The 72,089-nt window shown below is 50.0% G+C and overlaps 1 pseudogene across 1 annotated transcript; it reads left to right on the top strand.

Annotated features, from left to right (window-relative positions):
* Positions 1 to 26,337: 26,337 nt before the first annotated feature.
* LOC311175159 (olfactory receptor 11L1-like) lies at positions 26,338 to 71,138 on the top strand (annotated as a pseudogene). Its single transcript has 6 exons — positions 26,338 to 27,250; positions 27,833 to 27,976; positions 41,703 to 41,826; positions 68,922 to 69,027; positions 69,132 to 69,279; positions 71,076 to 71,138. The product of its transcript is annotated as an olfactory receptor 11L1-like (transcript).
* Positions 71,139 to 72,089: the final 951 nt, after the last annotated feature.

Genomic DNA, 72,089 nt, shown 5'->3' with positions numbered 1-72,089 from the left:
GTTTTCCAATAAAACACCCAAATTTACTCATTCCTTTATGGGTAAATGCTGAATCAAACAGGGTTGCCACAAAATAGAGACCTTGCAATCTGAGAACTTGCCACAAATCTAAGGCACCTTCTAGTGAGGAACCATAAGGAAGGGGTAGAAGGGACCAGGCAAATCTGGAACAAAAGGAAAAAATCAAAGTACAAATCAAAGTAAGGGCTGCCCTTTCAACCTCCCCACATGCCTCTCACCCATTTCTCTTCCAAGTGGCTCTACATGTCTCAATGCCATGTATTTACTTCCATGTCGCCCAGGTCACTGTTGCAATTCCAAAGCTGAGAAGCAAGCAAATCCTCCCTCACATATCTCTGTGCTTCATGTATCTCCTTCAAAACTCTTCCCAAGTTTCCCCTCCAACTCTCTGTTTCAGTTTTTCTGTCGTCCCCTCAGTAGCTCAGCTCCACCCTTCATTAGCTGGGGCAGGGAATAGGGAACCTCCCTTTTCTATGCAGATTTCTGTCTGTAACTATTATGATTTCAAGATTCCCTTCAGCAATAGCCATCAGGAAACCATTAAACAATAGACCAATCTTGCTTGCAAGACCTAGAAATTACTCAACACCTCTAGGGCTACAAATTGAAGTTGTGGAGAGGGGGAGGGGGTCCTGCTTTTACTGGGGTTGAAAGTGTGGGAAGGCTAATTTTGAACATTTGCTCTTTATCAGTAATTTTAAAATATAAGAGTGGGAATTTAAATCTCAGGAAGAAAAATAATGAAACTAAAGGAAAAACAAACAGAGGCTCCCAAAATATCAGTTCATGTAAATCAACCATGAATGGTAAAACAATGGACACACAGTGGCAGGGATTTATTTGAGCTGGCTGTCTATGGAGTGGATGTCTCATCATCAAACCAAAGGCACTTGAAATACAAAATGAAAAGTCAATGTCAGAGTTTATACAAGTATATATTTAAAAAATGAAACAACATATTCAAAACATGCACTTTCAGCAGGCTGTCTTGCATTAATTACTGGCTGAATAGTTTGAAGACATATAAAATACCTCTAAAATTTTTATTTATAATTGCAAAATATTGATATATTGTTCATTGACTAATTTAAATATTTATAACTTTCACTCCCTGTTCAAATCCCATCTACATTCAATGTACTTTATGGAACCATATTATATATATTCACAACCGTAAAACTTAGCTATTCTTATGTTACATAAAATTGAATTCACTGGCCATCTTTCATATAATGTACAAAGAATAAGGATATCCTTACTTATGTATTTCTTACTGTGGAACCACAAGCATAAGTATTCTTAGCCATTGCTTTGTCATTTTGTGTGTAACTGCCATTTTAGAATTTTAGGTTTTGCTGTCCAGGAAAGATGACTGCATTCCAGAGATAGTTTCGACAGTTTCGACCCTCACTCCACCCTCTCCCTCTGGTCACCAATGAGGGTGAACTTGCTGTAATTGGAGTTGCAGGCTGGAGTTGCGTCTCGGCCAGACCAGTCGGCTTAGAATGATAGCTGGGCAAAGTTGGAGAACGCATCCTTGTAGCCAATGAGTAACAGCCAGCATAATTTAACCTTATTAAAAAAACCCTGCTTCATTTGTTCGGGGCTCTCAATACCTTCTGCTATGTTCGGAGGTGCCGTGAGCCTGTACTCGAGTTTGTAATAAACTCCCTTTTGTGTTTGCATCGGCTGTCTTTTGGTTCTTGGAGGCTATGCTCCTGAGTCTGCTGATCTTGGGCACAACACTTACCATTTATTTTCAAAGTAAATGATTTGATAGCTTGACTTGTTTTTTAGTTTTTTTTTTTTTTAACAAATAATGAGAGTTTAAAATAAGAAGTGAGACACATCTGTTTTCAAATAATATGTATTCTGTCATTTCCTTGTGAGCTGTGTGACCATTTCACTGTTAAACTGTCTTGATTTCCTACTTTTCATCATTCACCTAAGTCTAGTATAATATGTAAATATAAAAGGGGGGATGAGTTAGAAGTAAGGATAGAAACAGAAAGGCAGAGAGAGATCACAGCTGTATAACTATGATATATATGTGTAAATATATACAAACTTGAGTTAGAGAGGCTACATAAAACAATACTGCTGAAAAACAAAAACCAGGCATAGCTCTGGCAATGTGTCATGAGGTGGATCCAGCTTTCCCTACTGAGAGTTGCTCTCCCAGCCCTCAGATGCCAGTTCCATACTGGAGCCTCAGGTCAGGTTTAGAACCTCAGGTCACATTTTGTCAATGACATTTTTTTTCTTTTTGTTTCTTTTCCCTTAAACATTCTTGCCTCTCTGCCTGCCCCACCCACCCACCCCTTCCCTCAAGGCATCAGATCTGTAGCAGTTTTCAAGCATTGGTGTTAAAGCTTGTTTCTGCCTGACCCTTGATTTGGTTTCTCTTTATTTCACATAGAAGTGACGCCATCTGTTATCAACCTTTCTCCTTTGGGTTTATTCCACTTAGCACCATCCCTTCCAGCTCCATCCACATTGCAGCAAAGGGTAAGATTTTTCTTTGATCTCTGAGTGGTACTCCATTGTGTGTGTCCACCACATCTTCTTGAGCCTTTGTTTCAGGGCACGTAGTTTGTTTCCATAGCTTGTCTATTGTAAACAGTGCCGCAATAAATATAGGAATGCACGTTTCATTTTGAATCATTATTATTTTGGGGGGGTGGGTAGAACCCTAGGAGTAGAACTGCTGGGTTAGAACAGATCCACGTTTAGTCTTCTGAGAAAATGCCATACTACTTTCCATACATCCTACACTGTTGGTGGTAATGTAGACTGGTCATATTGATTTTTAAATCCCTAGCTGTATATGGTACGAAATATGTTTTCAAAATATTTTGTAGGCTTAGTATATCAGAGATGACTTTCATTGACTATTTTATCGAATAATTATCATTTAAGCCAAAATGTGCTGCCTTGCTTATAGAACTGGTGCCAGCAACCCAGAGATACTGCTTTTCTTGTTTCCGAGATGAGGAGAACTTTGTGCCTGGTTCTTGTTGAGTCCATTATTTACACTTAAGTTATTTAAAATGGCTTATGTCACAGAGTCAGAAATCATTTTCTCAGCAAAGGACTAGACAGTTGCCTACACAGAATTATATTTAGGGCACCAGTGACAGTAGAAAAAACTCACAGAGATTATTTTGTTATTTGTCTGATGTCTTAATCTGTACCTTAGGCTCATCCCTCTCTCCCTCCTCACACACTAAATAAAGCTATTCTCTATTAACATATTCCTTTGGGAACTAATTTAGATTATCCAGTTTTCTGCAATGCATTGTCATCTGTGCTGCAGATTTAATGGGGAGTGGGATTTAAATTACATGGTCTGAAGGGACAGCCATTTTGATTAGGAGATTGTTTGGATGCTGCTTAGCAGAGTGATGCTGGGTACTTGGTATCCCCAGAGAGAGGGCTTCTCTTGAGGGAAAATAAGCATGGAGAGGAATCAGAAGGGACCAAGGAGGAGTCTGTCCTACCAAACATGGACCGGGTGAAGACAATGATAATAAATCTCATAGGTAACCTACACATATATAATTTTCTGGGTGGAATTTTGTATTGGCAATTACTTAGATGGTTTGAGATTTGCTCTAACGTATCTCTCCTGGGATCACCAAAGAATAATAATATATTAAGAAAAGACACTAATACTTGTGACTAAAATTATAAAATACAATTTATTAAATAAATAAATAAATAAAATTACTTTTCTCAAATAAAATATATTAATTTATTAAATTTATATGACAAATAATCATGCTTTCTAGAATGTAAAAGAACAGTCCATAAAAATAAAGACAAACAAGTTAATGGAAAACATGGTAATCTGATATTTCTGTTTATTCCAATGGAAGTTACAGAAGAAGCAATTCCTGAAGCACTGGATATATAAACTGGCTCATGTCTTGTACATGTTATTATTAGTGTTGTTGCTTACAAAAATTTTGCATTTCTATATTTTGTCACAATTAATCTTACTGCATTGCAACTCAAGATATACAGCTATTATGCACAATTATTATACATTTTCTTGGGATATTTTAATGAGCAAGAGGCAGTTTAAGAGCTCATAGCAACCTCTGCTTGTGAGCATACAACTGATTCACACACATGACAAAATATTACTTCACAAATGGTTAGTTCAGACATTATAACCCAAAGCCTAGAGGTATCACATGGTTAGTGGACACATATATATCTATGTTGTGCTTGCTTCCTGAAATTCTGCACTGCAGTCACTCTATTCATCACTGTCTCTTCACATTATTAATAATGCTCAAGTGCATAGTTGAGATCATAAAACAGGTTGCCTCCCAAGGTGACTGTCCTTCCCATATGCTGCCCTCTACCACCAATCACAATGGTGTCCTACCTTGATGTAGAAATTTGGCTTCAAATGCTTTTTGTATGCCTCAGAAATCTAAGAGTCTATGGATCATGATTTTGTAAATTTTCACAAAATTTGGCGAATGTCACTTTAACATAAACCTATGACAACAGTCTAAGAGATTATTTAAGTTGTCTTTTAAGATAAATTTGTTTTCTGTCATTGTATCTAGGTATATTTTGTGAACAATTTCTATGAATTCAGTGACATATCTCTATGAAACACTAGAAGTTCATCCCTGTAGTTTTCAGTGTCATAAAATGAGGCTGTATGAAACAACTCAGGATATGAGCAATATATTAAATGTATAATAATATTATCTACTGGTAATGATGTAAAATATTTGACTATGTTACGTTAAAGTTGTCTCATTTTATTTATTTATTTGTTTTAATTAATAAATTTTATTTTTATATTCCCCATACAATTGCAATCCTCCCATTCTGACCCCAATCCCTCCCCTACCGCCCCCCACTCCCCAAAAAGTGTCTCTGGTTCATAGTTTTTGTTGATTTTGATTTTCACTTTCTTATAGTTATTCATTTTCCTGGTCCCTTATTTAAGTTTTCTAGATCCCTGCTATGAGTGAGAACATCCCGTATTTTTCTTTTTCTTTTTGGCTTATTTCACTGAGCATGATCCCTTCCAGTGTCATCCATGTTGCTGCAAATTGCATGTGTTTATCTTTTTTGAATGCTGAGTAATAATCCATGGTATATATGTACCACATCTTCTTGATCCAGTCATCTATTTTTGGGCATCTGGGCTGTTTCCAAAGCTTAGCTATTGTAAACAGTGCTTCTATAAACATAGGGGTGCAGGTGTTCTTTGGAATTGATGTTTCTGTGTTCTTTGGGTAAATACCTAGGAGTGGAATTGCTGGATCCTGTGGAAGCTCTATGTTTAGTAGGTCCAGAAATCTCCACACAGCTCTCCATAGTGGTTGGACCAGTTTGCACTCCCACCAACAGTGCAGAAGAGTTCCTTTTTCTCCACAACCTCGCCAACATTTGTTGTTGCTAGTTATTTTAATATGTGCCATTCTCACTGGTGTAAGATGGTATCTCATGGTAGTTTTGATTTGCATTTCCCTAATTGCAAATGATGTTGAACATTTTTTCATATGCCTGTTGGCCATTCGCATTTCCTCTTCAGAAAAGTTTCTTTTTAGTTCCTCTGTCCATTTTTTGACTGGATTATTTTCTTTGTTGTTGTTGAGTCTCATCAGCTCTTTGCAGATTTTTGTGATCAGTCCTTTATCATTAGTGTTGTGTGCAAAAATTTTCTCCCAGTTGGTGGGGTTTCTCTTTGTTTTTGTTATTGTCTCTTTTGCTGTGCAGAAGCTCTTTAATTTGATGTAGTCCCAGCTGTTTATATTTGCCTTCACTATCACTGCTTTGGGTGATGTGTCTGTAAAGATGTCTTTGATATGCAAATCACGTAGTGTTTCGCCTATATTTCCTTCTATGTATTTAATGGTTTCAGGTCTTATGTCTAGTTCTTTAATCCATTTTGAGTTCATTTTTGTATATGGTGTGAGGTAGTGGTCAAGCTTCATTCTTTTGCATGTAGCGACCCAGTTTTCCCAGCACCATTTATTGAACAAACTTTCTTTGCTCCAATGCATAGTCTTTGCTCCTTTGTCAAAGATTAGTTGACCATAAATCTGTGGGTTTATTTCTGGATTTTCTATTCGATTCCATTGGTCTGTATGTCTGTTCTTGTTCCAATACCATGCAGTTTTGATGATTATGGCTTTGTAGTAGAGTTTGAAAGTTGTCTTATTTTAAATTAATATCTATTTGCTCTTAAGTAACTTTAACTTTTTTTTTAAAAGAAATACCAAAATGTGATAAACTATGTATCTGTAATTTTACTCATAACAGGAATTTTATCATATAAAGAGCTGGGTAGAAAGAGTGTTTATGAGCAGAAGTAAGTTTGGGTAAATTAATAGAAAGGAATTAGTTGCCTTGATTAGAGAATATATATAGTATGCTTATTCTAACATCATTTTTAAAAAATTTGAACTCCAGTAAATACACAACAAAATCTAGGTATCCCTGCACAGTGAGTTCATGGTAATTTTTTTCATTCTTTTTGTAATTTTCTTTAATTTTGAGAAAGTGTTCAACAGAAAACTATTTGTGTGGGACTGTGGATATGTGGAAACATTTAGTGTGTGTGTGTTTATTTTGCAAATTATGGAATTAAAGCAACATATCCATACTGATATTGAGGAAATGGAAATAAGGAATGCTTGCTTATTGGAGAAAATTACTATTGTTAAATACATAAACTGTTGTAGTGTAAAGCAAAGGGAAAAATACAATATTTAAAAAGTTCTGTATTTTTTTCTCATCACCAACTATAGTGCATATCATGATAAACCCCATTATACCTGTCTGTACTCCTGAGAGGCCAAATGTTGAATACCCAGGGACCACACTCAGGATGTTTATATAGATCAATCAGGAGACAACACAGAACCACCGGGCAGACAGAACTGTGTGCATGAGGAAGTCATCAATTTTGGGTAAGGTATTATTAAATATTTGTTGTCTCCTGATTCATATTGTAATTTGTTTTAGAGGGATTTTTTAAAGTTTTTTTTTATCTATTTATGCATACAAGAACTGGGGTGTAGGCCAGAGGTAGGGGGTGAGAGGATTCAACAAAGACAGAGTGGGGAGCAGAACAGGCAGACCTACTGAAATACACTGTTGAGGGGAGCAGCAGGCAAGACAGGAGAGGTCTGCTGTGACATAGGAGTTAGCTCCCTGGCTGGGGATTGAACTGGTGCCACAGTGACTGGTGATAGCTTGCTAGAGCTGAGACAACTCCTGTGCCACCAGGGAAGCCCGTGTTTTAAAGTTTTAATCCATTTTTGCCTGAAATATTGTTATTAAAGCAAAGGAGAGTGTAAAGTATTGATATTATACCATTTTAATGACATTTAACAATCCATCTCAAAATATTTTATATATTATATGTATACAAAAATAGTATGGAATAAAGCATGCCTTGTGGAGGTGGTTAGACAATAATGTTTTATATTTTTAAAAAAGTCTCTCAGAGATAAAATTGTTCAAAGATTTGTACACAGAAAACAACCATTTAAATAAATTGAAGCAAAGAGTTTGGCTGCACACTGATTTTTAGGTCACTATTCTGATATTCTTTTCTTCATCTACCATGAAAACCACTTTTCAGATTTTCTTACAGATCAGAGGAAGCCATGTATGATATTTATATGCATATCATAGTTGGTTTGAATAAAGTTGAACACATTCAATTGGCCTCCCAAGGACCACCTAGGTTTTTAACCAAAATATGAAAGATTTCAATGTTATTCAAGTGAAGTAGGGATCAAAGAAAAGTATAAAACAAAATTAAAACCATAGGGAACTGAGATTAGGGAACAGTTCAGCCATGACCCTCTCTGAGACCTGACTCTGACACATGAGTACTTTGTCAAGTTTGGTACAAGTATGTTTTTTGAGTAAACCATTCTGTCTTTCTTGCCTCTATCTGTCACTTGTGTTACCAGAATCCTTATGATGATTAGGTCTCAAAAGTTCCTACTAATTCCCACTGTGTAACATCAGCATTCAGAGGAGTATTTGGTTAACAAGTTGCTGCCTATCCATTCCATACTCACAGAGTATGTGGGTGTTTCCCAGAGTGTGAGGGGAGAAAATGCACACACAGAGGGTCAGAGATACAGCCCACAATAAGAAAACAGAGATGTGACAATGAGTGTTTCCTTTAAGTGGCAATTGTTAATTAATGTGACCCCATGTTACCCCACTCCTGAATTCAGATCCTCTTCTCAACTGAATTTAGAGTTTTCTTCAAAGGAAAGACAGAAAGTATGTAAAGGATGTGAGCAGAGAGTGATGAAGTCCCGGGAGGAGAAACAGAAGTTCAAGGTCTTTCATTAGAAAGATTATTAACTTGAGAGATTTTCCAACACAGATTTTATTCTCTAATCTGTATGGAGTCAGCCTGGTCATTAACATACATTTTTTAAAAGAAGCATTTTCTGGACGGAGTATGCTATGATCCCTCAGGAGCATTTGGAGACACAGTGACCTGCTCCAGAGAAAGTGCTTGAGCGAGGAGCATCCCCCCAGCTTATGTTCTCAGAGTGGGTAAACAGTCATGAGGCCTCAGGGTTTATAGCACAGAAGCTTCTGGAGAATAAAAATTCATAAATATTGCAGTGTTTTACTTTATATAAAGTTTTACATCATATAAAATATAACATGGTTTGTGAAGTAGAAAAAGAGTGAACTTAAGTGTTATCTTAAAGAATGTCAAGTAGAAAATCAGCTAGAGGAATCAAGATACAATTTGGAAAACTCAGGGAACCTGAAAATTAACACCACCACAACAATGGTCTTAACATTAAATTTTGAAGTAGAAATCCACTGACTCAAAAATAATTCATCTACTTTAAAATAAGAACACTGCATCACAGGAGTACAGTGTGATAGGATTAAGTCAGACAGAAATTGACAGTCACATCCATGTTTTCCCCCTACCCCCTCAGGTGTAGTCCCCATAGAGTCTAACAGCCAGGAGTCAGGGCTCAGGACCATGCCAAGTTCTCACCACCAGAATTGGCTTGCAGTATCTGTATCATTGGGAAAATTCCTCTTGAGGATCCCATGACATTTGGAGTTTCTGGCTGTTAGGAGCTCTCAGTCTGAGGGTTCCTGTATGAAGGTCTGACAAAGCAAGATTAAAACTCTGCATAAAAATTTCTGTTCCTGATGAATTGATGCAAACTGACTGTGGCAGTGTAGTGTCTGGGTGAGGCTGGGGGCTGATAGCCAGTACTGGACACTGAACGTAATGGATACCAGGAGCACCAGCTGTGACGGGCTGTTCTGATGGTTGTTTGCTGTGACTGTCTGTGTGTGACTGATTATAAAGAGGCCAGCTGGAGATGAGATGGGGAAACAGGCCCTTCAGGGTGTGATGCCCCCCATTTTCTCAGATCAATGGCCTGTAATCTGAGAAGTGAAAGTGTTACAGGGCAGCCCCGAAATAAAACAGGTTACCTGACTGTGGGTCCTCACCTGCACACTTAAAAGGGACTTATTAATACTCCACTGCAGGCACACACAAAGGTTAATAAAAGGTTTATTTTCAAGGGAAGGGGTAATGAGGAAATGTACAACTTGGGAGAAAAGACTTAAATGTGTCCTACCCATGTTCACTGACCTGAATCCCAATGGCACACTGAGACCTGACCCTGAGCCAAGAGCCATGAAGACAAGGGACCTGACCCCCCCACACATGGCCCACGTGTCTGGTTTTATACCAAACCTGGCTCTTTAACTCCACCCTCAGGTCCCAGCAACCCTCCCTTGGGTGATGGTGGGATTTATAGTTCCCAGTGTCTTCATGGCTTTGACTGGATTGGGGGTGGAGTCCACAAAGCCTGTATGGAATTAGCTCAGGACATTTTTTCCCCCAGCAATTCCCCTTCTACTTTGTGCCACCATTTCCATGGTGATGAGGATCAAATATATGGATGCTGGGATACAGTCTCAGATGAAAATTTTTCAGGGTTCCAGTGTGAAAGAAAAACAGTCTTTCAAGGTATTGTCCATTGTGGAAAGCAAAAGTCCTCCATTCCTGGAAAAAGAGTTCATCAGTGCAAGCCAAAAGAAAAAACAAAACCAAAAAAAAAAATCTGGAGGCATTAGCCAAAACAAGACAGCAAATACTTCAAAATCACAAGAAAAAAATCTTAAAATTGGTTCAACTTATATATAAAAACCATGTTCTCTCAACCTTGAGCCCAAATTCTTTCAACAGCGTAGCAAAAGTTTGCAAACAAAATCTACTTGTAAGCCATGTTACCTATTTTTGCATAAAATCATATGGCAAAATGACTAAACAGCAATTTTAGCTGGCTTTTGGAATAGTCCATATAGGGTCAGAGTGAACTCTTGACATTTGGTCCATGTAGGCTTCAGGAACAAAGTTGGTCTCATCAGACTCCACCTGGGCTTTCCTCTTCTTGAGGGTACCAGGACTTTTTCATTTGCCATGTTGTCCAGTCCTGCCAATGCAGCCAAGCTTCCTCACCTTCTTTGGAGGTCTCTGGAACACTACGAACAAAGTGGTTCTCCTCTTCTTGGTTCAGCTCTGCTTCAACTTCCTGGAATAACTCCACTCAAAGCCACACAATGAAACTCTTGTCCAATTTTTTTAGTTTAAACAGACAAAGTCCCTACAGAAATTATGCAAAAACAGTCTCTGAGATAAGTAGTAAAACAAAAAATATTACCACTATTTTTATGCTGTGTTGGTATGAAGGGAAAAGAAAATGTGAACACAAGTTAGCTCTGCTGAAAAGAGAAAAAAATTCAACATCGCTGCATGCCCTGGTCAGTCAAAACAAGAAAATTTTTGTGGATTCAGAACAAAAGGTAAAAAAAAAATTACCAGTATTATGTCAAAACTTAGTAAACCTCAGGTGAATCTCCAGATCTATTCAGTCCTTTGTAGGAAATTTTTACTCTCAACAATTCCATCACTAGGAATCCATTGAGGCCTTTTATCACTATTTTCTCCAGGAAAAATTTCTGTCAATAAACAATTGAAGTATACAATATTACAAGGTGACAATCACCATTGACAATTTACATACATAATCAGGTCAAGGTGTTACCATTTTCCCAAGTGGCAATGCTTCCCTTCTAGTTTTCTCTACTATGTAAGCCAAATAGGACAAATTCATCTAATACCTTTCCCAGGAGGAAAGGGAGGAAATGTGGAGTGTCTCAGGAGCTCTACTGAGGTTCCACAAAATTTCCTTGCATCGGCCAAATGACAGGCTACCAAATTTGTACTTGAATTTAGATTTCTGGGAAGCTTTGCCATAAATATCAGAAAACAGCAGAAATAACAATATTCGATCTCTATGAAGGCACCAACTTAGTTAAGTATTACAATGTTGACGATCAAACCATAACCTTTAGCTTTTCCTCATAACTGGACATAACTGGAGACTTTTTTTTTTCAATGTCTATAGGCACCATTCATACCAATTTGTCAACCACAGAGGCCAAGACAAGGACACAAGGAAAGGACATACAGACATACAACATATAGACACAAAGAGCTCTTTAGTAACGATTTATCACGCATGGGGTATCTTATACAACTGCAGTTTCACTCATAGGCCAAAGTAACAAAAACAAGCAGAAAATCAACCTTGAAGTTAAAAAAAAAGCAAAAAGTTAAAAGGAAATACCAAAATCAAGATTGAAAGGGTTTCTGTGTTATATATACTGCCAGCATATGCGTGATTCTCGATGTTATTTCACATCTCCGAAACTTTGAAAGGAAGATAGGTTTGAGCATGTTAGTCATCTTAGGGTTTCTTCAGAAAAGTGAAGCCGGGCCTCCCCTGGTGGCACAGCAGTTGAGCGCTGGACTGTGTGGCTTCCTGCAGCCTCTGCAGCGCGAGTTCAATCCCCGGCCCCTGGCAAGGGTCCCACATGGCACAACAGACCTCTCCTGCCCACGCGCTGCTCCGCTCAGCAGTGTATTTTGTCAGTCTGCCTGTTCTGTTCCCTGCTCTGGCTCTGGTGAATTCTCTCACCCTCCCGTGCTTCTGACTGTACCTAGTGCTTATATAAATAAATAAAGAAATCTTTAAAAAATCCAGAAAAGTGAATCTTTGGACATCCTGCAACAATAACTGGAAAAGAAGTCAGTAACAATCATGTTTTTGTCTTTTTCTTAAATAAATATCTCAAGTCCTCAATGGGTTCACAAGACCAGTGGGACTTTGTCTCTGGGTCAGTTCCTTCTCTTGCTTGCTTAACTCTGGAATGATGTACCCAGGGTTTTATGCCTGCCAGTTTCAAAGAAGTATGTATTCTCAGCAAAACATCATGTGGACCAGTGCATTTTCCTGACAGCTGGTTTTTGGCATCCACACTCTGCCAAGTCTTGATTAAGACCTGCTCTCCAGGTCTGAGGGATAAAATGGTTGATCGGGAGGCATAGAGATCCTTGAGGCTGCAAAGTTGTGAAATACTGCCAGAACCTCCTGGATATGTTTCGCATATTGTATGATCTGGCAATCTTGTACTATTTCTGGACCGCCTTTCCAAACTGAGGCCTGCAAAAGTCTTCCAAACAGTTTTGAAGGGGTTTAATTGTAGCCCACTTCTAGGTGCCACTCTTATCTGGAGGAGGGCAAGGGATAGTACTTGGTCCCAACGAAGGTGTGTTTGTTTTTTTTTTTTTAAATAGGCATGTATTTATTTATTTATTTGGTTATTTGTTTGTTTGTTTGTACATGCACTGGGTATAGTCAGAAGCGCGGGAGGGTGAGAGAATTCACCAGAGCCAGAGCGGGGAGCAGAGCAGGCAGAAGGACCAAAGTATACTGCTGAGGGGAGCAGCTGGCGGCAGGAGGGGTCTGCGCGCTATGCAGGGCCCTCCTCAGGTGGCCGGGGAGCAGACGGGGATCAAACCGGTGCCGCAGAGGCTGCGGGCAGCTTCGCAAGCCAGCGCTCAACCACTGTGCCACCGGGGAGGCCAGAAGGTGTGTTTTTTGGCACAGTTTTGCCAAGGTTTTCTTTAAGGTGTGGTTCATTTTTTCCAGAAGACTGTGGTCTCCATGCAGCATGCAATTTCCATTTGATCTGTAACACACTGCTTACTGCATGAGTAAAGTCAGAGATGAAAGTTGGCCCATTATCACTCTGGATGGAGTTGGGCAGCCCAAAGCGAGGGATTATCTCCTTCAGCAGCTCTTTTGCCACCTTAGAAGCTTTCTCCATCTTTGTAGGAAAAGCTTCCACCCATCCGTAGAACGTGTCCACAAAATCCAGTATTTATTTGAAACTGCCTGCTTTTCTAAGTATTTGTGTAAAGTCCACCTACCAGTCCTCAAAAGGACACTTGCCCCAATATTGAACCCCAATGGCTTTAGGGTGGGAGTCAGTCTTGGGGTTATTCCTGGCACATTGTTGACAGCCCCAGGTATGCTATTTTATGTGAATATGGGTCCTTCAAATAAGGGCACACTGTTTCTAATAAGGCATCTCTCCCATAGTGAGATCCTCCGTGAAGATGTTTTAGCACCAGACATACCAGTGCCTCTGGGAGGAGTATCATCCCATGGGAGTTTACTCTCCAAGTGGAGCTGGGGTCAAACTCAGTAAATCACCATGCATGAGCTCTCTCCTCATCCCACTCAGTGTAGTCAGGAGCATACTGAGTCAGGTCCACAAGAGGAATGAGTGCACTCTGAGGAAAGGGGAAATAAGGAAATGTACAACTCAGGGAGAAAATAGAGAGATAGTCTTAAATACATCCTACCCGTTCTGCCGACCTGGAAACCCAATGATACTCTGAGATCTGGCCGAGAGCCAAGAGCCGTGAAGCCAAGAACAGGCCCCCAAGACCCATGTGTCTGGTTTTATTCCAAATCTGGCTGATTAACTCCACCCCCAGGTCCCAGCAACCCTCTTTTGGTGGTGATGGGATTTGTCTTTCCGAGTGTCCTGATGACTTTGGTCTGGCGTGGGGGTGGAGTCCACAAAGCCTGTATGGAATTAGCTCAGGACTTCCTTTCCCCCTAACAATTTGATGGGCACATGTTCTAATATTTGGTAAGTAAGCATATGGCTTTGACAGGGAATTAGCAATAAAACATAAATCAACCCTATTCACCCCTTTTTCTGCTTTTGATTTCACCATATCTTACAATTTAATTGTCAGAAATTATCTCTTAAGAAAGTATAGAATTGCTGGGCCTCCCCGGCGGCGCAGCGGTTGAACGCTGGGTTGCGAATCTGCCCGCGGCCTCTGCGGCGCCGGTTCGATCCCCGGCTGCTCCCCGGCCACCGGAGGAGGATCCCACATGGCGCGCAGACCTCTCCTGCCGCCCGCTGCTCCCCTCAGCAGTGTACTTCGGTCCTTCTGCCTGCTCTGCTCCCTGCTCTGGCTCTGGTGAATTCTCTCACCCTCCTGCGCTTCTGACTGTACCCAGTGCATGTATAAACAAAAACAAACAAACAAATAAATAAAACATGCCTCTATTAAAAAAAAATAAAATAAAAAAAAAAGAAAGTATAGAATTGCTTCCGTGTTTAGACTTTGGGGATTTGGGCTTCTCTTTTTGGTAATTTATTTGACACTAATTGATATAAGAGTGTTAAGTCATATAGTGCATGCTTTGAATTGTTTCTGTCACAAGATACTTCCGAATTTAATGGATACATACAGGTGAAGACCAGGAAAAGGGCATGTAAATCATATATAGGAAAGTATCCACTGTGGTTGGAAAACAGAAACCAAATGGTATCTGGTGGGGTAGCGTTAAATAAGGTTAAAATTAAACCCCACACATTGCCCAGCAGGACGGTTTGGGAGGCTTGAACACAGAGAGAATTGATAAGGCTGCTCTGGGTACCAAACCATAAGATGGATCCCCTTGACCAGGAATATGGAGGAAAGGCCAGGACACATTCTGGGTCAAAGATCAACCCCCCCAGGATCAGACAACCCTGCACTAACCAGCCCAAAACTCACTCCCTGAAGCAAAACTGACAAAACCAGTTATAAAAGGGAGCCCCACATCTGTCTTCACTTGCAGATCTTTTCTGTCTCCTGAGCTGTGTATTTGCAGTGTATTTGAACAAATATGCCTTTTCTGTTCTCCAGTCTGACCCTGGTGAAATTTTTCACCCCTGCACCTCTGGCCTGTCAAAGTATCATTAAGAATTTGAAAACCAAGCCCCCACTCCTTACCCAGCAGGCAAGTATGGGAGGCTGGAATGATAAAGGGAGTGGATGGGACTGCCATGGAGACATGGACCTTAAGCTGGTGAAGCCCAGAACTGATGACCCTCTATGCTGATTCAGATCATCAGTCAGGACACACCCAGAACTAGTCACCCTAACCAGTCAATGGTTTCTAGAGTATAAATAGAGACTTGGTACCCAAACTCTGAACAGTACACCTCTCCTGTTTCGCCCTTTGCTTCATTTAGCAGTGTATTTCAATAAATTCACCTGGTCTGTTCTCATCTGTCTCTGATGAATTCTTTCACCCCTGCAACATGGCCTATCCCTTGATTCTTCCCCACAACATTATATATCAATAAATCTTTGTTAGATAGAGTGGTATGATTTCTTATAAAAGAAGATGGAATCTAACTTCTTCAGCTACACCAATCTTCTATTTACCCAAACCTCTACTCTTTGTTCTCTGAATTCAGCAAGTAAAAATAAAACTTAAAAAATAAAAGCAAATAGCAATTACATCTACCAAGTTGCTCAGGATAGAAAGTTTGGCAGCATCTTTAATTTCTATATTTCCCTCACTTTCTATACCCATCCAAATCAGCCCTATTAGCTAACATCCTAAGCAACTTACCACTCTGACCCACTCATCTCTCTTTGTCTACTGCAAGTTTCTCCGTTGTTTTCCCTCTTGCATTCTTGTTCTTCTACAATCTAGTCTCCCCAATGCAAAGAGATTTTTCTCAAACACAAACTATTCCATTCACTCCACTCTCCAATACCTCTCTCCATTTTCACAATTAGCATGAAGCTCTGAGTGACTAGTTTCTGTGAATATCTTTGACCTTATCTCACAATTCCTTCTCCTTAGTCCACACAAAACACTGACCTCCTTTTTCTTACTGCAGGGTGAGTCAGTCATTTCTCCCTATCCGTGCTCCCCTCTGCAATTGTGCTTTCTCCCAAACTTTGCTGTATGCATCCTGGTCTGTAAATAGAGTTCATATTGTCATTTATTGAAGTCTTATAATTTCCATCAAAGAATAATATTTTCATAGCTTTACAGATACATACATTTTATTAAAAATATCCTGAATGGTTTCATATTTTGATGTTATCCTAAATGGTATTGAAAATTCAATTGGTTTGTTTTGATCCTTTGTACAGATCCTATCACCATTTGTTCTTTTTCTGTTAGATTATTTTAAAACTTACTAATATTGCTTTTTTTCCCTGTCATTGAAAAGTCAGTTTTATCACAACATTCTCTCTATATCTTGATCACTAGAACACTATCAATTCTACAAAAGTACAGTGTAGTTTCTCAATTATTAGTCATTGTTTATTTTGAGTGAATATCATATATAGGCAACCTTGGAAAAAATGATTAACCTCTCTTCTCACAATCTCCTTCCTCAGATACTTATTAATGTATTTGCAAGTGCACATGCTGATATATGCAATACATATAGAATTAAAACAATGATACTTATACTTCCTGATATTTATCACTATTAAATCAATTTTGGCAAAAGCGTTAAAAGCAACCTAAAAAACGAAGTATTCTGAATTACCTAACATTTTTGTTTAGTTTTAAGCACATTGGTATTGTTATGACCTATTGTATTTGTAGTTTGTTCCTTCTCAAAGGAACTATTGTGTATATAGTATTATTATTTAATGTTATTTTTCTACTAAACTAGACTCCATGACAACATTATACCCCCCCAAAAATAAGAAATGCTGAGAAAGAAATCTGAAATTACCTCTTGAAAATTTTAGAATTTAAACCTTACTAATTCATTCCAACACTAGTAACTGTGCCTCATTTTTTATAGTTTTTTTAAAGATTTATTTTATTTATACAAGCACCTGGGTGCAGGCCAGATGCGCGGGAGGGTGAGAGGATTCCCCAGAGACAGAGCCGGGAACAGAACAGGCAGACTGACAGAAATCCACTGCTGAGGGGAGCAGCGGGCGCGGCAGGAGGGGTCTGCGCGCCACGTGGGCCCCTCGCGGGCGCGGCAGAGGCTGTGGACAGCTCCCCAGCGCGCGCCCCACCGCCTGTGCCTCCTGTTTGCTGTTCTCTCCACAGTGTGAGCGCGACAGTAAAGCATCTGCACAAGGCAGGGCCAGGATGGGGACGCCTTGAAAAGCCAAAACCCAGGACGGGATTGCTCAGGACAGATGAAAGGGCCTCTCGGGCATTCCAAGGGTTGCAGTTAAGCGGCAGCTTTTTCGTCAAGGCTGAGAAACCGCTGGGGGTTCCCTCTGCCAATGGCTGTGGCCTCTGGCTCTGACGCCACGAAGAGCCATTGTGAAGGCACCGGCACCGCCTCCATCAGGCCCGCCTGGACTGCGCCTGTGTCCTCAGGAGCCGGGAAGCTTTGGACAGTGACCTGTGCACTCCGGACACCGATAAGATAGTGAGAGCTTGTTTTGGGGTATTTGGTTTTCTTTGGGTTTATTTATTGCTTTACTTATTTAGTTGTTTGTTTAGGCTATTTTAGTTATTTTATTTTTCTTTCTTTGTTTGTTTTTTCCTTATTTTCCTTGATTTTTTTGTATTTGCTTATGGTTTTTTCTACTTTTTCTGTTTCCTTTTATTTCTTTGTTTTTTTTTTATTTTCCTTTATTTTTTATTATTGGCTTTTATTTTTATCTTTATTATTTTCTTTATTTTTTTACTTCAGTTTTCAGTTTTTTGATTTTTATTTTTCTAGAGATCTACCCCATCTTCCCTTCTTTTCTTGTTTCATTGTTTGTTCTTTCTTCCCCTTTGTCGTTTCTCTGGGTTTTTATTTTGATTTGTTTGTTTGTTTTTTCAGGTTTTAGTTCCTAATTGTTATTTGTTCTGTTGTTTGTTCTATTGGTTTTTGTTGTTGTTCTGTTTTATTCTTAAATTTAGTAGTTAGTTTGTAATTGGTTTGTTGTTATCATATTTTGCATTTACATCTCATTTGTCATTTTTTGTTTGTGTAGTTTCATTCATTTGTAGGGTAGTTAGTATTGCTAGTAAGGTGAGTGAAGTTAGTATTGTTGGTAGAGTTAAGTTAGCATTGTTAGTATTTAGTGAGGTTAGTAGATACTTTTTGAGTACTATTAATACTAGATTAATAGTACATTTGTTAATATCTTAGGAGAATCAGCTGTCAGCGGAGGTAACACAAGGGCTGGGAGCACAGTCAGGGCTGGAGAGTGTAGTCAGTGTAGTCCAAGTGCATAGGCGCTATGCGTAGGGCACCTCCCTGCTAACCTCCACAGCATTCAGAGGGAAGCAAGCCGCTCCTGGGGGTTGGGAGGGGACCCCAACCCCGGAGACCCTGAGCTGGTCCTCAGCACGCCCCTGCCTACTGCCCCCAGGGGCACCCAGGAGCCCCAGGTACGTGCACCTGTCAGGTGTGTTCACTCTGTAGCGAGTGCCTGGTGTGCACTCTGTGTCCAAGAGCACGGCTCCCACCTGGAGCCATGCACCGCCCGCCCGCCACTTTGTCCACCCCCATTCTGCTGTCAGGTGCCTGTCCCTCACCCCAGCAGTGAGGCAACACCTGTGTGATCTCAAGAGAAGCTCCCTTGCTCTTTTAAGTGATTCAATGATTAGAGAATGTCTCCTGTGCACATTTTATTCAGAGGCCTCTCTGGCTGGTGTGCTGCCAGGGCCAGCAGGGCTACAGGGGACAGCACTGCAAGCCGTGTCTTGAGGGACAGCCCTTGTCCCCGCGGACTGTGGGGCCAGCCCCACCTGGGTATTGGACACCAGCCAGCGCTGCCCAGACACCAAACCCTGCCTGCCCACAGGCTCTGCCCTGTGCCCCGCCTTCTCCCTGTGGGGACCACAGCCTGGCCGTCGGGGCACAGCCCCTGCTCACCTCAGTGAGCACCGAGAATGGGAACCCCAGGTCCTCCCGAAACCAGCAGGCGAGCATGGGGGTGCAGAGAGAAGCCATCCCCACTGCAGGACTTAAAGGGAGATCAACCGGCCAGCTTGTGCGGAGGTGGTGACCTAAAAAGCGGGTTTTCCAAGATGCAAATCAGCACGAGGCAAAGCAATGAAAAAGTGTACATGTTTAGGGCCTCCCTGGTGGCGCAGCGGTTGAGCGCTGGCTCGCGAAGCTGCCCGCGTCCACCTGCGGTGCCGGTTCGATCCCCGGCTGCTCCCCGGCCACCAGAGGAGGGTCCCACATGGCGCGCAGACCTTTCCTGCCGCCCGCTGCTCCCCTCAGCAGTGTCCTTCGGTCCTTCTGCCTGCTCTGCTCCCCGCTCTGGCTCTGGTGAATTCTCTCACCCTCCCATGCTTCTAACAGTACCTAGTGCTTGTATAAATAAATAAAGATAAATCTTTAAAAAAAAAAAAAGTACAAGTTTATCTTCAGTTATTTTGCTTAGAAATAAGCACATTTTCAAAGTTTGTAAGAAGTAATGTGATCAGAGCTAGACCCTTAAAAAGCAAAATCAAAATATTATTTTTTGGAAATTGAAGGTGAAATCCTAACCATTACAGGCGCAGGGCGCACGGTCCTGCTCTGACTTTCTTTCCAGGCGAGGCCAGGAACTGTGGCCGCTGCCAGGGGCTTTTGGGTGGGGAGGTGCCCATGGGCGGTCACTGGGCAGCCCCGGGCTCGCAGGCCCTCTCTGGGGGCTGGGGACATGACTTGTTGGTTTGCTGGGCAGGGCTCCCGGCTTCCCTGCCGTAGGAACCAAATATATTGGTAGTTTCACGCTTTTCCTGGGGAGACCCTGATGAATGGAAAGCAGCTCCCCTATCTGGACGTGGGGCCGGCACAGGGTGCACCCCACCCGTGAGCAGGCTGCTAGGCCCGCAGCTCAGCTGACAGGCTCCGACCTGCCCTACCCAAGTGCAGCGACATTTATGTGCACAATTCCTTGGTGGCCCTTTGAGTGGGACCCTGCTATGGCCCTGCGGTTGCCCCGAAAGCCTGCATGATGGTGAAGGACCTGGAGGCAAGACCTCCCTTCTGACCCTGCTCTAGTGCCCCCTCAGCTCCCTGGCACCCCCTCTGTGCCCTAGCACCCCCTCTATGCCCTGGCACACCCTCTTCACCCAGGCACACCCCCTCTGTGCCCTGGCACCCCTCTGTGTCCTGGCACACCCCCCTCTGTGCCCTGGCAAACACCCTCCACGCCCTGGCACCCCCTCTGCCCCGGGAGCCTCCACTCTCTCCACCTGCATCTGGTGGGCCCTGGGCCTTGGGCTGGCCTGGGTGGTATGGCAGGGTCTGCATCTGACCTGCATTGAATAAACACAAACCCGTCACCCCTGCACACACTGTGCCCCAGGGGAAGGAAGGAAGGAAGGCGGTACCCTGGGACTTGCCTGCCAGGGCTAATTGTTCTGAGCTGGCTCCTCCCACAGGGTGCTCATCCTGGGGTGGAGGGAGGCCCCAGCATGGGGAGGAGGGAGGTTCTCCTCTTAATAACTTGGCGGGGGGCTGGTGAAGATGCTGCCCCCGTGACAGCCTTGGAAGTCATGCCCATGCTTCATTTGCTCAATTCCAGAGGGGGTTTGAATGATAAAAGAAGTCTCTCTCGTTGGGCCTCGAAGGGCCCAAACTACAGAATCCCCCAGGGGAGAGGGAGCAGAGAGGCCTCTCACTCCCCTGAGGCCCACCCCCAGGGCCCTCAGCGCTCTGGGGAAGCCACATCTGAGGTAACCAGCAGGCCTGGGGTGCTGGACCCTCCCCGGCGCCGAGCCCACACCCAGGGCCTGTGGGTCTGGGAGTGGTTCTGAGAGCAGGTCTAGACAGACCATCGGGGCACCCCCTCACCCTGTTCAGAGGCGGGGTTAGCACTACTGGAGCTGGTTGCAGACTTTGTCCACACTGTGCTCTGATGAATAACTGTCATCTATAAAACTTCTGAAGAAACGCAGGAGTTTTATAATCATTCCCTTTTTCATACCGAACCCAGTGATGCTCCATGCGGGGCTTCAAGTGTGAGTCTTAGAATTTCCTTCCATGGACCCAGAAGACCTCCTCCTGAAGGCCTGTCTGGAGCGGTGCCTCTACCCTTTCGGGTAGAGATTCCACCCCTCCTGTAACTGCCGAGTCCCTGGAGTACCCCCACGAGAAAGCCCCTGGCCCGGCTTCCTCTGCTGACTGTCCCATCCCCAGCGAGCACAGCATGCCTTGGCCCCCAGACCCTGGCCTGGGCCCGCGGGGTGACTGCCCCCCTCCCGCAACTCGCCAGGGCTCCCCCTGGACTCCTGCTTCCCCTTCCCTGCCTCATAGACCTGCCCCTGCCTGGGCGGCCCTCCCACCCCTGGGCCTGGTGCACCCCACATGCCCAATCCCTGGGCTCCAAACTCATTGCGCTGGGGCCCGCCATGGGATGAGCAAAGCCCCAACTCAGCCGCCCCAGGAAATGGCTGGCTGGGACCACGTACCGCCGCGCCAAGGGGGCAGGTCACTTTGCCTAGACTGAGGTGACTTCAGCATATCTGGCCAGCGTGAGAGTGACCACTGATGGCAGTTTCCGGCACCCCTGCCCGGCCCCTGTGCGGGATGGAGGGGCTGCCCGCGTGGGCGTGAGGGAGTGTCCCAGCGACTGCATGGGGAAGAGGAAGGAGGGATTCTGGAAGGTACTTCCGGGTGAGGATTTGAACATTTCAAAGTATCTGTGAGCTTGTCTTGCTGGGGACGGATACACAGATGCCGACTCGTAGCCGACGGTGCACCCGCACCCAGGGGCGCCCGCCTGAGTGAGAGCAGGCCGTTGTGCTGGGGACGAGGGCGTGTGCCAGGGTGAGGATGCGTGCTGGAGTGGGGATGGCACGGGCACCTGGAGCTGGCGCTGGTCAGGCAGTGGAGGCTGGGGCCTGGGGAGTGGGGAGGACAGCCTGGGGTGCAGAGAGGTCTTGAAACCAGTCCTGGGCCTGCGTGTGCTCCCAGGGCCGGGGCTGGAAGCCTGGGGAAGCCTGCTCTGGACAGCTGGCTCAGGACACAGCTGGGGAGCGCATTTGCCATGGCCCTGCTGCCTCTTGGAGGTGACATTTTCCCACCTCTCCTCCGTCGCACATCTGCCGGGGCGAGGGGCCCCTCGCATGTCAGCACACCTGAACCCGGCGCCCCCCCAGGCTCCACAGGCCAAGCCTCAGGCTGGTCGCCTGCTGGCGCATGAGTGCTGGGGTGACCTTATGGGGCTTGCGTGCCAGTGCCCTTTGCCGGCCACCATCACTTGGCGACGCTCATGGGGTGGGTGGCCTGGGTGTCCCCAGGTCCCGCTGTACCCTGTGCTCTCACCTGCTGGAACCTGCCCACCCGCCTGCTCGCCTGCTCCCTGGGTGCCTGCACTGCTCTCCTCCCCTGGCCACAGTGCGCCAGGCAAAGAGCGGGGGCCCAGTGTGAAGACCTCCCGGAAGAATCCTGCCCACAGGTCGGGGTGCAGCTTGTTTTCTTCCCCACGTCTAACAGTGAGAAAGACCGTGCTGGAGAGGGCTAAGGCCAGCCAAGGCCGCGGCCGCAGTACGCGCACTGTCCGTGGGGAACAGGAGAGCTGGGGGGTAGGCCATCAGGAGGCCAACTCGGGTGGAGCGTAGTGGACCCCACCCTGCCCAGGACCCTGCCCGGGACGCCGTCCAGGAATCTGGACACTCTTCCCCGCAGCCTCGCCCCCACGAACTCAGGCTTCCTGGCGCCGCGGGCACCACAGAACCCGGTGTTGCCAGCTAGAGCTTGCAGCGGCTCCTCACCCAGTGCCCCAAAATGCACCTGTGTGTGTACAGCCACCTGTGACCCTGAGCATGTTCACAGCGGGCACTCATGCATGCGCCACGCCCTGGCCGTGGGTGCCGATGTCTGTTCTGTCTGCAAGTTTTCTGAAAAATATACACACGGATTGCATTATTTTGGAAAATAAGTTATTAATTAAGTCAAGTACAAGTGTGTCATGGGACAGTGCCCCGCCATGCAGTGGCCTCTGGTCCTGCTGGTAAGAGGGGGCGGGGGCACGTGGAGGGCTCTGCTCAGGCCTCTCTAGGCTCAGATGCTGCGTTTTCCTTGTGGAGTTGGGAGATGCCCTCGGCGCAGGTGCTCTGGTCACCGGAATGCGGCCTGGGTGGGGATCTCACCGCGTGGGTGCGTGGATGTGCTCTCGTGGGCGCACCTGAAACCACAGTGCGAAGCGGAAGGCACCTGGCACCTGTCTGCCTCAGGATGGGCCCCTGGGTACCTGCTCGCTACATTTTCAAGAAACACCCGTTTGTTTGAGTCAGTCCAGCTCAGCATCTCCGGTTACATCCTAAGGTACATTTTAAAAAAGTTTTCCAAAGAACTGCTTGGGTCCCAGGGGTGCTGCCCGTGCCTGAGCCCCCTGGGCAGCGGGAAATCTCAAAAGTTTGCTTTTGTTGCTTATTAACTCAGTTGGCGAATTGTGGAAGAATACCTGGGAGGAGGATTCCCGAAGGCCAGGCCCCAGGAGACCTGGGTTATTGAAAGGTGGGGTGTGTTCCAGCTGCGTCACCTGCAGAAGATGGCCAGTCTCAGCTCGCAGGAGGGAGCCAGGGTTGGTGTGCGGGGTGGAGGGCAGCAGGGTCGAGCCGGCAGCAGGAAGGACCGTGGGCACCGCGTGCCGGGGAGGCGGATGGGTAGGCCCAGGGCTCAGAAGGCCACCAGGAGAGGTGTGTTTGGAGCCAGAGGCCATGCCTGTGGGTGAGGGGCTGCAAGCCTGAGGCTGCAGGCCCTGCGGACGCTCTGTCCAGGTGGGATCACCCGCCCTGTGGCGCCTGGAGAGCAGCAGGAAGGCCCTAGCCCAGAGGCGCCTGGTGGCCCTGGATGGCTGGAAGGGATCTGGTACTGGGGCATGTATATTTCTATAAAGGCTCCAGGGAAGCTGTGAAATCAGATGTGTGGCTGGCACCTGGGAGTTTATGCCTTGGGGCGGGTCTTGTTGACTGAGCTCGTGGTAAATCAGGTGATCCGGTCCCTGGAATAGCCAGGACTTGATGTCAGCCCCGAGCAAGTCTGCCCCCCCCCCGTCACCCCACCACCTGCTCGCACCCTCACCCCTGCCAACCCCACTCTTGCCAACCCCCCACCCTGTCACCCCGGCACCCCGTCCTGATGCGAAGGGCTAGGCCTAGCAGGTCCTTTTTTGCTTGTGTCCTTGACTGCATTTGTAGGGGACTTTAGGTGACTCAGAAATGGAGCCAAATGTCCTGTGACCTCAACCTCATTGCCCATGCTGACCCCGTCAACCAGGCCCTGGTGGTCTCAGCATTTAAACTCTGCCTTTTTCCGGTCACTGCTCATGTCGCGGAAGTGGGAGAAATGGCAGGAAAGGACCATGTTCCAATGTGAATCATATCACTCGCTGCCCTGTGGGGTCATGCTTTCCCTCAGCCTGGGCTCCTGGACTGGCCTGTGGTCAGCCTGCCCCAGGGCAGGGCCCAGGAACAGCAGTGAGCAGAGAAGGCCAGAGACTGTGGTCTGTGCTGTGCGCAGGAGCTGAGATGGGGTCAGAACAGAGACCCAGAGGTCTGGTGCCTCTGAGGAGAAGGGGGAGCAGCTTGGAGGGAGCAGGGCAGGCTTGCCCTGGGCACAGAGAGCAGACACCATGCAGCAGGGTCAGCTCCTGGGTGCAGCCAGCAGGTGGCGCCAGGGTCCTTTTTCACTGCAATGCTCCAGGGACCATGGCTCCAGAGCCCTGAGCTGGCCGCTCCCTGCAGCCTCACGCCCAAGCCCCTCGCTAAGGCGTCTGCTTTGCACCCTGGTTTCCAGCCTAGCAGAGGCCTCTGCTGTGGCAGCTGCTCTGTCCACTTTCCCAGGAGGAAGGACGGGCGTGCCTGGGGTGTAGGGAGACTGGAGCATTCGGGTAGGGGGGCGGCGCTCCTCGGGGGTATGCGGCATTTCCAGGGGGGTGCCAGTTAATTTGGGCAAGAGACCAAATATTGGGTCCAAGGGAAGCCACAGCCCACTCAGGTGCAGCCTCTGTGGGAGAGGGGAGTGGACGGGGTGATGCACCGCCCATCGGGCTCCTGGGGAGGCGGGGGCCGGTGAAGGAGGGCCTCCAGGTACTTCAGCTTCATCACTTTCCTACACAAATAGTCTTGGAAGGTTTTAGAGAAGTGCCTGAAATAGTCACTAGGGGAGAGAGAGGGAGGCAGAAGGGCCTGCGGCTGGAGCCCTGAGCCTGGGCATTACAGAGGTGACATCATGCTCAGTCCTTGATGAGGGAAGCCCGTGATGGTGGGCGGATGCTGGCTTCGTCCATAACTAGGCTAGACCTCGATAAAAAGGAGGGGTGACGTGCTGACTGGACACAAAGTCCGATGACTAAGCTGGTGTCCTCCTGGGTGAGAAGGTACCAGTGGAGATGCAGGCTGGCTCAGCCCTAGCCACACAGACACACACAGATGCTCAGGTGCCCGGAGGAGTTGTCCGTAAACACTGAGGGCAGAACACAGTCTACCGGGGCTGGGAGACGGGCCTGGTGTGACCTGTTTCCAGATGAGGGTCACCTGTGGGAGGAAAGGGCCTGGGCTCAGGCCTTTTCCAGGAAAACATAGTGATTGATTTTTTTAAAGGTTTATTTATTTATGCATACAAGAACTGGGGTACAGGCCAAAGGTTGGGGGTTGGGTGAGAGGATTTACCAGAGACCAGAGACAGAGTGGGGAGCAGAACAGGCAGATCTTCTGAAACACACTGCTGAGGGGAGCAGCAGGGAGACAGAAGAGGTCTGACTCTCCCTGTGGGTCGCTCCCTGGCCGGGGATTGAACTCATGCCTTAGTGGCTGCAGACAGCTTCACAGTACTGAGACTTAATCTTTGCGCCACAAGGGAGGCCTGACTATTAATTGTATTTCCTGAGTTTGGCTCAGTGAGCCCCTTCTTACCTGTGGTGTTGAACCTGAAACTTCTAGATCTCAGAGATCCTGGTGAGTGGCGCTTGCTGAGGCCCTCCCCCAACTCTTGCAGCCCCTTCGCCTAGTGGGTTGAAACTACAGTGGTCTAAATGCCAGGTGGAGCCACGCACGTTCTTCCAGAAAGCTGTTGTGGAGATGGGAGTGCTCGAAGACAGTCTCTCATGTTCCAGACAGCACCGAGGAATTTCATGCCTTGTCCGCAGTGCTTTCCAAGGTCTCTTCCCCTCCGCAGGCGATGGAGCCCCCAAATGTGTCTGCTGTCACTGAGTTTCAGCTGCTGGGGTTCCAGAAACTTCTCGAGTGGCAGTCCCTGCTGTTTGCCATCTTTCTGTTCATCTATGTGCTCACGATGGCGGGGAACATTGTCATCATCACCGTGGCAAGCCATGACCGGCGGCTGCACACGCCCATGTACACGTTCCTCAAGCACCTGTCCTTCCTGGAGGTTTGGTACACCTCCACTGTCCTGCCGCCGCTGCTCGCCAGCCTGCTGGCCCGGGGCCGCGCCATCTCCTTCCCCACCTGCATGGCCCAGCTCTACTTCTTTGTGTTCTTCGGGGCCACCGAGTGTTTCTTCCTGGCTACAATGGCTTATGACCGCTACCTGGCCGTCTACAACCCCTGCACTACCCCCTCCTGATGCGCCCTGAGACCTGAGCCAAGCTGGTGGCTGTCTCCTGGGCGGCCGGGGTGGGCACCGGGGCACTGCCCTACCTGATGATCTCCAGGCTGAACTGTGGCCCCAACCAGATCGACCACTTCTTCTGCGACCTGCCCCCCCCATGCGGCTCTCCTGCTCCAGTGTCTATGTCACGTGGATGGTCATCTTCGCCCTGTCCATTGCGGTGCTGTGCTTGTGCTTCCTCCTCACCCTCGTGTCCTACGTCTTCATCGTGGCCGCTGTCCTCAGGATCCCCTCCGCCTCCCGCCACACCAAGACCTTCTCCACTGGCGGCTCCCACCTGGCCATGGTCACCATCTACTAAGGGACCATGATCTCCATGCACGTGTGCCCCAATGCCCACCTGTCCCCCGAGATCAACAAGATCATTTCCGTCTTCTACACTGTGGTCACCCCGCTGCTGAACCCCGTCATCTACAGTCTGAGGAACAAAGACTTCAAAGAGGCCGTCAGGAAAGTGATGACGGTGAGGGGCCGTGTCTGTGGACTCAGAGCGAAGGTCAGCTTCTTGCTCAGGTGAGGCCATTCGGTGGGGCCGTGCACAGCCCGCAGGTGGGGCTGCTTCCCGCCCTCCCGCGCCGGCCGCCCGCTGCGCCTCTGCCCGCCCGGCTGGCCCCGGGCGCCCTTGAGGGGTCCCGCCGCGTGGCCGTCCCTGCGCGTGGCCGGCCCAGCCGGTGCGGCCAGTGGACAGAGGCCGCCTTCAGCCCACGGGGGCGTCCGCGGCAGCGGGAGGAGGCGGGTCCCGCCGGCCCCGCTGCAGGCGGGTCGGGGCTTCCGAATGCCGGACTGGTCAGCAGAGACGGAGATCCGGGTGGGGGAGGGGCAGGGGTGAGAGATGGACAAGGGGGGAGGAGAGCGCCACAGGAAGGGCGGGGGGGGGAACGGAAGGGGCGAGGGTGGCAGGAGGGGCAAGGGTGGGGGGTGGGGCGGGGCCAGCCTCGGTGGCCGAGTGGCACCATGAGGCTGATGTCCCTGCCGGCCCCTGGACCCTGCCACGAGCGCCGCTGCCGACAGCCGCCCCTGAAGTCCCCCAGACGCCCCTCCCCAGGGTGCCGTTCCCATGGTGGGCCCCGGCCTGGGCACTCCGTGGGGTGTCCACCCCGTGGTGGAGGTCGGCTGTACCCGAGGCGCTCCCCTGCCCCCCCGGCCCCCCGCCCACCCCACCGTGTCCGAGCGCCGCCCCCTGCAGGCAGTAGCCCAGGCTGCCCCCCCCCCCACCCCCGCCGCTGGAGGCTGGTCTCCCACCCTGCGCACAGCCAGGAGGCACGGGCGCACAAAGGGCGCTGGAGCTCCCATGGCTCCTGCCCGCTGCCCTGATGATGCCAGGCTGGCGTGGGGTGGGGCCGGGCCAGGCCCTGGGGGGCAGCGGGAGGGGTGACCCACCTCACGCAGGGGGGATGCCAGCAGGGGTCGGCGGCCTATCAGGAGGGCGCTGTAGCCTGTGCCCACCCCTGCCCTGGCGCGGGCTGGGTGGAGCAGGCGGGGCTCCCTGTGGGCGGAGGAGAGAGCCGCGGGCTGAGACGGGGCTGGGGGGGGGGGGTCGGGTGGTGCTGGGGCTCAGAAATCCCCGGGGTCCCTGGGAACAGGATACGCCCCTGGCTAAGCTGGGCCTAGCCTGGCGTCCCGGGCTTGACTGAGCGTGGGGCCGGGGCGGGCGGCTGCATGGACCTGCTGGGTGGAGTGGGGGGGGAGGTGGGGAGACCCCCCAGGTCAGCAGGGGGCGGAGCAGGCAGATGGGCTGAGGCACCGCTGGGGGGCGGTGGGGCCTGAGCGCTGGCTGCCCCTGGGGTAGGCTGGACCCACTTGGTGCCTGCCCCACCATTGGCCCACGCGCCCTCGGTGCTCCCCGCCACGGAGCCGGACTTGGGGACACGGGTGCTTCCCTTAAAGCCCGCCTGGGCGCCGCTTCTGCTGGTTTACCCTTCAGCCCCCACCCCCTGCACAGAGGGGACCCCGCCCCGCCCACCCCGCCCACCCCGCCTGTGTCCAGTCCTCCAGGCATGTGGCCCGCGCGTGGGGCGTGGGGTGCGCAGGGAGCCCCAGAGCCCCTCGGAGCCGGGTCTGGGCCTGGAACTGAAGCAGCGGGCGGAGGACTGGCGTCTCAGGGGTGTCCTGTTCACCCCTCACGTCGGTTCCTCACCAGACGCAACCCCTTCTGCTTGCTGGTTCCCCTCACCGCCCACCCTGCTCCTGGTGGGACCATCCCCACAGGGACAGACAGAGGTAGCCCGGGAGCCGAGGGGCCCCTGTGGTGCCCTCAGCACGCGCCAGCACCTGATCCATGGCTCCTCATCTGGGCGCCCTGGCGGGGTGAGCAATGAGCATGCACCCCCACCAGCCCCATCACCTCCTCCCCAGCGCGCCCTGTTCTGGGTCTCCCCTGCGGGGCGCAGCCATGGTTTTGCAGTTGAGGGTGGCCCCACGATGGGTCTCAGGCCCCCAGGGTTCCCCTAGGTCACCGGTGCTCCCAGGCGCCCAGAGGAGCCCAGGAAGACCCAGGCTGCGCAGCTGGCACTGAGGAGGTGCCCTGTTCACCTGAGGAGCACCAGGACTCACAGGGGCAGTTTGGAAAGTGGGGGGGCTCTGCGCCCCTCTGTCCCCAGCGTGCTTCCCCTGCACTCCCTCTGCGCGGCCAGGGTGGCTGTGCCCTGGGATGGGGGGCGACCCCGAGGACTCCAGGGGCACCCACAGACACCAGGAGGGCTCCGGGCACACCTGGAAGGCCACCTGCGCAGTCCCCCGCTGGAGCTGCTGTCCTGGGTCCCCTGGGGGCTCCGGCAGGGCACAGGGTCCCCAGCCTGGACTCGGGCCGGTGGGCGGTAGCCCCCCCCAGCCCCTGGCCCCCACCCGCACAGGGGACAGGCGAGGCCGCCTGACCCAGCATGGGGAGCGGGGCGGGGGAGCAAGCCAGGGGCACCCAGCCGCGGCCCCTGGGGGACGTCCCTGGGGGGCCCTGGCTGCTGCCCAGGCTCAGCTCCCGCTTCGCGGTCAGCGCCGAAAACCCTGAACGTGGTCACTCCGTCCCCACAAGACGTAGTCACCTCCCGGCCCGGGAATCCCTGGCATCCACCGCGCCCCTCACTGGCGGACGGAGGTCGCTGCCCCCCAACCCAGCGTGGGCCCCGACCCAAGGAGGCGGTGTTTATGCGGAACTGACGCTGGTGGGGGACCCGGCCTGGCAGACACAGTGGCCTGAGGCTCCTCCCCCACCTCGATTGTGGCCCTGGGCCCCCACCGCGGGGCCCCCAGACGGCAGTGTGTCAGCACCCAAGCCCCGGCCTTCGGCTCACGAGAGGGTGGGGTGGGGGCCCAGGGAGCCCTGGAGGGGCCGAGAGCGCGGCAGGCCCAGAGCCCAGGGATGGCTGGTCAGCGCCGGCCGGGGTGCCGCATCTGCTGGACGCAGGGCTGGGCGCTCTAGGGCCTGGGCCCGGGATTGGGGTGCGCAGAGTGGTGCAGGCCTTTCCTAAACCACGTGTTGCAGGGTCAGCCCAGGACACTGGCGGGCGGAACTGGTGGCAGGTGGTGTGCTGCATGGCATGGAGCCTTGGGGGGGGTTGGCCTGGCGGTCCAGTGGATTCCAGCCTCAGTCTCTGCAGTGACCCGCGCCCTGCACGCGAGGACACAGGAGGGAGTTCTGCTTCCCGCGTCCCAGCTTCTCGTGGTCAAAAATTATTTTCCTTCCCTTTTGTCCTTTGATGCTTTCTGGTGAATTTAAGTTCATAATATATTTCTTTTTTTTTAATAGAGGCATGTTTTATTTATTTATTCATTTATTTGTTTGTTTGTTTGTTTGTACATGCACTGGGTACAGTCAGAAGCGCGGGAGGGTGAGAGAATTCACCAGAGCCAGAGCAGGGAGCAGAGCAGGCAGAAGGACCGAAGTACACTGCTGAGGGGAGCAGCGGGCGGCAGGAGAGGTCTGCGCGCCATGTGGGACCCTCCTCCGGTGGCCGGGGAGCAGCCGGGGATCGAACCGGCACCACAGAGGCCGCGGGCAGCTTCACAACCCAGCGCTCAACCGCTGCGCCACCGGGGTGGCCCTGTAATTTATTTTTTGAACTTCTGGATCAACAGTTGGAATGCACGACTTCTGGCACATCGAGAATTTATAAAACTGTTGCTATTGAATACCCACAACTGTGCCAGCAGCAGGTCACCATGACAAAAAAACAAAAACAAAAACAAACAAACAAACAAAAAAAAAAAACAGTGATATAAATCATTTTGCAACGCCCAGTAAGAAAATCAAATCAGAAATCAACAGTTTTAATTGTGATTCAATGTTTGAATTCATACAACTTAGAGCAGTTAATGTTTTATTAACTTATATATTCTAATTATGTTGGACAAGGTTGGCAAAAATGTTGGCAGTTAAGTGCATACATTTAGAATGGTCTGATCCAGTTTCTTGTTCAAGGCACACACTGGAGTCTCATCATATTCCATAACGTTTATTGGCCAGTTTAACAGCATCATGAACTAATATTAACAGAGTCACTTATCAGACTAAAAATAAAAAGGCCAATCACTTAACAGAGCAGTAGGCCATTTTCAGCCCAGAAATTCACAGGTCAGGATTCTGCCACCTCTTCTACCGCCCCTGGCTGGTCTCCGGATTTGCCTGGATCCACCTGGAGCTCCCCCGGGCTGGACACAAGGTCAGCCTGACTCAGCCCCTCCCAGGTGAGTGTCTGAGAGTGACCGAATGTCGGACATCTGATTGGAACTGCATTTCATCATGAAATATTTGGTGTGAAATTTTCAAATATGGAACGTCACAGATGGGAAAGCAAAGGACGATGCAGTCAGCGGAGAGGAGCTGAGGCCAGACAGCAGCCTCACCCACGGGGCGCTTCACTTCCCAAATGAGGTCTTCTTCAAATCCTTTGCATGTCTACAAACACACCAAAAGATAGTGTTACGTTTTTGCACATAAATCCCACGACATTTTTCAATTCAACCTGCTCATAAAAATGCAGACACTCTGTGTGAGATTCCTCTTGATGACCTGCCCAGCCAGGGCATTGTCCTGCCATTCCCACCCGCCAACTCTAGAGGATGAAATAAATGGGGACAACACTCCTGTGAAGTGTGGGGTGAGGTCATGGATGGCATCCCTAACACATTTCTGGAAATATTAGATGCAAGGCAGGCTACTAGCTATCATTTTGCTTGAACAGATTGTTTCTCAAAAATTCCCACCCAATATTTTTTGTAATTTTTTAGTAATTATACTGCACAGGAACTTAACTTTCTTATTTCTGCTGTCCACCAAGCGCTAATTGTGTTTATGGTAAATGCGGCAGCACCCACACCAGAGCTTCCAGAAGGGTCTCTGCCACATCAGGTGTGTGGGTCCTTCTCTATAGTGGATCACGACTGCTCAGATACTAACTTGGACCCTAAGCCTTGTTTATGCTGTGAAGGCCTCACTCACTAAGTACAGGGGCCTCTGCCCTACAGTGACCCCTGATCCCAAACGTGACCGCGAGGGTCGGTGACATGAGAGGGGAAGCCACCTTAGAGACTGGAGATGCTGCCCCAGGGACAACTGAGATGACAACAGATGAAACTGCTGCTGACAACTGCTGACAACTGAGAAGAAATCCAACCATCTCCTCTCTTGGCTGGGAGCTACAGAAATGGAGAACAGCAGAGAGTGGCTGGAAGTTCAGTTACCCCAGTATACATGGAATATCACACGGCACCTAAGAGGTAAAAAGAGCAACAACTAAAACCAAAGGTATATGAAGTTATCTTAATATATATTTTATTGTTTATTTTATTTAATGTTTATTTTATTATTTATTATATTATTAATATGTATTTTATAATTATAAGGATATAGAGTAGTATAATGTGAAAATTTAAAATAACTGTCTTGTAAAGAGTAATGAACTCATCTTCCCTTTTATATTTTGGTGAGTCTCCCCTTCACGAGTCTCCCCACAGCCGACTTCATGGCTTGGTTCCTCAGACTGTATATGATGGGATTAAAGATGGGGGGCACCACTGTGTAGAACATAGATATGACCAGGTCAGAAATGGATGGAATCTCTAAAGTCAGCTTCAAATAAGAAAAGAATGCAGTAGAGACAAACAGCACCACAACCAGCAGGTGGGGAAGGCACGTGGAGTAGGCTTTGGCCTTCACTTCTGTGGATGGGATCTTCCTGACAGCAGAGAAGATGTGCACATAGGAAATTATGACAAAAATAAAACAGCAGATACACAAGACTGAAGTAATGAGCATGGGGACAAGTTCACACATTAAATTACCTGAGCAGGAAATAGCCAATAACTGGGGGATGTCACAGAAGAACTGTTGGACCATGTTGGACCCACAGTCGGACAAGGAGAAGGTTCCAGCTGTGTTCATCACAGCATAGAGACCCCCACCTAGCCAGGACACAGCTGTCAGCTGCACACACCTGTCCCTGCTCATGAGGACCTCATAGTGCAGGGGGTGGCAGATGGCAGCATAGCGGTCAAGGCTCATCACCGTGAGCAGGTGCATCTCTTTACCTGCTGACATAACCATCGTGAAGACCTGGCTGACACAGCACGGGAAGGAGATGGAGCTGCTGTGCCTCAGAGAGTTGGCAATGGACTTGGGGACCGTGGCTGAGATGAGGCAGATGCCAGAGAAGGACAGACTCCTCAGGAAGAAGTACATGGGGGTGTGGAGGTGCCAGTCAAAGGTGGTGATGAGGATGATGAGCCATTTCCCCAGCAGGGCACACAGGTAGACCAGGGAGAAGAACAGTGGGTGCAAGAAGTCCATGGTCCCCTGTGTGGGGATCCCCAGGAGGAGGAATTCTGTCACGGTCGTGAGATTGGTCACCCCTGGATCCATCATATGTATAAAAAAATAGAGAGGAAGAAAACATTTCATATCCTACAATGTTGAACACAAAATGAGTTATCAGCATAAAACAATCATGCAGTCTATGCTTTATCGTTATCTGAGCAAATTTATATTTTTACACATGTGAATGCGCTATTGATGTATTGTCCAAACATGAGTCCATTTATTCGTGAAGAAATGAAATTTTATTTATTTATTTATTTTTTAATTTTATAGAGGCATGTTTTATTTATTTGTTTGTTTGTTTGTTTGTTTGTTTTGTTTGTTTGTTCATACATGCACTGGGTACAGTCAGAAGTGCGGGAGGGTGAGAGAATTCACCAGAGCCAGAGCGGGGAGCAGAGCAGGCAGAAGGACCGAAGGACACTGCTGAGGGGAGCAGCTGGCGGCAGGAGAGGTCTGCGCGCCATGTGGGACCCTCCTCTGGTGGCCGGGAAGCAGCCAGGGATTGAACCGGCGCCGCTGAGGCCGCAGGCGGTTTCGCAACCCAGCACTCAACCGCTGCGCCACTGGGGAGGCCCAAGAAATGAAATTTTAAATGACCTTGATAAAAACTGAATATCAGGTCTCTCAGTGAACTGAATTGAAAGACCACCTGTGCCCAGTCATTCCCAGGCCCGCGGATCCCCCTCCTGCCAGGCCCTAGCATCTCTGCCCAGCACACCTCCCAGAGGTTGTCCATGGCACACTCCCAGAGGACACGTGACCATGCCCATCCCCTCCCCACCCTGGAGAGCCTGTCCCTGCTCCTCCAGCACAGCCCTGGTCTGGGAAGGCCCCACAGGGACAGGTGTGCAGGATAATGGGGTGTGCAGGTCCCCGTTTTCCTGTTCCCCAGGACCCGACACTGTCCTGAAACTGAATGATATGGGCTGCGCATCCCTGTGAGGCATGCCCTGATGCCTCCTCTGTTAGATTCCTGCCCCTGTGGGCTCACTGCTGCCTCCTGGTCCATCCCCTCGTCTCCTCATCTCCCTGCTCCTGACTCCCCACGTCTGAGGACCCAGAGACCACATTTCCCACAGAGTCTCCTCCTGGGTCACACCCCGCATCCCTTCTGCAGGATGGGCTCGTCCACCCCAGGTCCCTCCCGGCCCCTCTGTCCCCCTCAGACTCATGCAAGTCTGTGCATTGAGGAGGCCACTCTGGAGCTGAGCAGACGGTCTGTGCGTGTGGCTGTCAGTGCCAGTCCCAAGTTCCCTGGTCCCCCAGGTGCGGGTTTGTTCCTCAACCCAGGCCTGTGCGTGAGTAGGGACGTCTGGACACGGGGCATCCATGCCCTCACTCCACCTCATCCCAGTCTCATCCTCTCCCCGCTTGGTGGAATGACGAAGGGTCGGGCCCTGGGGAGGAAGGATTTGTAAGAGGATATAGTAATATAAAATTATTGCCACACATTGGTAGGAATAATTCCAGAAATTTATAAAAACAAGAAAATAAATCAGGGTTTGCAGTGGTCAAAAATGTTGACATCTGTCGAATGAACTTAAATACATCTCTAAAATGTATAAAATAACTTGACATATCTCCTCCAGGCCCTGATTAAATATTGTGACTCATTTTACAATTACACTGACAATCCCTGAGTGTGGAGTTAGGGAAAAATCCCAAGTTCATGTCCACAAATAGACAGATGTCGGCGCCACCATCATGTTAGTGCCAGAGCCATGAAGGGGTCAACATGTTGCTGACAAGTTACTGAATTGCTTCCTGACTCATATCTGTCAACATGTTCAGGAGAAAAGGCATAACATTCTGAATCGAACAATAAGTGTAATTTTTAATTCCCTCTGGAATGTCTTCATCACCATCCATTTCTATTAAATGCTGTGATTTTATTCAGTGCCCAGAACCCACTGAGTGTGCCGATGCTCGTCCCAGGTGTGCAACAGAAATCGTCACGGCTCCCATGTATTAAAACCTATGTTTTAAAAGTCAATATCTTTGACCATTGTAAATTACAAGAGAATGTGTTTTCTCTCATCGAGTCTCACCCAGGCTGACAGGGCAGTGGGACATAATGACTTGGGCCCCGTCAGCATCAGTTGTCATGATTTACAAAGTGAATAGTTTAACTGCGGTGCATTCTCCAGTCTAAAATGTAGCTTGAATCTGAAAATTTCCAAGTGTGAGTGGATTCTCCCCTGCAAACGGCTGGGGGCAGATACCCGCGGTCTGGGGGGGAAGTTCCTGCTGCCGTGTCGAGTCTGTCTCCTGAGGCTGTCCCCATGGCAGGACAGAGGGCGTCCCAGCCTCTCACTCCATGGTCGGGGCTTGTGGGGAGCCTCTGAGCACTCACAGGATGTCCTGCTCCATCCTGCGCCACCTCAAGGACAGAGCAGGGCCTCAGGGCTGGGCTATTTGAGCTCTGGAGCTGGTGTACGTGTGTTAGACACTGTCCAGATTCCATCCCTCAGGGACCTTCCTCCAGAGGGACACGTGCACTGTGTTGTTGACGTTGACTGTCTTAATTGGCATCGTCCTATAGCACATTCAGTGACCATTAGTGTGCTGAGTGTGCCAGATGCAGTTTTGTTGCTTTGACCCCTGTGAGGACTGGATTGTGGTTCCTCATCCTCAGGCTCTATCACCCTCCACTGACCAGAAGGGGGAACCTGGTGTGGCCCCGTTGTCAGAACCCCAGATGAGCCAAGTCACAGGGAGCAGGAAATTAGCCGCCACCCGCTTTGCGCCCTCCTGTGCCTGGGAGGTGGGGACAGGCATGTGGAGGAGGAAGGAGAGGGAGGGAAACCAAGAAACCCCCAGGAGCGAGACGGGGAAGCACCTGGGTCTTCAGGCATGGGAATTTGTTCACGTATCTCAGAATTATTTTATTCAAAAAGGCCATTTACTCTCAAGGCCAATGACTCTGTCATCACATTTGAACTGTTGTCGTGTGTGAGGGAAGCTTGTGTTTATCTTCCACTGCAGGTCAGTCCCAAGGTGGCACTGTTGGAGTGTCCTCGGGGTGGTCTGTGACTCGGCTCTGACACAGCAGAGTAGGGGTCCCTCTCCGGGTGTGGGACTCCTCAAAACCTCACGGCCCCAACAGGTCAGGGTCTTAGAGAACAGGGGATACTGGCGGAGGACACAGGGGATGGACAGTCCTGGGCCCATTCACTGTCCCATTTATGTCCGCAACATCCACCAGGCCAAGTCCAGAGCTGCCCAGCGAGAGGGCACTACCCTGGGGGAAGTGAAGCTGGAGGCCTGGGGTGAGTGGTGTTGGGGGGTCTCATGCTGGCTATGAGTGTGTGTGATCACTGATCCTGAGGCCCTGCCGCAACCCGAGTTCCTGCAACTTCCGGCAGCCTGTACACCCCCTTCCAGGCCTGCCACCCTGAGGCCACGCACCGCCAGTTATTCTGGAGGAGTGTGCACCCCCACCTTGCGTTCCTGGAGTCAGCCTAGGGCAACTACAACATTACAGGATACAACGTCCACCCCAGCCCTGTGTCCACTGCAGCCGTTGGGCAGCGGTGCTGTGTCTATGAACCGAGGTTGGACCCACCCACCCGTATCCTAGACCTGTCTGGGCCTTTCTCTCCTCTCCCTGAAACCCAAACATGTGGCGCCACAATCCCCAGGACCAGCTCCCCAGGGGACAGGATGGGCTGCAAAGCGAGGCCCGAGGTCATCAGAGAAGCCAGAGCTCTGGCGGTCATCACTCCTCCAGGTCTGATGATGTCTCCCTGGGATTTGGGCAAAGGACAGTTAGTACTTGACCCGGACAGGACACCCAGGGCACCTGTCCCCTGGCTTGGCTGGACTCGGCTGCCCATAGGAGAGTCAGCTCCCCCCTGCAGGACACTGAGTTTGTGGGTAAGAGGTCTGTGTCCTCAGCCCAGCAGAGAGTTCCCAACAGACCAGGGAACTGAGGGGTCCCATGGAACGGTCTTGAGACCTGGCAGATGGGGATCCCATGATGGTCAGTAACAGGGCCGGCCCACCTACGGCCGCAAAGGCTGGTGGGAATTCTGAGGATACAGGGCATTCCCCTGACACCTGGTTGGGCTCCAGGCTGCAAAAACCTGGCGCCCCAACTCAGGAAACCCCAAGTTCAGAGACTAAACCTGCCTCAACTTCCTCCCCCACAGACACCGGCTTCGGCCCCCAACTCCTGCAGGAGGATACTAAGTAAATCCACTTTTTCTACGTACACCACCATCCCTGGTGAGGCCTCCTCCAGCAACCCCAGTTCGTCTCACAGTTCTGTCCACCATGTTATGAGATAATTTAAAATAAGAGTGTTGTGGCGGAGCCATGACCTCGACTTTCCTGTTACTCCTTGGTGAGTCTCCCCTTCATCAGTCTCCCCACAGCCGCCTTCATGGCTTGGTTCCTCAGATTGTATATGATGGGATTAAAGGTGGGGGGCACCACCGTATAGAACATAGAAATGAACAGGTCAGACATGGACGGGGTCTCTGAGGTCGGCTTCATATAAGCAAAGAATCCAGCAGAGAGAAACAGCACCACAACCAGCAGGTGGGGAAGGCAGGTGGAGTAGACTTTGGCCTTCCCTTCTGTGGATGGGATCTTCCTGACAGCAGAGAAGATGTGGACATAGGAAATGATGATGAAAATAAAACAGCAGATACCCCAGACCGCACTAATGAGAATGGGGACAAGTTCGGTCATTAAATTTCCTGAGCAGGAAATAGCCATTAGTTGGGGGATGTCACAGAAGAAATGGTGGACCACGCTGGACCCACAGTAGGACAAGGAGAATGTTCCAGCTGTGTGCATCAAAGCATGGAGACCCCCAACCAGCCAGGACACAGCTGTCAGCTGCACACACCTGTCCCTGCTCATGATGACCTCATAGTGCAGGGGGTTGCAGATGGCAGCATAGCGGTCAAGACTCATCACTGTGAGGAGGCTCATCTCTGTAGCTGCTGAAATAACCATCATGAAGACCTGGAGGACACAGCCTGGGAAGGAGATGGAGCTGCTGTGCCTCAGAGAGTTGGCAGTGGACTTGGGGACCATGGCTGAGATGAGGCAGAGGTCTGAGAAGGACAGACTCCTCAGGAAGAAGTACATGGGGGTGTGGAGGTGCCAGTCAAGGGTGGTGATGAGGACGATGAGCCCGTTCCCCAGCAGGACGCACAGGTAGACCAGGGAGAAGAACAGCGGGTGCAAGAAGCCCATGGTCCCCTGGGTGGGGAAACCCAGGAGCACAAATTCTGTCACGGTCATGAGATTGGTCACCCCTGGAAATGTCATCTGAATAAAAAATAAAGAGGAAGAAAATATTTCATATCCTCCAGTGTTGAACACAAAATGAGTTATCAGCATAAAACAGTTGTGCTATCTATGCCTTATCGTTGTCTGAGCAAATTTATATTTTTACTCATGTGAATGCGCTATTGATGTATTATCCCAACATATGTCCATTTATTTGTGAAGAAATGAAATTTTAAATGACCTTGATAAAACCTGAATATCAGTTCTCTCAGTGAGCTGAATTGACAGACACCAAGTGCCCAGTCTTTCCCAGGCCCGCGGCTCCCACTCCTGCCCAGGCCCCAGCGTCTCTGCCCAGCACACCTCCCAGAGGTTGTCCAGGGCACAGCCCCAGAGGACACGTGACCATGCCCAGCCCCTCCCCACCCTGGAGAGCCTGTCCCTGCTCCTCCAGCACAGCCCGTGTCTGGGGAGGCCCCACGTTGATGGGTGTGCAGGTAGGTGTGTTGTGCTGTTCCCCATTTTCCTGCCCCCAGGACCCGGCACAGTCTTGGAACTGAATGATCTGGGCTTGGTGACCCCTCGCGTCATGTCCTGATGCCTCCTCTGTGAGATTCCTGCCCCTGTGGCCTCACTGCTGCCTCCTGGTCCGTCCCCTCATCTCCTCACCTCCCTATCCCTGACTCCAAACATCTGAGGACCCAGAGACCACGTTTCCCACAAAGTCTCCTCCTGGGTCACACCCACACATCCCTCCTACAGGATGGGCTCGTCCACACCGTGTCCCTCCTGGCACCTCTGTCCCCCTCAGACTCATGCACGTCTGTGCAGGGAGGAGGCGGCTCCAGGGCTGATCTGGAAGGTCTGTGCGTGTGGCTGTCCCTGCCGGTCCCAGGGCCCCGGGTCCCCCCGGTGCGATTTTGTTCCTTCCCACAGGTCCGTGTGTGAGTAGGGACGCCTGGACACGGGGCAGCCCTGCCCTCTCTCCTACCCTCCCCAATCTCAGCCCCTACCCCCTCTGTGGGGTGCTGGATGGGCAGGCCCCGGGGAAGCAGGAATTTTAGGAGATTATAGTAATATAAATTTATTTACATACATTGGTTGGAATAATCCCAGAAATTTCATGAAAACACGAAAGTAAATCAGGGTACTTGGTGGTGAAAAATGTTGACATCTGTCAAGTGACCTTAAATACATCTTTAAATCAGATAAAATAACTTGACATATCTCCCAGACCCGGTGTAAATACTGTGACTCATTTTACAATTACACTGACATCCCTGAGTGTAGAGTTGAGGAAAAATTCCAAGTTCACGTCCATAAATAGATAGATGTCGGCACCACCATCATGTTAGTGCCAGAGCCATGAAGGGGTCAACAGTGTCACTGACAAGTTATTGAATTTCCACCTGACTCACATTTGTCATCATGTTCAGGAGAAAAGGCATAACATTCTGAATTGAACAATAAGTGTAATGTTTAATTCCCTCTTGAATGTCTTCCTCACCATCCAATTCTATTAAATGCTGTGATTTTATTCAGTGCCCAGAACACACAGAGTGTGCTGATGCTCATCCCAGGTGTGCGGCAGAATTCGTCACGTCTCCCATGTATCAAAACCTATGCTCAATGTATTAAAAGTCAGTGTCTTTGACCATCGTAAATTACAAGAGAAAATTTTTTTTTCTCCCTGGACAGGGCAGTGGGACATGACGACTTGGGCCCCGTGAGCATTAGTTGTCGTGATTTACAAAGTGAATAGTTTAACTACAGCACATTCTCCAGTCTAACATGTAGCTTGATATCTAAAATTTTCCAAGTGTGAGTGGATTCTCCCCTGCAAATGGCTGGGGCAGATACCTGCAGTCTGGGGGGAACGATCCTGCTGCCGTGTTGATTCTCTCTCCTGAAGTTGTCCCCATGGCAGGACAGAGGGCGTCCCGGCCTCTCACTCCATGGTCGGGGTTCATGGGGAGCCTCTGCGCACTCACAGGATGTTCCCCCCCGTCCTGTGCTGCCTCATGGACAGAGCAGGGCCTCAGGGCTGGGCTATTTCAGCTCTGGAGCTGGCGTCCACATGTTGGACACGGTCCACATTCCAGCCCTCAGGGACCTTCCTCCAGGGCTGAGAGACATACTTTTTTTTTTTTTTACTGTATTAATTGGTGTCGTCATTTAGCACATTCCTGCCCAGGTGCACATGGGGTGGACACGGCTGAGCTGGGGTCCCCTGGGAGGAGGGGGCCTGGGTCTGCCTGTGTACCCAGGACACTGCTTCGGTCGCCCGAGCCCAGACAGCAGCCAGGGGATCGTGGTCAGCCGCTGGGAGGGGAGGACAGCACTCAGGGTCCGCTGAGGAACCTGCATGCAAGGAGCCTCCTTCACGCGAGCAGCTGGCAAGAGGTCACTCTCCAGCATCAGAGCCAACGTGACAGTGGTCAACGGAGAGCTGTCCGCGCCCGGGGGAACTGTGTGGCCCCTGAAGCCGGGAGAGGGACACAAAGTGACTGAAGTCCATTTCCTCCCCTGACGGGAAGTGACCACTTCATGTGTGGTTCTGGCAGGGTCCGTGGGATGGGAGGACACACAGGATAGTCCCAGAACTCCCCAAAGGGCTCTTCGAGACGGAGGTGGTCCTGAGGGCAGGAGGTGGGGGGTCAGGGAATATCTGCTCAAAAACCAGGACTGGCTGAGTCCAGGGTGAGGAATCACATGCTGCTCAGCAGGGATGGACCATGACTGCAGACGGGAGGGCACCTGGTGCTTCACCTAACTCTGGGGATCCCCTTGGGTGCTGTTTAGGGGGACAGACCCCGCAACCCGACTGCCCGCTCATGTGCCCACATGTCCCCCTGCCTAGGCCTTGCAGACGACACATGCCTACCCCTGTGGGATGCTGCCGCTGGGGACTGTGACTACCGATGCTCTGGATGCCCTAGACCGCCTGGGAGACAACACCCACTTCCTCCTGCTCTGCCTGCATGGTAAGGGCAGGCGGGGTCAGCACTGGGCGGGGTGTCCTTTAGGCCTCAGGGAGAAGGTCATGGGTAGCTGGAGGGGCTGGGGTACTGCTCACACGGGTTGTGGGGGATCCTGTATCCTCACTTAAACTCTTCTGGTTGAATCTCCTCAGCCCATGAAGAGAATGGTCAGTCCTTCCTGCTCACCCCGGCTGAGAAAAGCCCAGGAGCACATCCCTACACTTAATCTCTCTGACACAGATTCGAGTCTGTCCACTGTGAGGACCCCGGTGTCCAGCACACGTTGAAGGAAGGGGACACTATGGAAAGTGTGGGCTGAGTGTGAGGAGCTGTAGTGTTGTCACTGGCAGCTCTCAGATGTCCCAGGAAGCAGCAAGACAGCGTCCGCCCAGCTTATTAGACATTAACGCTGAATAATGACACAATCACGCCCTGGACTCCGCTAGCCCCACAGGATGAGCCCATTCCGGGACAGGAACAAACATCCGTGTGGGGGTCAGGAAGGGCCAGCAAGCTCGGAGTAGGGTCTGGAGCCTGAATATACCTGCCCGCGACTCTGTAGGCCCTAGTGTGTCCTCCTTAGTGAGTGTCCCCCTAGACCTCGGCCGGGGTCTCGACTGGGGTGCTGCTCCCTCTTGTGGTGGGGACACACTTGTGTTGATGGACACTTGCCCTTGCCAGGAGTGTGTGGTGCACGTGGCTTCTCCCTGTGCAGGGCTTGTGATCACAGCGGTTTCTGAGGCCCAGGAGCGCTCTAGTGGGGGCAGGGGCACTTGTTTAATACCCTTGGGGTTCCCTGTCCTTGAATTGTGGAGGCAGGAGGGTGTTCACATGGGTGTTCCTTGGAGTGTGCAGGGGGCACTGCACAAATAGAGGGGCAGAAGTGGAACTCCAAAACAAGACGGCGAAGACGTGACAAATGGCAATTGTTACCATGATCCCATGTCACCCCACTCGGGAGGTCAAATCCTCTTCTCAACAGAGTCTAGAGGCTTCCCTCAAAGCCAAGACAGAAAGTGTGTAAAGGCCGTGGCCCGAGAATGATGGAGGCCCAGGGGGAGACTCCTGTCATCAGGGTCTTTCGTGGAAAGATGAGCAACTTGGGGGAATTCCCAACACAAATTCTACTCTGAAATCTCAATGGACTCAGTCTGGTCATTAACATGCATGTTATAAGAGAAATATTGTCTGGACTGAGTCTGTTATGACCCATCAGGCGTGTTTGGAGACACCATATCCCGCAGCAGAGAGGACGCTTGAGGGAGGAGCCTCCCCCAGCTCATGTTCTCAGGGTGGGTGAGCAGCAGTAAGGCCCCGGGTTTACAGCACAGAAGCTGCTGGAAAATAAAAGTTACAAGTATTGCCTGCTTTACTTTTCATAATATAAAAAGTGACATAATTGAAAATGTACCAGAAAGTGGAGGAGACCTGGTACAGAACATCAATAAACAACCTTGTGAACCACTCACATGTGGACTCCTAAAAATAAACACAAGAGCAACAAGTGTATTAAAAATTATAAAACTTAATTGACAAAACATAGTTCTTCAAAAATAGTTCACATTTTTTAAAAAATGCACGCTTATAATGGACTGTAATCAAATCAGAACACCATATAAATGACCAGGAAATAGAGGTTTCAATCATAGACTCCGATTTCTTTTTATTTTTAATATTTTTATATATTTTTACATCATTCTTCATTTTTTGCACAATGTATGCTTTCTCATCTCAGGTGTAGTCCCTGTGAGATCCCAGCACCCACTCAACCACGAGCATCACTGCTGTCCCCTGTGCCCTTCCCACCCGTTCTGATCTTTCTCCCTTTCCCCCATTATAGTGTGTCTGGTTTATAGTCGCCTGTTGGTGTTGATTTTTACTTTATTATAATTACTTTTTATTTCCTGTTCTCTTATTTGGATCCTCTACGTTCCTGCTATGAGTGAGACCATCTGGTATTTTTCTTTTTATGTCAGGCTTATTTCAATTAGCATGATCCCTTCCAGCTCCATCCGTGTTGCTGTGCATGCCACAAATTCATATTTTTGATTGCTGAGTAATATTCCATTGTGTGTATAGACACATCTTCTTGATCCAGTCATCAATGAGGGGCATCCGGTGTGGAGAAAAACGAACTCTCCTGCACTGCTGGTGGGAGTATGAACTGGTCCAACCACTATGGAGAGCTGTGTGGAGATTCCTCAAACTGATCAAAATGGAGCTTCCATATGATCCAGCAATCCCACTCCTAGGAATCTAAACAAAGGACAAAAACACGTTAATTCAAGAGGGCGCCTGTAACACTAGTTTATTGCAGCACTGTTTACAATAGGTAGGCTACTGAAACAACCCAGATTCAGATTGTTTAAGACACTTCCACACATCTGTGGGAGATTCATTTCAAGTGCAATTCCTACTTGAATTTTGAATAGAAGAATGAATTTCTCTTGGAGGATGTTGCCCCATTAGGAATTGTGATGGTTGGGGGGCCCCACAATCTGTCTCCCCTCCCCTCCCCTCCACAAGGTGGGGTCCTCAGTGGAGACACACAGGGGCTGTGGGTACCAAGTGCCCAGAACTGGGGTCCCGTGACTGTGTACTCCCAAGGACAAACCCCTTTACAACTGCTTGATTTCAAGTAAATGTTGGAGATGAGTGAGTTCTAGAACATTCTTTCATATACCAGCCATAATATTTAAAAATCTAAGATTTATATATTGAATGTCAAACAGATATGAGTTTTCAAAAATGGCTGCATTATTTCAGGAAAAATATTTTTTAAAGATTTGTTTATTTATTTACATAAGCACTGGGTACGGTCAGAAGTGCGGGTGGATGAGAGAATTCACCAGAGCCAGAGCAGGGAGCAGACAAGGCCGACTGACAAAATACTCGGCTGAGGGGAGCAGCTGGTGCAGCAGGAGAGGTCTGCACACCATGTGGGACCCTCGCCGGCAATCGGGGATCAAACTATCACTGCAGTGTCTGCGGGCAGCTTCACAGCACAGTGCTCAACCATTGTGCCACCTGGGAGGCCCAGGAAATTTATTTTTGAAGAATAGAAAAACGTTAAAATTTGTCAAAGGTAATCTGTAATGAAAAGTTTTATTTACTTTAAAATGGTTATGGTAACAGTTCGAGGGAAAATCTAAATAACTGCTGGATTCCTGAATGTAGATGGTGTAATTAATTTAGGAAAACAGTGATATCTCACATGCTGGTGTACTGGCCCTTCAGCAGTCTCCCCACAGCCAACTTCATGGCTTGGTTCCTCAGACTGTATATTATGGGATTAAAGGTGGGGGTCACCACCGTGTAGAACATAGAAATGACCAGGTCAGATACAGACAGGGTCTCTGAGGCCGGCTTCAGATAAGCAAAACATCCAGTGGAGATAAACAGCACCACAACCAGAAGGTGGGGAAGGCAGGTGGAGTAGACTTTGTCCTTCTCTTCTGTGGATGGGATCTTCCTGGCAGTACAGAAGAAGTGCACATAAGAAATGACAATGAAAATAAAACAGCACATACCCAAAACCACACTAATGAGAATGGAGACAAGTTTGTTCATCAAATTTTCTGAGCAGGAAATAGCCAATATCTGGGATGTCACAGAAGAACTGGTGGACCACGTTGGACCCACAGTAGGGCAAGGAGAAGGTTCCAGCCATGTTCATCACAGCATAGAGACCCCCACCCAGCCAGGACACAGCTGTCAGCTGCACACACCTGTCCCTGCTCATGAGGACGTCATAGTGCAGGGGGTGGCAGATGGCAGCATAGCGGTCAAGGCTCATCACTGTTAAGAGGGTCATCTCTGCACCTGCCGAAAAATCATCATGAAGAGCTGAACGACACAGCCTGGGAAGGAGATGGAGCTGCTGTGCCTCAGAGAGTTGGCAATGGACTTGGGGACCGTGGCTGAGTTGAGGCAGAGATCCAAGAAGGACAGACCCCTTAGGAAGAAGTGCATAGGGGTATGAAGGTGCCGGTCAAGGGTGGTGATGAGGACGATGAGCCCGTTCCCCAGCAGAGCACACAGGTAGACCAGGGAGAAGAGCAGCGGGTGCAGGAAGCCCATGGTCCCCTGGGTGGGGAACCCCAGGAGGATGAATTCTTTCACTGTCATGAGATTGGTCACCCCTGGAGCCGTCATCTGTATAGAAGATGAAAGAGTAGCAAAATCTTAATACTTCCAATATTGAAAATAGAATGAGTTATCAATACAAGATAATAACTAAATGTATTTTCTATATCATTGCTCCTTCCTCTTTGGACACTAATATCATCTCTGTCTGCTGTTTCATTCAACTCATTTATTACCACCTCATGTAAATATGTCATTATTATATTCTCCACATAAGTCCTGAAAATTGATGAAAACTGAAAATTTTATCTGTCCCCTACAAAATTTGAACAAATTAGAATCTCTTATTTGTCAAAAATCTCAACAAAGCTCCCACGCTACGATCCTCGCCCCAGTTGCTCTGCTCCTGCCTCCTGCCCAGGCCCCAGCGTCTTTGCCCAGCACACCTCCCAGAGGTTGTCCAGCGCACACTCACAGAGGACACGTGATCATGCCCAGCCCCTTCCCACCCTGGAGAGCCTGTCCCTGCTCCTCCAGAACAGCCCTGGTCTGTGGAGGCCCCACAGGGACGGGTGTGCAGGGAGGTGTGTTGTGCGGGTCCCCATTTTCCTGCTCCCCAGGACCCGACACTGTCCTGGAACAGAATGATCTTGGCTCAGCCTCCCTGTGCGGCTTGTCCTGATGCCTCCTCTGTCAGATTCCTGTCCCTGTGGCCTCCCTGCTGCCTCCTGGTCTGTTCCCTCATTTCCTCATCTCCCTGCCCCTGACTCCCCACATCTGAGGACCCAGAGACCACGTTTTCCACAGAGTCTCCTCCTGGGTCACACCACACACCCCTATTGCAGGATGGGCTCATCTACCCCGGGTCACTTCCGGCCCCTCTGTCCCCCTCAGACTCATGCACATCTGTGCAGGGAGGAGGCCACTCCGGCGCTGAGTCAGACAGTCTGTGTGTGAGGCTGTCCCTGCCTTTCCCAGGGCCCGGGTCCCAGGTGCATGTTTGGTCTCCCCTGGAGCCATCACTGCATGAAATTCAAGAGAAATAAAACTCCAGGACCATCTGTCAGTGTCTGACCCACGGTGTCTCTCTTCAAGAGACCAGCACTGTCCTTCCCCACTGACCTCTCTCTGTGCTCTGTCCAGCATCTCCCCCACAGGGATTTCACCTCTTGCTCTGCTCAGCCTCTCCAGCTTCAGTGACCCGCAGGTGCCGCCACTGTCCACGCCGCCTGTGGGAGATGCCGAAGGGCAGAGAGTTCAACTGACCTCAGCCCCTTGAGCAGTCTCCTCCCGTCTCACCTTGTCCCATGCAAGGGCATCCCTGAAACCCTGATCCCGGCCCCTCCACTGCCGTCTCCAGGCCCTAGTCAGCACACTTCCCAAGAGGGGGACCCCCACCAGCCTCAGGAATATGAATGGTCAAGGACGCCCCAAATTAGCCTATGGAGTCTCAGCTCCCAGTCCTCGCAAAACACTGTCCAGTTGCAGCTCCAGGCACATATTTTGGGACCAAGTGGACCGTGATGGCCCCGAGACTGTTCCTGGTCTGCACCCATGTCCCTCATCACAGCGGCGGATGGGTGCCCCACCCCCGTGTCACTGTCTGAGGATAGTCTGGCCCTCATCTCTGCTCATATGTGCTGAGAGGGTGACCTCCTGTCCTGCCCTCCCTGTCATTTTCCTGCCCCTCTCCCACCCCAGGAACTGAGATGGATTCTCCTAAAGCTACTTCCCATGGTCTCAGCCGCTGTCCCTCCTGCAGGATGGGCTCGTCCACCCCCGGGTCCCTCCTGGCACCTCTGTCCCCCTCAGACTCCTGCACATCTGTGCAGGGTGGAGGTCACTCCGGGGCTGAGCTGGACAGTCTGTGCATGTGGCTGTTGCTGCCGGTCCCAGGACCCCAGGTCCCCCGGGTACAGGTTTGTTCCTCCCGCCCAGGCCCGTGCGTGAGTGGGGACATCTGGACACAGGGCAGCCCTGCCCTCTCTGCTCCTCGTCCAATTCCACTTAAAGCAAGAATTTTGGGAGCATGTAGTAACATAAAATAATTGCAACACTTTGTTGGGAATAATGCCAAATAATTTAATGAAAATAAGGAAATAAATAGGATACATGTTGGTCAAGAATTTTGACATCTGTTTAGTGTTTTGTATACAAATTTAAAATGATGAAATAATTTTTGACATCTATCTCCTCCTGACCCTGTTTAAATACTGTGACTTTGTTTTACAAAATAGGTAACAATCCCTGAGTGAGGGAGTTGGCGAAAAATCCCAAATTCACGTCCATAAATAGTCAGACGTCCCTGCCAGCCTCACGTTCATGTCAGGGCCATGAAGTGGTCAACATGTTGCTGTAAGAGTTATTGATTTTTTACTTGACTCCTCTCTGTCATACTATTTAGGATGAAAAGGCATAACGTTCTGAAGTTTACAATACGTAATTTTAATTTCCTCTCGATTTTCTTTTTTTTTAATTTTTATTTATACAGGAACCAGGGTACAGGCCACAGGTGCAGGGGTGAGAGGATTCCCCAGAGACAGAGCAGGGGGCAGAACAGGCAGAAGGACTGAAACACACTGCTGAGGGGAGCAGCGGGGAGACAGGGGGGGTCTGCTACACCTCCTCTGGACTTTCTTTGCTACAATCTAATCTCATTAATTGTTGTGATTTTGTTCAGTACAAAAACAAACTCAGTGTCCTGAATGCTAAAATCCAGGTATGAAGCAAAAACCGTCACATCTCCCATAAATTAAAATCTTCTAATGTGATCAATGTATTGAAAGTCAGTATCTTTGATCATCTTAAATATATATATATATTTTTTTTTCTGTCATTGAGTCTCTCCCCAGGCTGATATGGCAGTGGGACATTGAGTGACTTGTGCTCATTTAGAATTCATTAGCTTGTATTATTTTTAAAACAAATAGTTTAACGACAGAGCTTTCTCAAGTCTAAAAATGACGGTTGACATCTAAAATATTTCAAGTGTGAGTGGATTCTCCCCTGCAAACGGCTGGGGGCAAATACCTGCAGTCTGGGGGGGAAGTTCCTGCTACTGCGTTGAGTCTCTCTCCTGACGTTGTCCCCATGGCAGCGCAGAGGGCGTCCCGGCCTCTCACTCCATGGTTATGGCTCATGGGGAGCCTCTGAGTACTCACAGGATGTCACAACCCATTCTGCGCTGCCTCATGGACAGAGCAGGGCCTCAGGGCTGGGCTATTTGAGCTCTGGAGCTGGTGTCCGCATGTTGGACATGGTCCAGATTCCAGCCCTCAGGGACCTTCCTCCAGAGGGACAAGTCCTTTTTTTTTCAGGTCACTGTCTTAATTGGTATTGTCCTGTGGCATATCCCAGTGATCATTAGTGCCCTGAGTGTGTCAGATGTCATTTCCTTAGTTTTTACCCCTGTGTGTCCTGGACCGTGGTTCCTCCTCAGGCCCCAGCACCTCCCCTGACCGCTGAGGGGACAGGGGGCTCCTGTCGTCAGAGCCAGGATGAGACCCGTCCACAGGGAGCAGGAATGTTGCTACCACCCTCATGCACCCTCCTGGGTCTGGCAAGTGGGGGGAGACACTGGCGGGGACGGGAGGGCAGAGTGGGGGACAGGCTGAGCAGGACAACGAGCAGACAGCCTGGACCTGGATGAGGCGGGGCAGAAGCTGGATCCCTGAATCGCGAGTTGTTGGTGACACAACAAGATGCCTGACCTGACGCTCCCGCCGGCCCCTCCAGTGCCTGAGAGTCTGACTTGCTGATGACCTCGTGAGGAGGTCACCTTCATGTGGACAATCCTGCCTGGGGCATGGGGTGGACACAGCCGGGCTGGGGTCCCTTTGGGGGCCGAGGGCGCAGGCAGCCAGGAGGAAGGGCGGGGTCCGTGTCTGCCTCAGCTGCCCAAGCCTGGGCCAGCAGCCGGGGGGGCCCATGGGCAGCCGTGCGAAGGTAGGACAGGTTTCAGGGGCGCTGAAGGCACGCAGGGGCGAGGAGCCTCCTCCAGATGAGTGGCCGGCGGGAATCTATCTCTGGCGTTGTCGCCAACCGACAGTGGTCAGCGCAGAGCTGGCCGCCCTGGGGTAGCTGCATGGACCGTGAGGCCGGGTGTGGAGGGACACGGAGTGACCAAATTCCATGTCCTCCTCTGACAGGAGTGACCCCTTCATGTACTGTCCCGGCTGGGCCTGCGGGACGAGAGGACACACAGGACAAATCCCTGAAACTCCCCGATGCGTGTTCGCATAATGTGAATATTTGTGCCCTAAGGGCTCTGCAAGGCAGACACGGCTCCAAGGGCAGGCGGGATGGGGTCAGGGGCATCTGCTCGGAGACCGGGGCTGGCCGAGGCCTGGGTGAGGGACATGCACTGCCCAGCGGGGATGGGCTGTGGCCGCAGGGGGAGGGTGCGTGGTGATTTTCCCAACTCCCGGGATCCCCACAGGCGTGTTTAGGGGGACACACATTGCGGACCCCTGTCCGTCCTCCTTGGCCTCGAGGACGACCCATGCCCTGTCCATGGGGGATCTGGCCTGTGGCCACTGTGACCCCTGATGCTCTCTAACTCTGATACCTGTAGAAGATGACACCCACTTTGTCCTGCTACTTGTGGGTGCCAGGGGCAGGTGGGATCATCACCTCAGGCAGGGTGTCCTTTCTGGGATCAGGGAGAAGGTCGTGGGGCACTGGAGGAGCTGGGGTGCTTCTGGTGGGGATTGCAGGGATCCCGTGTCCTCACTAAAACTTTTCTAGCTAAAATTTCTCAGCCAGTGAAGAGAATATCCGTCCTTCCCTCTATCCTGGCTGTGCAGCATCCAGCCCCGGTGCCCACGTGTGAGTGTCAGAAAACAGGCTGAGGTGCTCTGTCACCCCGGAGGCCCTGGGGGGAGACAGGGGACAGCGAGCAGGAGGGATGGAAAGGATCAGTTTGACACAGTCAGACGCTGCAGGAAACGACGTGACAGGATTTATTCAGGACACTCATATTCTATCCAATGATAAAATCAAAAGAAGCATCAGGAATGCAAGAGATTTTATGCAGCGCAAACTGGCATCTGTGACTCAGTCAGTGGCTCAGCAGCGGGGCTGCTTCAACCTCAGCAGCAAGTGTGAGAGGCCGCGGCCTCCTGACCTGTGAGGAAAGTGTCTCTGGGGGCCTGAGGCCGTGTTGGGTTGGGGAGTCCTTCCTGTTGTTGCATTCGTGAGGTTTTGTGTACTTTGGACGCTCGCCCTTGCCAGGCGTTTGATGTGCACACAGCTTCCCCTAGAGCAGGAGTCTGTTTTGCGATGGCATCTTCTGAGGCACAGGAGCTCGCTAGTGTGGTGGGGCCACTTTTATTGCCGGTTTCTCTGTCCTTGGAGTTGTGTCCCCAAGTCCACCTTTGGGGGGGTGTCCAGTAGGGCTGCCCTGTGTTCTTTCTAGTGTTTTACAGTTTTGTGTCTTATCCAGACTTTAGCCATGAAACCTGCTCTACATCAGTAATTCTAAGGGCAGCACAGGTCCAAGCCGCAGTGAGTGGTCACCCGTGAGTGGGGAGCAATCAGAGAATGGACACACCGGGAGGCGAGGGAGGTAGAGATAGGGCCTCACATCTCGCCCTCTGTCCATCCTTCCTTCAGTGCAGTTTCTTTTTCTTTTGAACAGAAGCATGACTGTCTATTAGAGGAAGATGCCCCATTAAGAATGTTGAGGGGTGGGGACGCCACTCAGCTGTCTCCGCCTCCACAAGGGCAGGGCCCTCAGTGGACACACAAAGACTGAGGGAACCAATGCCCAGGTCTGGGGTCCCTTCCCCATGTGCTCCCCTTTACCACTGTTTCATTTCACGTAAATGCTGGTGATGTGTGAGTTCTAGAACATTCTTTCTACAACATGTACATGTTTTCAGTCCTGAGCTGGATTCAGTTTATAAACATCACAGAAGAAGGGGTTTGGCAAAGGATTGCAATATTTTTGGAAACTACACCTTATGGAAGAATATGAGAATAAATTTCTGCCAAAGGATTAAAACCTAATGACAGGAGTGATTGCATTGTAATGATGACGTATCAAAGTTAGAGGGAGAATCTGTATAAATGACAGAGTATAATTGTACCATGTGATATCTCATTTGATGGGGAATGGACCCATGACCAGTCTCCCCACAGCCGTCTTCATGGCTTGGTTCCTCAGACTGTATATGACGGGGTTAAAGGTGGGGGACACCACAGTGAAGAACATAGAAATGACCAGGTCAGACATGGACGGGGTCCCTAAGGTCGGCTTCAGATAAGCAAAGCATCCAGTGGAGACAAACAGCACCACAACCAGCAGGTGGGAAAGGCAGGTGGAGTAGGCCATGGAATTCCCTTCTGTGGATGGGATCTTCCTGACAGCAGAGAAGATGTGGACATAGGAAATGATGATGAAAACGAAACAGCAGGTTATTAACACCATATCAATGAGCATGGGGACAAGTTCATTCATTAAATTTCCTGAGCAGGAAATAACCAATAACTGGGGGACATAAGAGAAGAACTGGTGGACCACGTTGGACCCACAGTAGGACAAGCAGAAGGTTCCAGCTGTGAGCATCAAAAAGATGACACCCTCACCCAGCCAGGACACAGCTGTCAGCTGCACACACCTGTCCCTGCTCATTGTGACCTCATAGTGCAGGGGTGGCAGATGAGAGCATAGCGGTCAAAGCTCATCATTGTGAGGAGGCTCATTTATGTAGCTGCTGACATAACCAGCACAAAGACCTGGAGGACACAGCCCGGGAAGGAGATGGAGCTGCTGTGCCTCAGAGAGTTGGCAATGGAATTGAGGACTGTGGCTGAGATGAGGCAGAGGTCCGTGAGGGACAGACCCCTCAAGAAGTACATGGGGGTGTGGAGGTGCCGGTCCAGGGTGGTGATGAGGACTATGAGCCCGTTCCCCAGCAGGGGGCACAGTTAGACCAGGGAGAAGAGAAGTGGGTGCAAAAAGCCCATGGTCCCCTGGGTGGGGAACACCAAGAGAACGAATTCTGTCACAGCCATGTGATCGGTCACTTCTGGAGCTATCATCTGTATAAAAATATTTTTTTAAGTTGCATTCTCACATTATTTTTTTTTAAGGAGGTATGTAATATTTATTCATTTATTTATTTGTTTATACATGCACTGGGTACAGTCAGAAGCGCGGGAGGGTGAGAGAATTCACCAGAGCCAGAGTGGGGAGCAGAGCAGGCAGAAGGACTGAAGGACACTGCTGAGCAGAGCAGCGGACGGCAGGAGAGGTCTGCACGCCATGTGGGACCCTCCTCCGGTGACCAGGGAGCAGCCGGGATTGAACTGGTGCTGCAGAGGCCGCAGGCAGCTTCGCAACCCAGCGCTCAACCGCTGCGCCACCGGGGAGGCCCCTGCATAAAAATATTGAGCAGAATACAACATATGTGAAACCTTCCAGTCTGAGTCTAGATGATACCTACAAGGACAGTCACAAGCATGTCCTAGCAGTCACTCTGAGGGTGTAGAGTAGAGAGGCTGTTCGTGGGATTATGCTTTGGTTGATCTCATAGCCTGACTGACAGCCCCTCCCCACTGCCTCAATCTTGCTTCCCCACCTCCTCCCCAGGCCCTAGCGTCTCTCCCCAGCACACCTCCCAGAGGTTGTCCAGGGAACAGCCCCAGAGGACATGTGACCATGCCCAGCCCCTCCCCACCCTGGAGAGTCTGTCCCTGCTCCACTAGCACAGCCCTGGTCTGGGGAGGCCCCACAGAGACGGGTGTGCAGGGAGATGGGGTGTACTGGTCCCTGTTTTCCTCTTCCCCAGGACCCGACACTGTCCTGGAACTGAATGATCTGGGCTCGGCGTCGCTGTGCAGCGTGTCCTGATGCCTCCTCTGTCAGATTCCTGCCCCTGTGTCCTCACTGCTGCCTCCTGGTCCGTCCCCTCGTCTCCTCATCTCCCTGCCCCTGAATCTCCACATCTGAGGACCCAAAGACCACGTCTCCCGCAGTCTCCTCCTGGGTCACACCCACACGTCCCTCCTGCAGGATGGGCTCGTCCACCCCAGGTCCCTCCTTGCCCCTCTGTCCCCCTCAGACTCAAGCATGTCTGTGCAGGGAGGAGGACGCTCCAGTGCTGAGCCGGATGTTCTGTGCATGTGGCTGTCTGTACCGGTCCCAGGGCCCAGTGTCCCCCGGGTATGGATTTGTTCCTCCCCCCAGCCCATGCGTGAGTGGGGACATCTGGACATGGGGCAGCCCTGCCCATGCTCCCCCTCCCCAATGTCATCCGCTCCTCCCTCTGTGGGGTGACGGAGGAGCAGGCCCTGGGGAGGCAGGATTTTTAAGGAGTATGTGGGGAATAAACTTGTGGCTATACATCAGTGTACATACAATTCAAATTAATTTAATAAAACTGCATGATTCTGATGAACCATGCTGCTTTGGGAGGGAGACGGTGCATTTGTGAGTTGAAGAGAGTATGGAAAACCTGCATCTCCCTCACACTATTTTTGTTTAGAAAGTACTGCAAATCTTCAAGTCTTGGAAAACAAAGATTCAAATTAAAATATTAAGAAATATTGGAAATAGAACTGTACAAGGTAACTATTATGGTAAAGAAGAAGTAGAGTTTTCACATTTTGGTGAGTATCCCCTTGAACAGCATGACCACTGCCTACTCCATGGCTTGGTTCCTCAGACTGTATATGATGGGGTTAAAGGTGGGGGTCACCGCCATGTAGAACATAGAAATGACCAGGTCAGATATGGATGGAGTCCCGAAGTCAGCTTCAGGTAAGCAAAGCATGCAGTAGAGAGAAACAACACCACAACCAGCAGGTGGGGAAGGCAGGTGGAGTAGACTTTGGCCTTCCCTTCTGTGGATGGGATCTTTCTGACAGCAGAGAAGATGTGCACATAGGAAATGACGATGGAAATAAAAGAGCAGATACTCAACACCACACTAATGAGAATGGGGACAAGTTCATTCATCAGATTTCCTGAGCAGGAAATAGCCAATAACTGGGGGATGTCACAGAAGAACTGGTGGACCACGTTGGACCCACAGTAGGACAAAGAGAAGGTGCCAGCTGTGTGCATCAAAGTCAATAGATTCCCACCCATCCAGGACACAGCTGTCAGCTGCACACACCTGTCCCTGCTCATGATATCGTCATAGTACAGGGGGTGGCAGATGACAGCATAGTGGTCAAGGCTTATCACTGTAAGCAAGGTCAGCTCTACACCTGCTGACAAATCCAGCATAAAGACCTGGACGACATTTCAAGTGCAATTCCTACTTGACTTTTGAATAGAAGAATGAATTTCTCTTGGAGGATGTTGCCCCATTAGGAATCGTGATGGTTGGGGGGCCCCACAATCTGTCTCCCCTCCCCTCCCCTCCACAAGGCGGGGTCCTCAGTGGAGACACACACAGGGGCTTTGGGTACCGAGTGCCCAGAACTGGGGTCCCGTGACTGTGTACTCCCAAGGACAAACCCCTTTACAACTGCTTGATTTCCCTTAAATGTTGGAGATGACTGAGTTCTATCTAGAACATTCTTTCACATACCAGCCATAATATTAAAAAAAAAAATAAGACTCATATATTGAATGTCATACAGATATGAGTTTTCACAAATGGCTGCATTACTTCTGGAAATATATTTTTTAAATATTTATTTATTTATTTATTTACGCAAGCACTGGGTACAATTAGCAGTGCAGGAGGGTGAGAGAATTCACTAGAGCCAGAGCAGGGAGCAGACCATGCCCACTGAAGAAATACACTGCTAGGGGAGCAGCAGGCACAGCAGGAGAGGTCTGAGCGCCATGTGGGACCCTCGCCAGTGACCGGGGATCAAACAAGCACTGCAGAGACTGCGGGCAGCTTCTCAACCCAGTGCTCAACCGTTGCGCCACCAGGGAAGCCCAGGAAATATATTTTTGAAGAATAGAAAAATGTTAAAATTTGTCAAAGGTAATCTGAAATGAAAAGTCTTATTTTACTTTAAAATAGTGATGGTGACAGTTAGAGGGAAAATCTAAATACGTGCTGGGTTCATGAATGTAGATGGTGTAATTAATTTAGGAAAACAATGATATCTCCCATGCTGGTGTACTGGTGCTTCATCAGTCTCCCCAAAGCTGACTTCATGGCTTGGTTCCTCAGACTGTATATGACGGGGTTAAAGGTGGGGGGCACCATCATGTAGAACATAGAAATGACCACGTCAGACATGGACTGGGTCCCTGAGGTCGGCTTCAGATAAGCAAAGCTTCCAGCGGAGAGAAACAGCACCACAACCAGCAGGTGGGGAAGGCAGGTGGAGTAGACTTTGGCCTTCCCTTCTGTGGATGGGATCTTCCTGACGGCAGAGAAGATGCGCACATAGGAAATGAGGATGAAAATGAAACAGCTGATACTCCAGACCACACTAATGAGAATGGGGACAAGTTTGTTCATTAAATTTCCTGAGGAAATAGCCAATGACTGGGGGACATCACAGAAGAACTGGTGGACCACCACGCTGGACCCACAGTATGACAAGGAGAAGGTGCCAGCTCTGTGCATTACAGCACAGAGACCCCAACCCAGCCTGAACACAGCTGTCAGCTGCACACACCTGTCCCTGCTCATGATGACCTCATAATGCAGAGGGTGGAAGATGGCAGCATAGCAGTCGAGGGTAATCACCGTGAGCAAGTGAAGCTCCACAGTTGCTGAAATAACCAGCACAAAGACCTGGATGACACAGCCCAGGATGGAGATGGAGCTGCTGTGCCTCAGAGAGTTGGCAATGGACTTGGGGACCGTGGTTGTGATGAGGCAGAGGTCCATGAAGGACAGACTCCTCAGGAAGAAGTACGTGGGGGTGTGGAGGTGCCGGTCCAGGGTGGTGATGAGGACGATGAGCCCGTTCCCCAGCAGGGCACACAGGTAGACCAGGGAGAAGAGCAGCGGGTGCAGGAAGCCCATGGTCCCCTGGGTGGGGAACCCCTGGAGGACAAATTCTGTCATGGCTGTGAGATTGATCACCCCTGGAGCTATCATCTGTGTAAACAAAGAGGAATAAAATGCCTCCGTCCAGGCTCCCCATGTTGGACCTAAGTGTGTGTGTCTATGTGATAACCTCACCATCCATTCACCATCATTGTTCCTTCCATCCCTTGAGCCTCAGCACCTTTCATCGCCCGAGTGGTGCTCTGCAGAGCTATGCACTGTTTCATGGGCAATGTAGTCCGTGAAAGGCACTGAAGGCTATGAAGTTTCAGCCCACCCCATCAGAACATTAGCATAGCCTTCCCAGTTCTTTCAATAAAACAACAGGACGCGACCAGCACTGCTACATTGTGCCCCGATCTTGCTGTCCCATCTCCTCTCCCATCTTCAAACAGCTGAGGTCAGCACAATGTCCAAGAAGCTAAACTGTCAACAAGCCTTAGGGACCGTGAGATATCACAGGACCTCCTCGTTCTCTCCCCCAAATCTTCCATTTACTGTATCTTCAAAGCACTCAATTTAGAGAAACTCTAACATCCAAAATTTCAAGAGAGATTTATGAAGCTGTGTCTTCCTCATTTGCAGCACACAGCCTCTCCTGAAATGACTTGTCTAAATGTCCAGATCCCTGTAATGCTTCTCTGGGCACTGGAGTCCCTACAATTCCACACTCCCTGAGCTGAGATTGCTGGAGCCCTGCGCACTATGTAATTCACTTTGTTATTTTGCCATTCAAACAACCTTCCTCCCATCTCTGATGCCTCAAAAAACTTTTTCCTGCAGAGTCTCCTCCTGGGGCACATCCACACATCCCTCCTGCAGGATGGGCTTGTCCACCCTGGGCCCCTCCCAGCCCCTCTGTACCCCCCCCCCCAGACTCATGCACATCTGTGCAGGGAGGAGGCTGCTCCGGGGCTGAGCCATACAGTCTGTGCGTGTGGCTGTCCCTGCCAGTCCCAGGGCCCCAGGTCCCCTGTGTGCAGGTTCTGTCAGTATCGCCCACACGTAAGTGAGGGAGGTGTTAATCTTGTGCTATGTGACATTCCTGCTCTCTCTTTACGGTTTGACCCTCGAATGTTGTGCTCGAGCTCTCTGCTCGATGGATCGTGGGGAGTGACAGAAGGTGCTGGTGGGTAGATCAGGGAAGCTGTGACATGAAATGTTATAATTATTACAGGACCCAATGGGTCACATTGTATTGAAACAACAAAACAACGTGGGATGAATTCCAGTCATAGATGTAAAAGTCTTGAAAGACTTAAATCTTGTTTGCAGTGATGACATGAGACGGGGTGCATCTCTGTCGGGCATTATGGCCTACAAGACAACAGCAGCCCTGTTGACAGAGCCAGATGCATGTCCACCGGTGGTCAGATACCACTGCTGACCACCATGTCCAGCGAGAGCTAAACTGAGCAGGAAATGGCCCCTCAGAGAGCCCGTGGGCTTCACCCTGACTCACGTGTATGTCATTACTGTTTCGGGTGTGGAAAGTGTAACACCAGCGTTTTCAGTCCTCAGCATTATTGTTTTATCTCGAGTGTCCTTTCATTCCTTACTCTCTCCTCAGGAGTTATGACTTCCCTTGTTATTGGACACACTTTAGCCTCAGTGTGCTCGATGTGGTGTGCAGTCCTGACAGTCACACAACTCAGCAGTTGTCGTAAGTACACTAAATGAGGTCACAAAGCGTTTAAGTTCTCCATCAGTGTTACAGTCTCAATTAAAGGGGAAAAATCCATTGAAATTCATCCTAGAATAATTTGGTGTTAAATAGAGCAATTTGTGCATCAGAGAACAACAATATCCCTTTAGATATTTTAGTTCAATTATTTGTAAAATGAATGAATTAATACAGTTTTTCTCATTCAAAATGATTAAGAAATATTAACTTAAATTTTTAATCTTTTCATCACTGAGGTAACATTGCTTTAGTCAGTGCACACAACCTACTGTGTAGCTGCACTGCCGCGGTGTCTCCACACCCACCACCCCAGCACCACAGGCCTCACCCGCCTTGGCCGCTTCCCGGTCCCCTGCACCTGTGGTCCTGCTGGGCACCTTGGTGACTCAGTCAGCTCCATGTTTGGCTCTGTGCCACCCCAGAGGGCCTCTGGGTCTCTTCAACTCTGGCTTCCATGACTTAGCACCATCCCCTTAACCCAAGTGACTTTCCCGGACACACGCCAGCACAGCCCCCGCAGCCTGTGAGGAAAGTCCACTTGTCCTGTGGAGTTGGTGTCTCTTGGAATCTTTGCAGCACAGGATACAATGTTAGACTCCCAGCATGGTAACTGTGTAGATTCCTCAGAAATCTCCGAATATTTAAGCCTTTGGCCGCTGGGACAAGTAAGTAGATAGGACCAGGGTCCTGAGGAGCTGTTGTCTGTCCTGTGGTCTCCATGAGCTTGTTGTCCGGGGGCTCCAGCCACCAGGGCCCTTATTCCAGAGGGACAAGTGCATATATTTTTTCTGTTGTTCACTGTCTTAATTGGTGTCGTCCTGTAACACATCCCAGTGAGCAATTAGGGCACTGAGGGTGCCTGAGGCGCCTTCTTAGTTTTTACCCCTGTGTGGCTAGGACCGTGGTTCCTCCTCAGCCCCCATCACCTCCCCTGACCACTTCGTGGGATGGGGGTGGCCCTGTCGTCAGAGCCAAGATGAGCCCCATCCACAGAGAGCTGGAAAGTCAATGCCACCCCCTGTGTGCCCTCCTGGGCCTGGCAGGTGGGGAAAGGCAGTGTGGAGGCAGGAGGGGGAGGGAGGAAAACCAGGACGAAATTCCCACAGGGGCGAGAAGGGGAAGCACCTGGGTCTTCTCACACATGAATTTATTTATTCATGTCTTTAAGAAATGCTTTTATTTAAAAACATCATTTATTCTTAGCGCCTGTAACTCTTGTCATTACATTTGAACTGTTGCCGTATGTAAGGAAGCTAGTGTTTATCTTCCACTGCAGGTCAGTCCCGAGGCAGCGCTGTGCGGCATGTAATTGGTGTGGTTTGTGACTCGGCTCCAACACAGCAGAGTGGGGGGACCCTCTCCCGGCTGTGGGTCTCCCCAGAGTCCTCACGACCCCACTAGGCTAGGAGCAGACAGCAGGGGTTACGGGCAGAGGACACAGGGGATAGATGGTCCCCACGCGCTGTCCCCCATGTCCACAAAGTCCGCCAGGCCAAGCCCACAGCTGCCCAATGAGATGGTGCCATGGGAGAGGCAGAGCCAGAGGCCTGGGTTGGGCAGGTTTGGGGACTCATCATGGCTTGTGGGTGCACATGGGCACTGCTCCTGAGGCCCTGTAGCAGCCCTGGCTCCTGGAACTTCCGATGGCCTGTACACCCCCTTCTGGGCCCTCCCATCCAGAGGCCACGTGCCACTCAGTGGCTCCTGACAAGGTGTGCACCTGTGCCCATGGGGCCTAGGGTCGGCCTGTCCCTGATAGACCACCGTGGGATGCAGGTGTCTACTGCAGCCCTGTGTCTACTGCGGGCGGTGGGCAGCTCTGCTGTGTCTGTGAACCGAGGCCGGACCCAACACCTGTGTCCCAGACCTGCCATGGCCTTTCTCTCCTTTCCCTGAAACCCCTACCAGCAGCGCCAGAGTCCCCAGGACCAGCTCCCAGGGTACTGCCTGGGCTACTCAGTGGGGCCCAGAGCTGTTGGGGAAGCCAAGCCAAGCCATGGTCACTCGTCCGGGTCTGACGATGTCCCTGGGATTTGGGCAAAGGACAGTTAGTGCTTGGCCTGAACAGCATACCCGGGACACCTACCCCCCAGCTTGGGTGGACCCAGCTGCCTGTGGGAGGGTCAGCACTCCCCTGTAGGACCCTGGGTTTTTGGGTAAAAAGTTCAGTGTCCTCGGCCCAGCAGAGAGTTCCCAACAGACCAGGGAACTGAGGGGTTGCATGGAACAGCCCTGAGACCTGGTAGATGGGGATCCCGTGATAGTCACTAGCAGGGCCAGCCCATCTACAGCTGCAAAGGCTGGTGGTAATTCTGAGGATACAGGGTGTTCCCCTTAACACCCACGTGGGCTCCAGGCCACAAAGACCTGGGGTCCCACCTCAGGAAGCCCTGAGTTCAGAGACTAAACCTGCCTCAACTTCCTCCTCCACAGACACCAGCCTCTGCTCCCAACTCCTGCAGGAGGATAACAAGTAAATCCACTTTTTCTACTTACACCACCATCCCCGGTGAGGCCTCCTCAGCCTCCCTGGTTCCCCTCAGTTTCTGTCAACCATGTAATGAGAAATTTTAAAATAAGAGTGTCGTAATGAGTCACGACCTCGACTTTCTCATTATTCCTTGGTGAGTCTCCCCTTCATCAGTCTCCCCATAGCTGGCATCATGGCTTGGTTCCTCAGACTGTATATGATGGGATTAAAAGTGGGGGCACCACCGTGTAGAACATAGGAATGACCAGGTCAGACATGGACGGGGTCCATGAGGTCGGCTTCAGATAAGCAAAGCATCCAGCAGAGACAAACAGCACCACAACCATCAGGTGGGGAAGGCAGGTGGAGTAGACTTTGGCCTTCTCTTCTGTGGATAGGATCTTCCTGACAGCAGAGAAGATGTGGACATAGGAAATGATGATGAAAATAAAATAGCAGGTGCTCAACACCACACCAATGAGAATGCGGACAAGTTCATTCAATAAATTTTCTGAGCAGGAAATAGCCAATAACTGGGAATGTCACAGAAGAAATGGTGGACCACGCTGGACCCACAGAAGGACAAGGAGAAGGTTCCAGCTGTGTTCATCGCAGCCAATAGACAGACATCCAGCCAGGACACAGCTGTCAGCTGCACACACCTGTCCCTGCTCATGATGATGTCATAGTGCAGGGGGAGGCAGATGGCAGCATAGCTGTCAAGGCTCATCACCGTGAGCAGGATAAGCTCTGTAACTGCTGGCATAAGCATCATAAAGACCTGGAGGACACATCCTGGGAACGAGATGGAGCTGCTGTGCCTCAGAGAGTTGGCAATGGACTTGGGAACCGTGGCTGAGATGAGGCAGACATCCATGGACAGACTCCTCAGGAAGAAGTACATGGGGGTGTGGAGGTGCCGGTCCAGGGTAGTGATGAGGACAATGAGCCCGTTCCCCAGCATGGAGACCAGGTAGAAGAGTAGACCAGGGAGAAGAGCAGCAGGTGCAAGAAGCCCACGGTCCCGTGGGTTAGGAACCCCAGGAGGACGAACTCTGTCATGGCCGTGAGATTGATCACCACTGGCACCATCACTATATAAAAATGTGGGGAGGAAGAAATCAGTGCTGTCCAGTCTCCCCAGACTGAGCATAACTGGATGCCTTGTACACCAATCACAGCAGCTTCTCACCACCCACACCCCTGAGTCTCATCCCTAGCTGGTCTCTGAGTAGTGTTTTCCTGTCAAGAACTGCATTTTCACTCTGGATGTGCCCTGTTGCCTCGTCCAAGCTTTCATATGAAAGACACAAAGATTTGGAATTTCAACTTACACTAACAAGACCTGAAGAACCCTCCTATATTTTCCAATAAACGGAATGCCCAGTGGACCAGGCCCGCCTGTTTCTGTCCCGTCCCCCCAGGCCCTGCCAAGCCAACCCATGCGCCTACTGTCTGGGAATCCAACGTCAGCAAGGCCTGGAGAGCAGCACCCTGTGCCAGAATCTGTTCTACCCACCGCATGAGACACCACAACACCACCTGCTGTCTGCAAAACCCACACGCAGGGGGCTCTACTCTCTGGGCTTTTACTAGGAGATTAAGGAGACACTGACCTGGCTGTGCCCATCTCATTCACAGAATCAATATTCACCACAACATGAAAGGTCTCAACTCATCAGGCATTGCCTCCATGCTCCTGAATTTCCATTCAAATCAAATATGTCATTGATTTACTAGAGACTGGGAAGGACAGTGTTAGTGTTTTATATTTAGCCTTATTTGTTCGGTTTCATTGAGTTTAATGTCTTGTCATTAATTCTTGTGATTTCACTTAGAATTTAACGCAAAGTCCCGTAGTGTGCTCAGTGTGCTGAACACATAGTGGGCAGCTCTGGAACCAGATATTTGTCATATGTATGCAGTAAAGAGACAAATCTATTAAAATCACAATCAGAGATACACCTTTAATTAAAGAGAAAAAAACTGTTTTCTCCACTGAAACTGCTCCCGACAGTTGATTGTGAAAACTGCACAATTTCTGCACCAGGCAATAAAAATACCCCTTTAGCTATTACTACTTTTATTGTGAAATGTTTTATTGTGAATTACTACTATTGTGAAATGAACAATTTCAACTTTGTTCTCAAATCTAGAATTTTATAATCTATGGATTTTTTGAAACTGTGGTCTTTTCATCGCTGAGGTAACATTGCATGATGGGGTGCATACGACCTAGGGTGTAGTCCCCGGCCGCAGCGTCTCCACACCCACCACCCCAGCACCACAAGGCCTCACCCTCCTCGGCCACTGCCTGGTCCCCTGTGGCTGTGGACCTGCCAGGCACCTTGGTGACTCAGTCAGCTCCACGTTTGGCTCTGGGCCGCCCTGGAGGGCCTCTGGGTCTCTTCTAACTCTAGCTTCCCTGACTTAGCACCGTCCCCCTAACCCAGCTGACTTCCCTGGACACACGCCAGCACAACCTCCACAGCCTGGGGAGGAAAGTTGTCTTTTAAATTTTGCTTCCTGCGAAGCCAGCAAGTGGCGCGCACAGAGGAGATGCCAGATCCCAGCTGTGCGGCCATGACACCAGCTCTGGGGCCTCAGAAAACTCAGGACAGGCAGGAGTCTGACTCCAGGACAGGGGACTTGAGGAGCTTTGACCTTCCTGCTGGTCCCCCGGGTGCTCTCTGTCCTCGATTCCGACCCAGGCTCATCCCTGGGGAGGAGGGCTGTGCTCTCTCCCCAGTCATCGGCTTAATTGGCCTCAACCTAAAATAACCGCCACTGAGCAATTAGGGCACTGAGTGTGCCAGAGGTGATTTCCTTAGTTATTACCCAGGGAGGACAGGACCTGGTCCCCTCTCAGACCCCATCCCCTCTTCTGACCCCGCGGAGATTTGGTGTGGCCCTGTGGTCAGAGCCACGGATGAGTCACATCTACAGGGAGCTGGAAAATCACCTTCACCCACTGTGCACCCTCCTGGGCCTGGCAGGTGGGGGATGGGCGTGTGGAGGTGGGAGGGGGAGGGAGGGAGGGAGGGATGGAGGGAAACCAAGCAATCCCCAGGAGCGAGACGGGGAAGCACCTGGATCATCTGTCATGGGAATTTGTTCGTGTCTCTCGGAACTATTTTATTTAAAAATGTCATTTACTCTCAGCACCTGTAACTCTGTCATTACACTGGAACTGCTGTCATGTGTGAGGGAAGCTTGTGTTTACCTTCCAACGTTGGTCAGTCCCGAGGAGGCACTGTCGGCGTGTCCGTAGGGTGGTTTATGACTCAGCCCTGACACAGCAGAGTAGGGGGCCCTTTCCCAGCTGTGGGTTCCCCCTGTATGTTCAGGAGCCCCACCAAGCCAGGCGGAGACAGTGGGGGGTACTGGAGGAGGACACGGGGATGGACGGTCCCAGGCCCACGTGCTGTACCCTTTCACCCCAGGTCCGCAGCGACCACCAGGCCAAGCCCACAGCAGCCCAGCAAAAATGGCACCACCCTGAAGGTGGGGGAGCTGGAGACCTGGGTGGGTGGGGTTGGGGGGGCCATCCTTGTATGGGGGTGCTCGTGGTCGCCTCTCCTGAGGCCCCGCAGCAGCCCCGGTTCCTGGACACCCCAAGGCCTGTCCACCCCTTCCAAGTCTGCCAGCCCTGAGACCACATGCCACCAGAAGATCCCAAGGGATGTGCGCCCACGCCTGTGGGGTCTGGGGTCGGCCTGGCCCCTCAAGACCAGTGCAGAATGCTGCATCCAGCCCAGCCCTGCGTCCACTGTGGCCGGTGGGCAGCTCTGCTGTGTTTGTGAGACCAATGCTGGGGTCACCTGACCCCGTCCACACCTGCCCGGGCCTTTCTCTCCTTTCCCTGAAACCCCAGCCAGTGACACAGAGTCCCCAGGACCAGCTCCCCGGGGGACATGCACTCCGGGCAGCAGAGAACAGGCATGTGAGCAGGGGAAAACTTGAAAAGTCTTGGGGAACAACCTCCTGAGGGCTCTGAGAAAGGAGGGGAGGGCTCAGAGGACAGAGGGGGGCCCTGGTGACCCTGTGACACATACCACCTGTGAGCGTGGCTTAAGGACACGGGCGTGCACTTGTACATGGTCTGTGTGGCTGAAGGAAAGAATGGCGAACTTTACTTGCTGGTGTAACGGCCCTTCATCAGTCTCCACACAGCCAACTTCATGGCTTGGTTACTCAGACTGTATATGATGGTATTAAAGGTGGGGGGCACCATCGTGTAGAACATAGAAATGACCAGGTCAGACATGGACGGGGTCTCTGAGGTCGGCTTCAGATAAGCAAAGAATCCAGTGGAGAGAAACAGCACCACAACCAGCAGGTGGGGGAGGCAGGTGGAGTAGTCTTTGGCCTTCCCTTCTGTGGATGGGATCTTCCTGATAGCAGAGAAGATGTGGACATAGGAAATGACAATGAAAATAAAACAACACATATCCAATGTCACATTAATAAGAAGGGGGACAAGTTTGTGGATTAAATTTCCTGAGAAGGAAATAACCAATAACTGGGGGATGTCACAGAAGAACTGGTGGACCACGTTGGACCCACAGTAGGACAAGGAGAAGGTACCTGCTTTGAGCATCACATAGATGATGTCTCCAGCCAGGACACAGCTGTCAGCTACACACACCTGTCCCTGCTCATGATGAGGTCATAGTCCAGGGGATGGCAGATGGCAGCATAGCGGTCAAGGCTCATTGCTGTGAGTAGGTAAAACTCTGTAGTTGCTGACATAACCATCATAAATACCTGGAGGACACAGCCGGGGAACAAGATGGAGCTGCTGTGCCTCAGAGAGTTGGCAATGGACTTGGGGACCGTGGCTGAGATGAGGCAGATGCCAGAGAAGGACAGACTCCTCAGGAAGAAGTACATGGGGGTGTGGAGGTGCCAGTCAAGGGTGGTGATGAGGATGATGAGCCATTTCCCCAGTAAGGCGCACAGGTAGACCAGGGAGAAGAGCAGTGGGTGCAAGAAGTCCATGGTCCTCTGTGTGGGGATCCCCAGGAGGATGAATTCTGTCATGACCGTAAGATTGGCCACCCAATCTGTACTGAGAAAGGAGAAGGAAAGAAAATGTCAAAATCTTCCAAGGTGGAATATATGGGTTATCATATTGGGTAATAATTCATTCTACTTTCTACATAATTACTCCTTCTAGCTCCAGTTGAGTCAAAAATCATCATCTGCATAGACTTCATTATTCAGTCCATATATTTCCACTCATGTGAATGTGCCATTATTATATTTTCTAATAAGTCCTGAAAACTTAAGAAAACTGAAAAATTTCAACTTTCCCCTACAAAATATGAAAAACTGAAAATCTCATATCTGTCAACAAACTCAACTGAAAACACCCCTCTTTACAACACTAGTCCCTCTGCTCCTACTTCCTGTCTGGACACGGGGCAGCCCTGCCCTCTCTCCTCCTCCCCAATCTCATCCTCTCCTCCCTCTGTGGGGTGGCGGAGGGGCAGGACCTGGGGAGGCAGGATCTTTAGGAGAATGTGCTGATATAAAATAACTAAGAGTTCTGAGCAACAATTCAACTTTTATAATGAAAACAGGAGATTAAACTGGAACCTGCTGTAACCTATGTAAAAAGTTTTCCAGTGATTTAGATACATAATACTGACATTTAGTTTTTATTTATATCTGTTGTTGTTTTCAGTTAAAATAAAATAAAATCAGGTCCAAAATAGATATCTACATGTGTATATCAACATAGATCATGGGAAAAGGACATGCATTTCTGTCCAATTCACTTAATTTTTATAATATTTTGTGATGAATATGTGTGGCTTTACATTCTATACCATTGTATTATTTTAAATTTCTCTTGGGTTTCTTCTTCACTGCTTCCAAAATGTGTCCATTAAGTGTGATTTCATTTAACATTTATATAGTTTCAACTCAGAAAGAGTAGAATGTACTTAAATAATGTTTTTATACTATAGTTACTGTAGAGACCATAAATCAAAATGTTATAAAATGATAAATGCAGTGAAGATCATAATATGTGAAACACCATAAAGTAAAAAGTGTATTTTCTCTGTTAGAAACTCATCCCAGAACAACAAGACTTTCTGAAACTGAACTATTTGTCTGCGTTTATAATTCATTTGTTTTCATTTATAAGATAAATATTTTAACTACAGTGCTTTTTTAAGATTTATTTATTTATTTTATTTATTTATTTATTTATTTATTTAGACATACAAGCACTGGGTACAGTCTGAAGCACGGGAGGGTGAGAGAATTCACCAGTGCCAGAGCGGGGAGCAGAGCAGGAAGAAGGACCGAAGTACACTGCTGAGGGGAGCAGCGGGCGGCAGGACAGGTCTGCGCGCCATGTGGGACCCTCCTCCGATGGCCGGGGAGCAGCCAGGCATCAAACCAGCAGTGCAGAGGCTGCAGGCAGCTTTGCAACCCAGTGCTCAACCACTGCGCCACCAGGGAGGCCCAACTAAAGTGGTTTTGAAATACAAAATGCATTTTGAAATGATACTGTGTGGTAAAAAATGTTACTTCAATAAAGAAATTAAAGTCACTATTTGAAGAAAACAATAACATAAGTATTTCATGTTGAATACTAACACTTTGACGTGTGGGGTTACATGAAATATGTCAGTAACTTAAAAATTAAAAAATTTGAAAACCTTACATTTTAAAAAAAGTATTTGACCAACACACCCAGTCTGGATTGATGCGCCCACTGACTCAGAAGTTGCTTCCCACAATACTCTCACCCTCACAGAGACAGGAGGAAACGCAACCCTCTCTCGAAGGCCCAGTTCCCAGCTGCCCTTTGCTGTGCTGGACTCTGACATCTAGGGTCCAGGCCTCCAGCTCACTGACTCCTCCGATGGGTTGTAGGGCTCACTGTCTCATCCCCCACTCCTCCCGGGCCCTGGCGTGTCCACAATCCCCTTCCTCTTGGACCTCACCCCAAGGGGACCGGGTGTCCCTCATCCCTGTGGACTTCAGTGGGATTCCCAGTAATGAGCCTCCAGAATCACTGGCCCCATCAGGGATCCCAGGAGACTTTGCATCCAGGACCTGGTTCCCCCTCAGGCCCTATCACCTCCCCTGACCGCCAAGGGGACCCGGGTTTGGCCCCGTCATCAGAACCAGAATGAGCCCCATCCACAGGGAGTTGGAAAGTCACTGTCACACACTGTGCACCCTTCCTGGGGCCCTAGGAGGTGGGTGGGTGACGGGGCAGGTATTAGGGAAAATAAAGGTAGGAAGGAACTAATGAGTCAGGCGAGAGGAGGGAGGGAGACAAGGGCAGGCAAGGAAGAAAAAGTGAATCTGATTTCAATGAAGAGGGAAAGAAAACTACGTCTTGTGAACTGCAGCCAACCCTCTGTGCATCACAGGCGGGGACCCGAGGACAGCATCCCCCCCCACCCCCACGCTGCCACTCTCTGGACCCTGCCAGCTGTGGTCTCCACCACAAGCCATGTTCCCCGCCTTTCCCCTAATGGACAGGTTCTTTGGCACCTGACACTTACTCAAAATTGACCAGGCATCACCCACGGGTTATTTTAAGAGACTCACTGCCCACTTCAGCATCCCTTCAGCTGCTTCTCAACCGCTCAGGACTTCCTGACCTTGGCACCAGTGGTTGGCCTTCTCTGAGTTGGCTTCCTGATGAATCTCCTGCCTGGCTGCAGAGACCTGGCTAGGGCGCCAAGCTCTGCCAGCCCTGGGCTACTGTCACACTGGCCCTGCCCCCATTCTCAGCCATCCCATGGTTGCACTGCTATGCCAGGCTGAGCGCATGGCAACTCCTGCAATAGGCTGCATTAGGCCAGCAAGGCCCAGTGGCCATCCTTGGATCTTCATCTCCTCGGGTCTGCAGATGACCCTCTACCCCCAGGCCCCATAATCATAGTTGTCAACTTCCCAAAGACCCTGCCTCGGCAGGATTTTCTCTTGGAGTCAGTCAGTGTGATCTTTGCCACTGGGTGAGCTCTGTATGACAGGCAAAGGGGCTCATTTTCCCTGTCAAGTCTGCAGCCTCAGTGCTAGTATATGGGTCCTCATCAGGTTGTCTCCTCCTCCCCGCAAGGTCCCAGGTGTTCCACAGCAGCTTGTCCTGCATCTCCCAGGCCTCGTCCACTGCCTGCACTTGGCAGCTCTCCCTGAACATTGGCCACCAGCTGTGCTCCCACAGCTACTCCAACAATGTCTTTGACTCAATTGACAGAGGCCACTCGGTGGGTCTTCTCTCTGTTTGCATAAAATCCTGCCAACTCCGCCACTTGTTTTCCACCCATTTAGCTCAATAAGTCCATTGTTGCTCTCACAGACAAAGGTTAATTTTGTGGCCTTTGGTAGATTTTTCAGGCCTTTAATGCTGACTTACAGGATTGACCAGTTCTTTCCCTCCATTTCTCTGACCATCTCCCTGGCCTCTGGATCTCACAGTGACAACACCCTTACACCCCCTCGCCTGTTGTCACTGGTGTCCCCATTATATATGTGCATGCCCTGGAGCTCTGACCCAGGTGCCCACAATCACAGGCACATGTGCAAGACCACAGGGGCCAGCCATGGAGGTTGATGTCAGGATGCTGAGAATAAGACTAACTTTTCAGTCATTTACCCTACAGGCTAAAACTTTAGTAATTCATATTGAAGGTGCTGACGTACAAGTAGAAAATCATACTAGGATTCAATCTGCTCTTCTCAGGCAAACCATCCTTCCTTCTTCAGGTTGAGATAAGTTATTAAAAGTGTGTTTTTTAGGAAATATTAAATGTGTGTTTTTAGGAAATAAAAGAGAAATCACACCAATTCTCCGTCCTTAACATGTATATGTTGAAGAGATGTTCGAGGAAATAAAAGAAAAATTGCACCTAGTTTCTGTCCTTAGCAGGTATCTGTTAATGAGAGATGTTAGAGGAAATAAAAGAAAAATGTGTGTTTTTAGTGAAAATTGTTACTTTTAATTTTAGATAGAAGAAAAGCAAAGAGAACATATAGAAACTTGAGATTAGTGTTATGCAAGAGGCAGAATTATTACACAAGGAACATTTATTTAAAAAACTTCATAATATTCTTTGGTATTTTAAAGGGGAAAAAAGCATGTCAGACACAGAATCAACACTCGAGGCCTGGTTGGAAGAGGAGGTGACCCAGGGTGGGAGAGCCTCATCCCCTCCGGGACCAGGTTTTCCCAGCAGCCCAGACACTAGCATGAGGACGACTGCCCCGGCTCCCATGACTGGGCTTGGCTCGGTTCTGGATGGTGTCTGCCAAGTGGAAAAGGGGGAGGTGGTCAGGGGCTCCCCACTTAGTCCAGAATCAGGAGTGGGGGCAGCACAGTGACTCAATTCCGAGGGCCCCTCCCCCTCCCAGAGAGACCCCTGAACTGCCCGCTTCTCTGCTGCTCACCCCCTCCAGACTCTGCCCAGCCTCTCCAGCTGTCCTAAATCAGCTGTGGAGCTGCCCTTATCCTGGTGCTTTGAGAAATTCCTCTCCTGAGACATGAGGATACCCCCAGTCGTGGTGCCCAACAGGGCAGCTTAAAATAAAATGATATTGTAACATTTTAGCCCAACTAAAGGGAAATATTTTGCACATTTCTACATTAACAAATGGTGTGCTCTTAAGTGAAATAAGAGTTTAATGAAAATGATGTAAATCAGGAAAAAATATGACTTGTGAATTGTTTTCTGACAAATATGACTGGACTTGATAACATTATCCCAGAAAGAATTTCTGACTAGACAGGAAACCAGCCCCCAGCAGAGCAGTGATGGAGAAGCCCCTCTGCATGCTCAGGCAGGAAGCCCGAGGCTGAGGGGCGTGAGTGACATGCACTGCCCAGTGGTGGCCAGGATTGCGGCTGAGACAGGAGGTGTACCTGGTGCTTCTGCCAGACCTGCAGAAGGACTCACCCGCAGTAGTTCTGACCACTGTAGTCTGTTCCTCATGAGTGGCCCCATCGTTGTCACCTGCAGGTGTTTTCTGTGCAGGGTAAGGGCTGCCCGGTCCCCCAGTCCCACAGTCACGGAGCCCAACCAAGCGCCGGAAGCGGGTCACCGGCAAGGGTGTGGATCATGAGAAGTGACCCAGAATGTTGGGGGCTGTTAACTGATGCAGGACAAGGGACCCCAGAAGCTGACGCATGGACACCATGATAAGACTGAAACCGTGGCCAGGGGAGGGCTTGGTCCCCATCTCAGTGTTGAGTAGCCCCACAGTGAGATGCCTGGGAACCCCCAACCCTGACCTCAGATGCCAGCACATTTCTCATCCCGCCCTCCTTTCCCGGTGTCCTCTGGCCCCACAGCTGCTCCATGTGCTGGTTCCAGGACTAAGAAGGCCGGGCCTATCTCTTTCAACAGTGTCCTGCCCTGTGCAGCCTGCTCCTGGCTCCCATTCACCAGTTTGTTGTCACCGCAACACCCTGGGCTCTCCTTGAGCCAGAGGCACTCCCAGGAGAAGACACCCCATTTTCTCCTGCTCAGCAGGGGGGTGTGGGCGACAGGGTGCAGGGCCGGGTCTGTGCCCTGGGACAGAGAGTCTGTTATGGGCTCAGGGGAAGGTCATGAGGCCAAGGGGCAACTGTGGTGCTGCTCAAGGGGCCAGGGCCAGCTGGATCATCAAAGGAAATACTGTGTCCACAGCTTGTAAATCTACAGCAAGAAATATTTTCATGTTGTGATCCGTCGGGGCATTTGGAGACACAGTGACCTGCTGCAGAGAGAAAGCGTGAGAAAAATCACCCCAGCTCATGTTCTCAGGGTGCGTGAGCAGCCGTGAGACCCCTGGCATTTACAGCACAGAAGTTGCTGGAGAATAAAAATTCTCATCGCTGCCATGCTTTACTTTATAAAAGATCTTTAGAAAACAAAACAAAACAAAAAGCATAGTTCCATTGTAGAAGAAAAGGACTTAAATATTATCTATAGGAACACTGACAAGAAGCCAAGGTGTGAGGGCCTCCTAGTGGTGCAGGGTTAGACACTGCACTATCAAGCTATCGGTAGCCACTGCAGCAGGAGATTGATTCTCTGCC

This window comes from Talpa europaea, assembly GCF_964194135.1.
Source record: "Talpa europaea genome assembly, chromosome: 8".
In the NCBI taxonomy this organism is placed as follows: Eukaryota; Metazoa; Chordata; class Mammalia; order Eulipotyphla; family Talpidae; genus Talpa; species Talpa europaea.
The sequence above is the reverse complement of the archived record's forward strand: the minus strand, read 5'-3'. Positions and strand labels throughout refer to the sequence as shown.